Genomic DNA, 68,270 nt, shown 5'->3' on the forward strand with positions numbered 1-68,270 from the left:
TATATATGTACGCATGGATATATAATAAAACCTTTTTAATGCTGACTATTTTTTTTCTGTGCACATGAGTTCAGGACTGATCACTTTGTATTGGGTAGTTGATTAAGGATTTGCCAATGTGAGTGCTCATTCCAGTTCATTCAGTGTTTACAACTCCTGCATTTAAGGCTCAGGAAACATTGTGGAAGAAGGGTTAGACTGAATATGAGCCAGTGTATTATGATTTTCCAGGTATTGAGAGTTTATACAGTAGATGACATGTTTTTCAAGTGATGTTACAGGCCAAAATTCTAAACATTATTCAGTGATGGAATCATAATTCTTTCAGTTAAGAAATATGGTATAGTACTTTATCTAAATTGACAAATTGATGGACTGGAAGCCATTTGTACTTCATACAGTGTAATTCATTTGATGGTTATGTTTTGTTCTATTAATATCTGGGAGCAGAGTTTGTTTTTAATTTTTGATTTGTGGACAAAAAGGGTGAGATGTAGAGGGAGATGTTGATTCCCTAATTGGTTCTTGATTCTGTCAATAATGAGGCAGAAGCCATTTACTGAATGAAGAGAAAATGAGGGGGCTTCTGGGTCCCAGGAGGAAAGGTTGGACACAGAGAAAGAGGATTCAGACCAACCTTTGGAACAAAGAGGAACCTGTAGTCTTTTGGGTCTTGGGGCACCTAGAGTTTGTAGATTCTACCGGAGCTGAGACCAAGGAGGACAGAGGGACCTAGTTGATAAGATTAGGGCAGGAAATTCTTCACACAACCCGTTAGTTATTTGACTAGTTTTTGAATAATAAAACTGTCTAGTGCTTTACATACCTGGGGCTATGGTGGCCAGAAGGAGAAAGAGGACAGTCAGGGCACTTTTTGAAAGTGTGGCAAAGCCAGTCCTGAGGGGTCCTGGAAGGGATCACAGCTCCTGAGAAAATGAGTCAACCTGGCTTTGGTGGATCTGAGTGGGACCAGCATTGGCAGATCTCAGAGCCTAGCTTGGAGTATAGGCAGAGCTCCTGAGAATATGGAAGCATGTTTTTAAAAATTGCATGAAATATTATGAAGTCTGTAATGAAACTGTATTATATGTACAATGACAACATAAATGGATTTGCAAATTGGGAATGGGGAACATCCTGAGAGGTCCCACCCTTAGGAATTAAGCTACAGGTAATTAATACAGTCACTTCTTTTTTTTTTAAAGAAAGCATTTAATTTACTGTAATTTCAGAGGTCTGGAGTCTGTGATGGTAGAGAGAAAAAACACATTTCAATACACAAGGACAAGACAGAGACACACTTCCTCCAAGAAAGCTATCCAGTTCCACTAACCCTTCCCACTTTCACCATCTGGGAACCAAGTATTCAAACATATGAGGCCGTAAGTCTCATTTTCATTCAAACCACAAAGGCTGGAATTCAGAAATGGCCAGGAGTAAAATCATGTAGGACATTAAGCTGTGAATAAAGTTAAAAATCAAAGGATGGCTAGACTTAGAGAATTAAAGTATAACCACCTACAGGGATAAGGTTAAATATTAGGTAAAGTTCAGATGGATGTCCCTGAATGTGGATATGTCTATTGCAATATAATACTTAGTAAAATATCAAGGTAAAATTTTATTAATCAATTTTGGACAAGAAATAAGATAGAAAAGCCCTTGTTATTAAACCATCTATTATAGCCACATTACTATTACTATAGTAGATACTTGAAATAATCAAATTATAAAAAGAAAAGTTCTATTTTGGCTCCATTTTATCTCACTGATTTTGAGCTCATAGTAAAACACCAAAGCATGGTGGAAGAATGTGGCAGACTAAAGTTACTCACCTCTGGGCCAAGGAGCAAAAGGGTGGGAAAGCAAGTGGCTGTGTCTCTCTCACACTTTGAAGGCACGCCTCCAGGGACCAGAGGACGTTGCCCTACTTTTTTTTTTATTAACTTGAGTATTTCTTATATACATTTCGAGTGTTATTCCCTTTCCCGGTATCCGGGCAAACATCCCCCCGCCTCCCCTTCCTTATGGGTGTTCCCCTCCCAACCTTCTCCCCATTGCCGCCCTCCCCCCACCAGTCTAGTTCACTGGGGGTTCAGTCTTAGCAGGACCCAGGGCTTCCCCTTCCACTGGTGCTCTTACTAGGATATTCATTGCTACCTATGAGGTCAGAGTCCAGGGTCAGTCCATGTATAGTCTTTAGGTAGTGGCTTAGTCCCTGGAAGCTCTGGTTACTTGGCATTGTTGTACATATGGGGTCTCGAGCCCCTTCAAGCTCTTCCAGTTCTTTCTCTGATTCCTTCAACGGGGGTCCTATTCTGAGTTCAGTGGTTTGCTGCTGGCATTCGCCTCTGTATTTGCTGTATTCTGGCTGTGTCTCTCAGGAGCGATCTACATCCGGCTCCTGTCGGTCTGCACTTCTTTGCTTCATCCATCTTGTCTAATTGGGAGGCTGTATATGTATGGGCCACAGGTGGGGCAGGCTCTGAATGCGTGTTCCTTCAATCTCTGTTTTAATCTTTGCCTCTCTCTTCCCTGCCAAGGGTATTCTTGTTCCCTTTTTAAAGAAGGAGTGAAGCATTCACATTTTGATCATCCGTCTTGAGTTTCATTTGTTCTAGGCATCTAGGGTATTTCAAGCATTTGGGCTAATAGCCACTTATCAATGAGTGCATACCATGTATGTCTTTCTGTGATTGGGTTAGCTCACTCAGGATGATATTTTCCAGTTCCAACCATTTGCCTACGAATTTCATAAAGTCGTTGTTTTTGATAGCTGAGTAATATTCCATTGTGTAGATGTACCACATTTTCTGTATCCATTCCTCTGTTGAAGGGCATCTGGGTTCTTTCCAGCTTCTGGCTATTAAAATAAGGCTGCAATGAACATAGTGGAGCACGTGTCTTTTTTATATGTTGAGGCATCTTTTGGGTATATGCCCAAGAGAGGTATAGCTGGATCCTCAGGCAGTTCAATGTCCAATTTTCTGAGGATCCTCCAGACTGATTTCCAGAATGGTTGTACCAGTATGCAATCCCATCAACAATGGAGGAGTGTTCCTCTTTCTCCACATCCTCGCCAGCATCTGCTGTCCCCTGAGTTTTTGATCTTAGCCATTCTCACTGGTGTGAGGTGAAATCTCAGGGTTGTTTTGATTTGCATTTCCATTATGACTAAAGATGTTGAACATTTCTTTAGCTGTTTCTCAGCCATTCTGCATTCCTCAGCTGTGAATTCTTTGTTTAACTCTGAACCCCATTTTTAATAGGGTTATTTGTTTCCCTGCGGTCTAACTTCTTGAGTTCTTTGTATATTTTGGATATAAGGCCTCTATCTGTTGTAGGATTGGTAAAGATCTTTTCCCAATCTGTTGGTTGCCGTTTTGTCCTAACCACAGTGTCCTTTGCCTTACAGAAGCTTTGCAGTTTTATGAGATCCCATTTGTTGATTCTTGATCTTAGAGCGTAAGCCATTGGTGTTTTGTTTAGGAAATTTTTTCCAGTGCCCATGTGTTCCAGATGCTACCCTAATTTTTCTTCTAATAGTTTGAGTGTGTCTGGTTTGATGTGGAGGTCCTTGATCCACTTGGACTTAAGCTTTGTACAGGGTGATAAGCATGGATCGATCTGCATTCTTCTACATGTTGACCTCCAGTTGAACCAGCACCATTTGCTGAAAATGCTCTCTTTTTTCCATTTGATGGTTTTGGCTTCTTTGTCAAAAATCAAGTGACCATAGGTGTGTGGGTTCATTTCTGGGTCTTCAATTCTATTCCATTGGTCTATCTGTCCGTCTCTGTACCAATACCATGCAGTTTTTATCACTATTGCTCTGTAATACTGCTTGAGTTCAGGGATAGTGATTCCCCCTGAAGTCCTTTTATTGTTGAGGATAGCTTTAGCTATCCTGGGTTTTTTGTTATTCCAGATGAATTTGCAAATTGTTCTGTCTAACTCTTTGAAGAACTGGATTGGTATTTTGATGGGGATTGCATTGAATCTGTAGATTGCTTTTGGTAAAATGGCCATTTTTACTATATTAATCCTGCCAATCCATGAGCATGGGAGATCTTTCCATCTTCTGAGGTCTTCTTCAATTTCCTTCTTCAGTGTCTTGAAGTTCTTATTGTACAGATCTTTTACTTGCTTGGTTAAAGTCACACCGAGGTACTTTATATTATTTGGGTCTATTATGAAGGGTGTCGTTTCCCTAATTTCTTTCTCGGCTTAATACAGTCACTTCTTATACTCACTTAAGTGACTCAGTATAAAAACATGCATATTGTGATGTTGGTGTTCTTAGAGAAAGAGAGGGTGAGAGTTTTGTTTTAGTCAATTTTCTATCTTTATAAGTGTTTGTGTGTGCACATGTGCATGTGTACGTGTGTGTGTGTATGTGTGTATGTTTAAATAAGAATTTGTGTATCTATTATCATTGTGAATCTCCTTTGCCTTACCTCAGTCATGTGCAGCGTCTTCATCAGCATAATTGAATCTTTAGGTACATGATTTTTTATTCAAGTGAAACTTTCAGAAGTTTCAGTGTCTCAGCATGCAAGAGCATTGAAATGTCTTTTTAATAAAACATGCGGGATTCACTGTTCTACTATATTGTTTCTGTTGTTAATGTTAATGTTGTTAATGTTTGCATTTACCCATCTGTTGCACTGAATTTTGCCATGTACATATATGTATGGAAAAGTATTGCACACACATACACATAATTTGAGTGTGTACATTTATATATGTCTCTAGTGGACCACACACGAACAAACACTCAGATGGCTTAGAACCAACTTTATAGTCTAGTATCTAGTATGGGTGTTCAAATTTTTTCTGAATGTATTATAGATGATAAGCCAAGAGTTTTCTTATTTTAGCTACCTAATAGTTTCACTTTAGAGACTATTGACTATTTCTAGTGACCCTCACTACATGGAGAATACATAGGGTGAGGTCAGCAAAATGGTTCTCTCAGCATCTAGGTTGACAACTTTTGATAGATCAAAATATTATTGTGCTTTTGTCTTTATTATACCAGATTGCCACATGCCTGGAAATTTTAATAGAGAACTTATTTAAAGCCACCATTCCATTGTCACTTCTCACCCAACAAGTGATGCCCCTATGCATGTACTAGACATAATGTCTGATAGGGGTTGACTATATCCAAACTCCTTTAAAATATGAATTTCATTGTTAATTAAGGAATAGACACATGTTGGCATATAACTGATGATCACAGACAGAAGTGTAATCCCACTGGGCCTTGTTTGTGTGCTATCTGATAATTTCCTATGAACATAATTTGAGTATCATAATTTGTTCCCATTTCCTGAGTCTGATAACATGCTATCTGGAGGCCTTGGTCAATCATGGAAAATGGTGGTTCTTGTGAAGGAATGCTGTGCTGAACATTAACTGATATTTTCCACCCTATCTTAGATCATTAAATTTCCAAATAAAACACAAAAACTTTACATTTATATTAACCCTTAAAAGCACTAGAAGTGGGCAAATATCAATCTATGCTATTTTGTCTGCTTCATTGTCAAAACCCCAGATACATAACTTGCCATATTTTCTCTGGACTTCTCCTATCCCAACTGGCAGGCCTTTATGGCCAGGTTCTCACTCTCCACCTACCTCATTTAATCTTTTTCTCTCTTCCTTTCTTCTACATTTCCTTGTAGTGGTCTCTGCCTCAGATCACAAGACCCAGAACCAAAGCCCTACCTATCTTTCTTCTGCCCAGATTCAAACTTTAGGCGCTGTGTTCAACTAAGAGTTTCAAATTAGTGATCAAGTAAAGCTGACATACGTGAGAATTCAGTTATCTTGAGACAAATAGACCTTAGGATACAGAATTTAGCATATAGTGCACAGCAACAGACCAAACCTCAACACAGGAAGGCATATTATTCTGTGAGAAGCTATATTGCATAGTTTTCTATTGTTCCTACAATTTTTGACTAAGTAATTTTAATAAAGATGGTAGGTCATTGGTCAAATATTCCAGCAGGCGCTGTTTAGTCTGTGTGCAGGTTCTTTCCCAACCAAACTCTGAGGCATAGTTGTAGCCTTTCTTGTAATCCTTAAGTGTTTTTTTTGTTTTTGCGGGGGGGGGTGTTAAGGCCTTTTGACAATTTCCATTGGTTTGGAAAAATTGATCAACCTATGGTCTATCCTAAAAAGAAAACCCATTTCTAAGTCATATATTTCTTGATTGTCTATATATCCACTCTTTTTAGTGAACCCCAGGCCAGTCCAAATCCTTATAAGGAATACTGTTCTTGTACAGCCAGAAGATTCAGAATGTCTCTGAGATTCAAAGATAGCAGACTATATATGGACATTGGCTTCTGTATTGTTTGTCTCAGGGTTTTAAGCTGTGGATTGTGGATTATGATAGTGAATATGTATGTAGCTCTCTATCACTTTGTGTCTAAGAGTTAGTTCAGGGAAAACTACCAGGACAATTGTTATCTTAGAATTGTCATGGCCCAGGTACAGTTATGACTAAATTGATGAAGCCAGGACCTGGAGACTACCCATTTAAAGTTAAAGCAGTGGGCATTAAGTTTAAAGGCAATGCCCACTGCTTTAACTAGAGGATATCTGTGTCTGTATCACTATGTGACTCCTCAATGATATGGCCCATTCATATGGTAAGTATGTCTTACAGGCTACTTTCAGTAGCTGAGATGTTTTCATTTTCCAAGTTCCATGATTACAACTCTACAGGCCCAGAGGCAGGGAATTTTCTGAACTGTGTCCCAGGCTACAGTGGACTGTGACCATGAACAGCTGATTTTGTTTGGGAACATTTGTCATATTGACCATGATACAGACATATTTGTGACAGCTATTATAATGCTTAAATGTGTGTCAGGCTCTCATTGAATGGAGTAATTATGACAACACAATAATAGAATTTGATTCAAGTGAAACTTAAGATTCAAGTCTTCCCCCATTTGTGATATATTATCAATAATCTGAAGCTAAGTCCCTCACAAAAATCTTAGGGGCTCTGTGAATTTTTGGAGAGCCTGTTGGAACCCAAAATGCCACTCAATTTAAGAGAACCATTTAGTTTTGGATTTCACTGGGAAGCTGTTAAAGAGACATAGACATTTATGGTTAACCAGGAATCTAAAATTTATAATATTCTGTAACTTTAAGCATGCTCTCTTTTCTTCAGTGTGTTGAGAAGTTGCAAAACTGAAAGAGATCATTCATGTCCTCATTGTAATACTTGAGTTCCTTTTCTGAAAAACAGAAAGCCCAACACCCCCAAACAAACAACCCCCCAAAAAACCAAAAAACCAAACAACAACAACAACAAAATGGAAAAACGAATGAACAAACCAAATTAACAATGCCAAATAACAACCACAATACCTGGCTGAATATGTATTTTTGGCTTTGAGCCTCTTCCCATGACACAATAGCCTCTATCAGCTATGAAACTAAGAAGGTATTCTTTTCCTCAGGAATTATACCCTTAGGTAGAACCACACAGGCAGTCATTTGCATAGTAGGTTAGGTTGTTTCCAGGGGAATCCATTCCAACATGACTTAGGAAAGGCTTTAGAGTAGCTGGATTTAGCTAGTTTGTGGATTCTTCCCCCTTCCACCCCTCTCCATCCTTTCCCCACACTTCCAACACCTTAGCCATAGATATAAGAGAAAAAAAGACTATAAAGGAAAGAAAAGAGTTCTGTGAATAGAATCAGGGTTAGGAAAGGGTGTTAAATTAACATTATACTACTGCTATAGATGTTATGCAACTGATTAGGGGCAGTGAGATTCTTGAGGGAAAGTTTGAACTTTGCTACCAGGATATTTAATTTTTTTATGCGAGATTACTTTATAAACCTCAACTTATAGCATTGAACAACTACCAACAAACACTAAAAACTAATCAACAAGCCACTAGAGATCCTCTTGGGACTCTAGCACTTATCTATCCTTTGAAAAATTCTCAGAATTACAAACATCACATAACAACAGAAGGTATTGGCAGATGGCAATATCTTGCCTCTGCTAGAGCATGAGCCAAACCATAGGTACAATGGACAATCTGAAGCATCAGCATAACCATATCTGAAATTAAAATGAAAATATATTCTTACAGTATTTCTGTGTTTTGTAAAGAAACCAAAACTCTAAAATTCTCACTAAAGTTAAGCAAAATAAGTTGAGGATTGAAAAACCCTTGGAAAAAACAGAAATGGAGATTTCTCCATGGCTAGGAAAATGGCTAAGAAAAAGAACAACTCAGAGACTAAACTGATATAGTCGCAAGGCCATGTAAACTGTAAACATGGAGAAAGGGAAAGAACACTCTGTCAAGCTCTGTTATCAATCATGCAAATAAACTCATATATTCTACTGTTATAATTTGCTGGAGGCCTGTTCCAGCTGGGAACTGACTGAGAAGAAACACAGAGTTGGATGAAGGCTAAAGCCTAATGATACATGAAATTGTAATCCTAATATTTGGGCTTCAGTGGGCACTTATTTCTTTCACTGCAACTATTCTTACTGTTTTGTGATAATAAGCACTTCTTTTTTGCTTGCTTGCTCAAAGCTCAAGGACTTCTCACTGGCCCACTGAGACACCCGAAATTCATTAACTCTGTGAAACAAAGAAGAAAGGAACCAAAAAATTCATTATTTTACATAGGCAAAATGCACGCACACACACACACACACACACACACACACACACACAAACACACACACACACACACACACTTTTTGGGCCCGACTACCTATCTCATCAACTCCACAATTGTTCATGACCAATAACATACATATATTTATACATATATATGCATATATACATTTGGTGAATGGATCAAAAGCCACCACGTTCAAGTTCCAATATGTATGTACCAACGAATAAACAAAAATTCACTCATTTTGGATGAAAAAGTAGCTCCAAACTTCATTGTTCAAAATCAAAAAATGTTCCTACATTATATTCATAAAAGTATGAAAAAGCCCCTAAGTAAGACAAATCCTATGTTAGAAAAAGCCTCTCCCTTATTGTTGTTCTCAGCTCTTATACTTCCTCAGGAAAATAGGCCACATAGCCTTTCAAGTACCTTTACATTCCATAAGTTCAAAGTTTAAGATATTACTTCTAGTTCTAAAATGACAGAGTGTTACAGCAGAAATGTTTACATGTGTTTTCATTATAATTAGTATCTAGCTAAATATTCATTGTCTGTTTTCTAGCTCTGTAAGTTCATAAAAAGTTTAAAGCAATAATTTTTATGTTACAAATAAGCCCAGTTTTTCAAAAGGCAAATCATCAGACTTGTGTCTCATTAATTTTGAACTTTTTTATACATAAATCCAGTAAATATTTTATTTTCTGTCCTAGCATTTAACAGTAAATCATTCATTTGCAGTTTATGGTGTTTAGTTATCAGATAATGGTTTCACAGATAACCCAGAAGGAATATTTTCCCTGATCATAAATTAGTTCCTTTCTATACTAGCTCAATTAGTCTGTGAAACATGATGGTTTATAGAATTCTAAATGCAGTGTTCATGCTATCAAGACATGGAAATAACTTGAATACATTTATGAATTCTATAAAATTATTTTTAGCAATTATGAAACCATCAATTTATCTACATGGCATTGCTAAAAGAGAGTACATCTTTATTGGTCTACAGAAAATCTGCCCAATAGTGTGGGATAATATGCAGGAATCATTAGAATATATAATAATACAGGAAATGTATATGACCAATAAAAATCAATACTGAGATGAGATGTCTAAAGGCCCTGAAGTTCAGAGTTTACCTATCGAAGCCTTGGAAATACAGGGGGCCATCTCCAGGAAAATCACCTACAAACCTATGCTTGATGGTTCTTAACAAAAATTGCTCTTTTTATGGGCATTGAACACACTAATATGGGAACATTTATAATCATACAGAATAAAGTAGATGGCATCAATTATTCTAATTATTCATCTTACAGATGGGATAGTGTCATAGTAGAGGCCTCTTATTTCTGAGAGTACTCCCATTGCATATGGCCTTTCTGTTCAGAATGTAAACATGTCCCTGGTTTAGATTTCGTTCCTAGTAGACAGCATTTACTGTGCCAGTTCTCAATGTAGCTATTCATTGCCCATGTATTTAGCACTTTTCATTTCTCTTCTCTGCTCTCCTTTCCCCTCCTATTCCTTACCCTCCCATCCCCTTCTCTTTTTTTCTTTTCTTTTCATGTCCAAAATTATGATTGGTTCAAATATGGTTCTTGCATAACCAAGAAAGGGAGTAAGAAATATTGTTATGGAATGGAAGTCCATAGTGGGAGGATTAAATGGGGGAAAGAATGAAAGAAATGGGTAAATGAGGGACGATGGAGGATAGCTAACAGGACTCATGGCCATTTGAGGGCCTGTATGAAACCTTGCTTCCTAAAATATTTATGGAATAGAAAAGTGTCAACCACATATGTTTCACCAATAAGTGAAAACTTCAGTGTCAGGGATAGATTACATTTAATTAAGTGATTGGCCAAAGGGGTCCAAGCACACCAACAAACAACTCAAATTATTCCCCAAGGTTAGTTGCTATGCACCAACTTTTGATAAGGCTGTATTGCTGAAGACAACACATGTATCTCTCTGAACAGAGGAAAAGAACTGGCATCTAACTAGATCCTTCATCCCTACTGGTTAGTGTTTATGGTATTTGAAGGTGCACTACATATTAGCAGATAAAACTAGTAACCACTAACTCAGCTATAAACTATTCAATGTACCACACTGGTATGCCTAAATAATATGCTAGTGCAATTGTGGCACAAACATTTTTGGAGTTTCTAACCACTATGTCATTGAATTTGAAAACCAACCTATCCTGTGAGATAGAACTCATGTCTGACACTGCTCAGCTGCCCAAGAACCTGAGACTAGACGGCCATGTGTCTAGGGGGAAACTGAATATTATTCTTCTGCTAAAGGAATATAGCACTAAAATGCCTCCTAACAACATTCCACTATACTCATAGGTCATTGTGTATCACAGATATCATCACAAAAATCTTAACTTATCCAATAGGAGATGGGACTAATACAGAGGCCCAGAACTTGACAAAGAACAGAGAGTGAGAGACCTTGGAATACTCACTTCTAAATGGGTTGTCTAAACCAAAGCTTTCCCCTCTGGACTCCGGAAGCTCTGCAGAAAAGAAAGAAGAATGATTATAAGAGCTAGAGGGAATGGATGACACAGAGGAAAGAGTGTCTTCCAGATGTTATCTGACACACATATAAACTCACAGATACAGGGGCAGCATTTATAGGGTCTGAACAAGTTTCAGACCGATAGAGTTCTAGCACTGAGTAGGGGAAGTATACATGAGCTCAGATCACTAATTGAGAAGCCCTCTTTAATAGATGGCTATTTTCAAAGAAAAAATAGTTCTTAATTGAGTCTTACTTAGCATATAAACCATACTTAAGAATTGGCTTTATGCCCAGAAGCCAGTAGTGAAGAAAAAGGAAACTCAATGGTGTTTTGGGAAATCTTGTCTCATATTGCTTAGTTTGTGATTTTTTTTAACTTATTGCCCTTTGGCTTGAAGACTATAAATTCAGATTTTGTGTTTTTATGGTGTCGATTTGTGAGTATGTGTGTGTATGTGTATATTTCTTGCGCTTTTCTTTGCTTTGTTTTTTAAATTGTGATTTGTTTTTCTTATTTCCTTATTTGTTTTCTAAAAGAGAGAAAGACAGCCTGGGGTTGGGTAAATGGGAATTATGGATGTAGGAAGTGATGAGAAAGGGTTCTATGATAAGAAAATATTTATGAAAAATATTTTCAATTAAAACAGCACATTTCATGAATTTCTCAAAGAACAAATTAAGGAGGTCATAATTTCAGAGATCATTTCAATAATTTGATGATATTCTATATTTGAGTATCTTTCTTAATGTGGACAACATAAGTCCCATAACCAACATGCTAATGTGATTATTTTATATTTTGAAAAAGCCCTTCAAAGTCTGATGTTAGACCTGTGATAAACTTGAAGATTTCAAGTTTGAAAAACTATTGTATCCTATTCTCTCAGATGAAAACCTAACTATTATCCTTGAGATCAACACCTATTCTTAGATTACAGACATCTGAGGCAGAAGGCATGTCACCTTTTGAGAGTTAAGACCAGGTTCAGACCACTTAAGGAATAACTGAGTTGTGATAAGACTTTCTAATGGTTTAGGTAGACCTAAGAAACAGATAATATTCACCCCTCATGAGCAATTGATATACTAGGAAGTCTTGGCCATAAGTCTATAGAGATGATGAGTAACACAAGTTCATTTTCTAAAAAAGATGGAGAACAGGGATTGACTCCATGAAGTGTACCTTCAATGGGGACAGTGGTGTGCAACTTTGACATGTTCAAGGTCCTTCAAAATACATCCATGCCAGAATTTTAGAACAATGATCAGGAAGAGATTCATACACACTCTTTTCACAGCAAGGGAGTCTCTACTCCCCACCTTTGATCTGACTGTGAGTTCTCAATCTCAGAATGTAAAACAATTTTTTTCATGCTGACTCTCAGCACAGAGCCTGACACAGCAAAGATTCAAGATCAACAAGGGCCATCAGCACAAAACTGTCATTTCCTTCACCAGCCATGCTGCCTCTTAAATCTTAATCTCTATGACTTCTCACTTCAGCATTTTATCCTTTCTACCTGGAATATTCACTAATCACAGGAGGTATTTGTATCAATATTTAGTCCCATTGATGTGCCCAAGAATTGCAGGTAAAGTAAAGGTCTGATAATGTGTGATTATGCAATCAAACTTGCTCCTCCCTATCCTAGCATCTGGTGAGTCAAACCTACCTAGCAAGTCATCTCTTTCATATTGACCACATTTTCTGGGATTTGATTGCACATTTTACAATTTATTCCGCATTTTGAAGGATTGCAATATTATTTCCTGTCTCCTCCTAAATTCTCCAGAAGGTGACCTGCCAGTAAAATAGAGTAAAAAGTGAAGAGTGCTTGCAGATTTTCTTCTATTGTGTATATTAGGCTCTAAAGTGTCATTGTTACAGAACTTTTTCTGAATTCAGGAATCAACCCAAGTACATCATCCTCCAGCTTGATAGAGTAGGAATCCAGATTGTTGAGAATGGCCAATGCTATATAACCAAGATTCATGTGCTGCTGTCCAGATTATACAGAGAACATAAAAGTGTAGATGATGAGTTCTGGGGGGAAGGAGAAGAGGATTATTGTTTATTGAGTTCAGAGTTTCCTGCCAAAAGTGGCAACCCATTAATAGAGGTACTTGCAAATAGATGCACAAAAAGTGGCAAGTAGCTAAGGACATGACTGTATGCACACAAAGTAAGAAACATGCAACATAATGCAAACATCAAGTTATGCTTGCTGATGAGTATCTGATGCAATCTCAAATAAAAAAAACCACTAGAGTCTCATGAGATCCAGAACAGGGCATTCAATTCCCTCTTAGGAGTTGACTATGAGCAACATTTTCCAGTTTCTGTGCCACCCACACTTAAGCTTCTTTTGAGAACAATTATATTGCACCTTGACAAAGGGAGACCCATCCCATGGTCTATATTCTCAAAGGATCCTCCTGCAGCTATGGACTAATTTTGAAATACTAGACTAGACCGTACTCATTCCATTCCATGGATGGCAAACAAAGCATCCCACTGTAATATAAAGTAACTTTGTAAAGTAACTTTGTATTAGATAGTTTTACGTCAACTTGACGTAAGCTTGTCATCAGAGAGGAAGGATGCTCAGTTGAGAACATTTATATATAAGACTGGACTGTAGGCAAGCCTGTAGGGCATATTCATAATAAGTGACTTATTGGGATTTAGGCATTATCCCATTATGGATGATGCCATTCCTGGTATGGCAGTACTGAGTTCCTGTCCTGACTTCCTTTGGTGATGAACTGTAATGTAGAAGAGTAGATTGAAGGAACCCTTCTTTCTCAAATTTTTTGTCATGGTGTTTTATCACAGAAATTATAACATTAAGACATTGTTAGACTGAAATTCCATACAGCTTTACAAGGGAAACATTTTTTTCTTAAGCCACTCAGGACTGAAAGCATTAAATATAATGTCATGTGAGGAGGAAATGCTAGTTTTCTGACTTCCTCTGTTAAGATCCACAGGGTCAGCTCCATGACATCTATTGAGACATTCCACACCCAGCCCTTCAGGATAGGTGGGATCAGATCTTATTATGTGTTCAAGAACCCGGAGGCCTAATCCCAGTCACCCACCGGCATAGCAAATCAGAAAAAAGGCAAGACTGACTTCCGGTCTGAAACTGTATTTAAAGCTCGAGTGAAATACAGGAGACCCAGATCCTGGGATCTCAGCCACATCTGAAGATTTGAGTTGTGGAGTGCATAAAGGAATTGGAAGTCTTCTTGGTAAGGTCCTATCTCTTCTATGACAGAACAGGAAGTGACACTAGATAAGAAAACTGCTTGGAAGAATCTGGTATAATCTCCAGGAAAGGGACTATCTTCTCAATACCTATAGTCTTATAGTTAGAAGGTGGTTGACAGTAGAAAACTAAGGGAAAGAACAGATTCTATATGGTTAACTTGACATTTTTCCCTTAAAGTAAAAATCTGAGGTTTTACAGAGATCAATAGCTGGTCCCTTGTGCCTCAGGCATCATTTCCATCCCCTTGCACATTACTGTGTGAATTACAATTCTTCATTGCCATGTGCAAAAGTATTAGCAGATGATAAAGCTCTTATTAGGTCTTATAGCGAGTGTCATATAGGAGGCCCAGTAAGTCATGATTTGAATCCTATGTATGGCTCCTTTTTGTATCCCACCTATACTGGTATCCAGTGACTTTTACTTGTGATGTTTTTATCACCAAAGTAGTGATTATGGTGTGTAGTTACAAAGACAGAACCAAAGGATTAGTACTGATATTTTCCATATCTTCAAAGGATAACAGATTAGAAAATTTTCATTTGAGATGGCAGTTTTCAAGACAAGCCCACATATCGATTATTAGGTAGGGATATGAAAGTCATTGGCCACAGCTCCAAGGGTCACCTTGTGCTTAGAATCGGATACCACAAAAGTTCATACAAATCCATGTCCTGTATCACCGACTGCCTAACATTTCAATTTTGAGGTTCATGGATATTTTTATGGCAATGTAAGTTTGCAATACACAAGATGTTTCTACTCCTAGAATTTGGGATACATGGGATGAATTTTGGTGGCACAACAAAATACAATCCATGGAATATTTAACTCCAAGTAAATATTTGTTCATTTTTATAATCTGTGCATAGATATTTGAAAATAGTTATTTCAAGGAATTTTATCCAACACATGTCTTTATTTCTCAGAAAACAGTGACAGGTATTTTGGAAGAGTTGCAATTGGCCATCTTTATTTCCCTTCTTCACTGCCTACGTGCTTGAGGCATGAGTCCTGTTGTCCTGCTGGCCATCCTGTGCTTGGGAGTAGCCAGAGCTACTCAACCATCTGATCCCAGTTTGGATTCTGAATGGCAGGAGTGGAAGACAAAGTATGAGAAAAACTACAGCCTGGTTAGTAATACGAACACTATTCTGCTGACCCCCATGGAGAATGACCCTTATTGAGATTTGTGCATACAACAGAGGTCATAGAGACCATCTTTTGTTAAGACTTGCCCAATGCCATGCACCAAAAATACAGTTTCTGGTTTTAGGTATGTGAAGTATGGCTTTTTCTGCAGTGTCCTGATATTTTTCTCATGAACTCTGGCAGTGAGTATTCTTTGTCAGCTTGTTGACAGGTTTAATTAGAAAGAAATGTCACATATTATGTTTATCCAGGAGGAAGAAGGACAGAAGAGAGCAGTATGGGAAGAAAACATGAAAGTGGTCAAACAGCATAATATTGAATATGATCAGGAAAAGAAAAACTTTACCATGGAACTCAATGCATTTGCTGACATGGTGAGGTTGACACAGACTTGGTCACATTTTTTCCCCAATTCTTTATGTGAAATCTTGTGCTTTTTAATGGTTCATGTTCTTTTCCTTGAAGACTGGTGAGGAATTCAGGAAAATGATGACTAATATCCCAGTCCAGAATCTTAGGAAGAAGAAAAGTATCCATCAACCTATTTTTCGTTATCTACCGAAATTTGTAGACTGGAGAAGAAGAGGCTATGTGACTTCTGTGAAGAATCAGGTATTACAGTATCTCATGACTGTCTTGCTCCGTCACTATGGATAAAAAATAGCATTGATATCTCTGTGTGTATTGACTGTACAATAACACACAGTTTATTTTTAACAATTTAATTTTTTACTTATTCAATTTGTTTTTTGTTCAACTTTAATTAATTAATTAATTAATAATTTTTGTGTATTCACTTTACATCTAGTACAGCATCTCCCTTCCTGGTCACCTCACACACAATGCTTTTCCTATCTCTCTACCCTTCTCATCTGAGCAGGTGGGGGCCCATGGGTATATCCCCTTGCCAGCACTTTAAGTCTCTGTGAGGATAGGCACTTTCTCTCTCATTGAGGCCTGACAAGGCAGTCCAGCTAGTAGAACATATCCCATATACAGGCAACAGCTTTTGGGATAGCCCCTGTTTAGTTGTTCAGGACACACAAAAAGGTCAAGCTGTGCATCTGCTACATATGTATGGGGAGGCTGAGGACTAGCCCAAGTGTTCTTTGGTTGGTAGTTCAGTCTCTGAGAGGCCTAAGGGTCCAGGTTATTTGACTCAAGATGGTCTTCCTCTGGAGTAATGGGACCTTGTGAAACTGCAGTTTTAATAAGGCAAACAACATTGCCAATAGTACAAATAGGGAGTCCACAGATTGGGAAGTGATCTTCACTGACTATACATCTGAAAAAGAGCTAATATCCAATATTGCAAATAACCCAAAGAGTTAGACACAAGAACAACACAAATAACCCAATTATAAAGTGGGAGATAAAACCAGAGAATTCTCAATAGAGGAATCTAGAATGGCTGAGAAGCACTTAAATGTTCAAAGTCCTTAATCATCATGAAAATGCAAATCAAACAACTATGCCATTCCATCTTACTCCCATCATTATGGCTAAGATAAAAAACTCAAAGAGATGGCACATGCTAGAGAGGATGCAGAGTAAAGAAAACACTTCCTCATTGTTGGTGGAAGTGCAAACTAATACAACCACTTTGGAAATGAACTTGGCATTTTCTTATTAAACTGGAATATCTCTACCTTAAGACCCAGCTATATCACTCTTGGGCATATGTTGTTGTAAAAATATATAAAACAGAAGGGAGTAATTGTCTTTTACCCCGCTAGGTCCACACCTCTTTGTCCCAAGATATCTGCTAGATATCTTGGCGGAAACACAGCCCAGCCGCACACTTTCCTACACTCAAACCCTCACATAAAAGAACACACAACACAATAATCTTAGATCCAATTGGTAAGATATAATTGCCCACTTAAACATACAAAGCCCAGTACCATCAATCCCTTGAGAACATTAATAACAACCTGTAAATACACAGAGCAGAATCTTAACATCACCTGCCATGGATTCTCCCCTCTCTCCATCTCCTCTTCTCCTCTCCTCTCCCTTAGTCTCCTCCTCTTCCTTCAAACTTCTCTCCCGCCCATCCTTCTTTCTCCTCCAATGACAGGCCTCCTTCTATCCTGTACCTGCCTCACCTGTGACATCATCCTACAGGCATATACCAAAAAGATGTTCCAACATCTCACAAAGAGAATTGCTCAACTATGTTCATAGCAGCTTTATTCATAATAACCACAATTCACTTTTAATAATATATTTTTAAAATTTTGAATGTTTCAGATGTTTTAAAATGTGTATGGATCATGTCCATCCACAATTATCTACCTCTACCTAGTGGACTCTATCCAGTCCCTCTCCAGATATGTGTCATATTTATTGTTGGTAATTGCAGTCAGATAATTTCATGCCCTGCCCATATGTTTATGCACATACATGTGCACGTGTATGTAGTTATTCATTTGGTTACAAGCAAGTTGGAGACAGCCAGGTCCCAAGAAGAATGAAACTTTCTCCCTTGATATGAATAGCCTGCTAAGAGTTCATTCTTTGTCACAGTATTTAGCTGTCTGATTTGGGGTTGTGACTTGTTTGTGTATGACTGTTCTTCTGTACTTAGGGCACATGTAATTCTTGTTGGGCTTTTTCTGTGGCTGGTGCCATAGAAGGACAGATGTTCCGGAAGACTGGCAGACTGGTCTCACTGAGTCCACAAAATCTAGTGGACTGTTCTAGACCTGAAGGGAATCATGGCTGTCATATGGGCAGTACGCTCTATGCTTTAAAGTATGTATGGAGTAATGGAGGTCTGGAGGCTGAGTCAACTTATCCATATGAAGGAAAGGTAAGTGGATTTTCTATGATATTTTCATTTCAGCCATCTCAAGCAAGAGAATAGTGTAGAAATAATCCAATTCAAAGAACTGACATTGGAAGGTAGAACACTGCACACCATCAAGGTTTTATTATCAGCCTGTGCACACCCTTATGATGCAGTGGTTCCATGTAGCTATTCCTGCTTCTTTGCATACACAGAATATGGAAATCATTCCACATATAATAGATATTTCTTCCTATGAAAGTTTCTTATGGACAGAAAGAACTATGAGGTGTCATAAAAGACATGAGGTCTGATATTTTGTTCCAAATCTTTCAGTTCATTTCACTTCCTGGGATGTTCTGTAACAGCTCAGACTTGGGGATACTCAGCTACTGAACTGATGCTTCCTTGCAGATAGACAGAAATAACTTATTTTCTTTCCTTTTTACATTTTATAGGAAGGACCCTGCCGGTACCTCCCAAGACGTTCTGCTGCTAGAGTCACAGGCTTTTCTACTGTAGCAAGAAGTGAGGAAGCCTTAATGCATGCTGTAGCAACTATAGGGCCCATCTCTGTTGGAATTGATGCTTCACATGTATCTTTCAGGTTCTATAGGAGAGGTAAGCATGTGTTTGTTCTTCAGTGGTTTTCTGCCTGTAGGTTGCAACACCATTGGAGGTCAAAGGGCACTTTCAGAGAGGTTGTATATCAGATAACCTGCATGTCATATATTTACATTATGATTCATAATGGTAGCAAGTTTACAGTTATGAATTAATAAAGAATTATTTCATGGCCGAGGTCATCAAAATATGAGGACTATATTAAAGAATCTAAGGATTGCTGTTATTCACTCTTCTAAATATAATTAAGAATGCCTGTGCCACCTCTGCTAGGGTAATGTGTATAATATTTGATATAATAAGCAATAACATTTGATGTAAGTAACTAATGAATAGGTAGTAATAATATGTTCGCATACATGTGAGCACTTTCACTGAGCATCCCCCAATCATCTGAGAAATTGAAATAAATTGGGAGACATGTTATTTACATGCAAGTGAGTAGTTCATAATATATAATTAATATTATGCTTAAATTGTTCAACTTCCCTCCACTAGATGTTTCTTAAATCATGGAAAAAATGTCTTTCTAGAACTAAATTCTAAAGAGTACTTTGACTTGAATATTTATGTTCAGTTCTTGAAATGGGGTTCTCAGTAAAAATGAAGAAGAAGAGAATTTGTATGTATGTAGAGAAGTGTTTACTAACAAATTCATATTTGTTGTATCTCTTTGCATTTGGATGAAAAACCTGTATCAGGATTCCTATCAAAAATAGGTACTATTTTGACTGGATATTTCTTTCTACAATTAGAAAATGCCTTACATTTTTCTATTGGCCATGATCATTACTAGGTTCCCGGTACCTCTCACACTTTTTTTCCTCCATCATTATTAAATTGGGTATTTCTTATTTACATTTCAAATGTTATTCCCCTTCCCGGTTTGGAGGCCAACATCCTTCTAACCCCTTCGCCTCCCCTTCTCTATGGGTGTTCCCCTCCACATCCTCCCCCATTACCACCCTCTCCCCAACAATCCCGTTCACTGGGGGTTCAGTCTTGGCAGGACCAAGTGGTTCCCCTTCCACTGGTGCCCTTACTAGGCTATTCATTGCTACCTATGCAGTTGGAGCCCAGGGTCAGTCAATGTATAGTCTTGGCGTAGTGGATTAGTCCTGGAAGATCTGGTTGGTTGGCATTGTTGTTCAAATGGGGTCTCAAGCCCCTTCAAGCTCTTTCAGACCTTTCTCGGAATCCTTCAAAAGGAATACCATTCTCAGTTCCATGGTTTGCTGCTGACATTCGCCTATGTATTTGCCTTATTCTGGCTGTGTCTCTCAGGAGAGATCTACATCCGGTCTCTGTCAGCCTGCACTTCTTTACTTCATCCATCTTATCCAGTTTGGTGGCTGTATATGTATGGGTCACATGTGGGGCAAGTTCTGAATGGGCGTCCCTTCAGCCTCTGTTCTAAACTTTGTCTCTCTATTCCCTCCCAAGGGTATTCTGGTTCCCCTTTAAAAGAAGGAGTGAAGCATGAGCATTTTGGTCATCCTTGAGTTTCACGTGTTCTGTGCATTTAGGGTAAATCGAGCATTTGGGGTAATGTCCACTTATCAATGGGTGCATACCATGTGTATTTTTCTGTGATTGGGTTACCTCACTTAGGATGATATTTTCCAGTTCCATCCATTTGCCTATGAACTTCATAAAGCCATTGTTTTTGATACCTGAGTAGTAGTCCACTGTGTAAATGTACCAAATTTTCTGTATCCATTCCTCTGTTGAAGGGCATCTGGGTTCTTTCCAGCTTCTGGATATTATAAATAAGGCTGCAATGAACATAGTGGAGCATGTGTCTTTGTTATATGTTGGGGCATCTTATGGGTATATGCCCAAGAGAGGTATAGCTAGGTCCTCAGGTAGTTCAATGTCCAATTTTCTGAGGAACTTCAAGACTGAATTCCAGAATGGTTGTACCAGTCTGCAATCCCACCAACAGTGGAGGAGTGTTCCTTTTCTCCACATCCTCGCCAGCATCTGCTGTCACCAGAGATTTTGAACTTAGCCATTCTCACTGGTGTGAGGTGGAATCTCAGGGTTGTTTTGATTTGCATTTCCCTTATGACTAAAGATGTTGAACATTTCTTTAGGTGTTTCTCAGCCATTCGGCATTCCTCAGCTGTGAATTCTTTGTTTAGCTCTGAACCCCATTTTTAAAAATTTTTTAATTTTTTAATTTTTATTTTTTTTATTAACTTGAGTATTTCTTATTTACATTTCGAGTGTTATTCCCTTTCCCGGTTTCCGGGCAAACATCCCCCTAATCCCTCCCCCTCCCCTTCTTCATGGGTGTTCCCCTTCCCATCCTCCCCCCATTGCCGCCCTCCCCCCAACAATCTAGTTCACTGGGGGTTCAATCTTAGCAGGACCCAGGGCTTCCCCTTCCACTGGTGCTCTTACTAGGATATTCATTGCTTCCTATGAGGTCAGAATCCAGGGTCAGTCCATGTATAGTCTTTAGGTAGTGACTTAGTCCCTGGAAGCTCTGGTTGCTTAGCATTGTTGTTCATAAGGGGTCTCGAGCCCCTTCGAGCTCTTCCAGTTCTTTCTCTGATTCCTTCAATGGGGTCCTACTCTCATGAACCCCATTTTTTTTGGTTCTTTTTTTCGGAGCTGGGGACCGAACCCAGGGCCTTGTGCTTCCTAGGTAAGCGCTCTACCACTGAGCTAAATCCCCAGCCCCCATGAACCCCATTTTTAATAGGGTTATTTGTCTCCCTGCAGTCTAACTTCTTGAGTTCTTTGTATATTTTGGATATAAGCCCTCTATCTGTTGTAGGATTGGTAAAGATCTTTTCCCAATCTGTTGGTTGCCATTTTGTCCTAACAACAGTGTCCTTTGCCTTACAGAAGCTTTGCAGTTTTATGAGATCCCATTTGTCGATTCTTGATCTTAGAGTATAAGCCATTGCTGTTTTGTTCAGGAAGTTTTCTCCAGTACCAATGTGTTCGAGTTTCTTCCCCACTTTTTCTTCCATTAGTTTGATTGTATCTAGTTTGATATGGAGGTCCTTGATCCACTTGTAATTAAGCTTTTTACAGGGTGATAAGAATGGATCTATCTGTATTCTTCTACATACTGACCTCCAGTTGAACCAGCACCATTTGCTGAAAATGCTATCTTTTTTCCATTGGATGGTGTTGGCTCCTTTGTCAAAAATCAAGTGACCATAGGTGTGTGGGTTCATTTCTGGGTCTTCAATTCTATTCCACTGGTCTATCTGTCTGTCTTTGTACAAATACCATGCAGTTTTTATCACTATTGCTTTGTAATACTGCTTGAGTTCAGGGATAGTGATTCCCCCAGAAGTCCTTTTATTGTTGAGGATAGTTTTAGCTATCCTGGGTTTTTTGTTATTTCAGATAAATTTGCAAATTGTTCTGTCTAACTCTATGAAGTATTGCATTGGAATTATGATGGGATTGCATTGAATCTGTAGATGACTGTTGGTAAAATGGCCATTTTTACTATATTAATCCTGCCAATCCATGAGCATGGGAGATCTTTCCATCTTCTGAGATTTTCAATTTCTTTTTTCAGAGGCCTGAAGTTCTTATCAAACAGATCTTTCACTTGCTTGGTTGAAGTCGTACCTAGGTATTTTATATTATTTGGGACTATTATGAAGGGTGTCATTTCCCTAATTTCTTTCTCGGCTTATTCTTCTTTTGTGTAGAGGAAGGCTACTGATTTATTTGACTTAATTTTATACCCAGCCACTTTGCTGAAGGTGTTTATCAGGTTTAATATTTCTCTGGTGGAACTTTTAGGATCATTTAAATATACTATCATATCATCTGCAAATAGTGACATTTTGACTTCTTCCTTTCCAATCTGTATCCATTTGATCTCCTTTTGTTGTCTGATTGATCTGGCTAGAACTTTGCGAACTATATTGAATCAGTAGGGAGAGAGTGGGCATCCTTGTCTAGTCCCTGATTTTAGTGGGATTGCTTCAAGTTTCTCTCCATTTAGTTTAATGTTAGTAACTGGTTTGCTGTATTTGGATTTTACTATGTTTAGGTATGGGCCTTGAATTCCTGATCTTTCCAGGACTCTCATGATGAAGGGGTGTTGAATTTTGTCAAATGCTTTCTCAGCATCTAATGAAATAATCATGTGGTTTTTATCTTTCAGTTTGTTTATATAATGGATAACGTTGATTATTTTCCATATATTAAACTATCCCTGCATGCGTGGGATGAAGCCTACTTGATTGTGTTGGATGATTGTTTTGATGTTCTCTTGGATTCAGTTTGCCAGAATTTTATTGAGTATTTTTGTGTTGATATTCTTATGGGAAATTGGTCTGAAGTTCTCTTTCTTTGTTGGGCCTTTGTGTTGTATAGGTATAAGAGTAATTGTGGCTTCATAGAGGGAATTCAGTTGCACTTCATCTGTTTCAATATTATGAAATATTTTGGACAGTATTGGTATGAGATCTTCTATGACAGTCTAATAGAATTCTGCACTGAACCCATCTGGACCTGGGCTCCTTTAGGTTGGGAGACTTTTAATGGCTGCTTATATTTCTTTAGGAGTTATGGGGTTGTTTAAATGGTTCATCTGTTCCTGATTTAACATTGGTAACTGGTATCTGTCTAGGAAATTTCCATTTCCTCCACATTTTCAAGTATTTTTGAATATAGGCTTTTGTAGTAAGATCTGATGATTTCTTGAATTTCCTCTGATTCTGTTGTTATGTTTCCCTTTTCATATCTGATTTCATTAATTTGGACACACTCTCTGTGTCCTCTGGTTAGGGTGGCTAATGGTTTATCTATCTTGTTGATTTTCTCAAAGAACCAACTTTTGGTTCTGTTGTTTCTTTGTATAGTCCTTTTTGTTTCTACTTGGGTGTTTTCAGCTCTGAATCTGATTAATTCCTGACTTCTACTCCTCCTTGGTGTATTTGCTTCTTTTTGTTCTAGAACTTTTAGGTGTGCTGTCAAGCTGCTGATATATGTTCTCTCCTGTTTCTTTCTGCAGGCACTCAGAGCTATGAGTTTTTCTCTTAGCACAGGTTTCATTGTGTCCCATAAGTTTTGGTATGTTTTACCTTCATTTTCATTAAATTCTAAGAAGTCTTTAATTTCATTCTTTATTTCTTTCTCGAGCAGGTTATCATTGAGTAGAGCATTGTTCAACTTCCATGTATATGTGGACATTCTTTCCATATTGTAATTGAAGACCAGCTTTAGCCTGTGGTGGTTTGACAGGATGCTTGGGATTATTTCTACCTTCTATATCTGTTGAGGCCTGTTTTATGACCAAATATATGGTCAATTTTTGAGAAAGTACCATGAGGTCGTGAGAAGAAGGTATATCTTTTTGTTTTAGGAGAGAATGTTCTATAAATATCTGTTATGTCCATTTGGTTCATGACTTCTCTTAGTCTATGTCTCTGTTTAATTTCTGTTTCCATGATCTGTCCACTGATGAGAGTGTAGTGTTGAAATCTCCTACTACTATTGTGTGAGGTGCAATGTGTGCTTTGAGCTTTAGTAAGGTTTCTTTTATGTATGTAGGTGCCCTTGTATTTGGAGCATAGATATTTAGGATTGATAGTTCATCTTGGTGGATTTTTCCTTCGATGAATTTTTCCTTTGATGTGTCCTTCCTTATCTTTTGTGATGACTTTTGGTGGAAAATCGATTTCATTTGATAGTAGAATGGCTACTCCAGCTTTCTTCTCCAGACCATTTGCTTGGAAAGTTGTTTTCCAGCCTTTTATTCTGAGGTAGTGTCTGTCTTTTTCTCTGAAGTGTGTTTCCTGTAGGCAGCAAAATGTTGGGTCCTCATTGCGTATCCAGTTTGTTAATCTGTGCCTTTTTATTGGGGAATTGAATCCATTGATGTTGAGAGATATTAAGGAATAGTGATTGTTGCTTCCTGTTATATTCGTGTTTGGATGTCAGATTATGTTCGTGTGCTTGTCTTCTCTTTGTTTTGTTGCAAAATGATTAGTTTCTTGCTTTTTCTATGTTGTAGCTCGCCTCCTTGTGTTGGGCTTTACCATTTATTATCCTTTGTAGTCTGGATTTGTAGAAAGATGTTGTGTAAATTTGGTTTTGTCATGGAATATCTTGATTTCTCCATCTATGTTAATTGATAGTTTTGCTGGATACAGTATCCTGGGCTGGCATTTGTGTTCTCTTAGGGCCTGTATGACATCTGTCCAGGATCTTCTGGTTTTTAAAGTCTCTGGTGAGAAGTCTGGTGTAATTCTGATAGGTCTGCCTTTATATGTTACTTGACCTTTTTCCTTTACCGATTTTAATATTTTTCTTTGTTTTTTCCATTTGGTGTTTTGAGTATTATGTGATGGGAGGAGTTCCTTTTCTGGTCCAATCTGTTCGGAGTTCTGTAGGCATCTTGTGTTTATGGGCATCTCTTTCTTTATGTTACGGAACTTTTCTTGAATGATTTTATTGAAGAAATTTACTGGTCCTTTGAGTTGGGAGTCTTCACTCTCTTTTATACCCATTATCCTTAGGTTTGGTCTTCTCATTGAGTCCTGGATTTCCTGTATGTTTGGGCCAGTAGCTTTTTCTGTTTACATTATCTTTTACAGTTTTGTTGATTTTTCTATGGAATCTTCTGCTCCTGAGATTCTCTCTTCTATCTCTTGTATTCTGTTGGTGATGCTTTTATCTATAGTTCCTTGTCTCTTCCCTTTGTTTTCAATATTCCTTTGTGCTTTCTTTATTGCTTCTATTTCCAGTTTTAATTCCTTCACCTGTTTGATTGTGTTTTCCTGTAATTCTTTCAGGGATTTTTGTGTTTCCTCTCTATAGGCTTCTGCTTGTTTATTTCTGGTTTCCTGCATTTCTCTAAGAGAGTTCTTTATGTCTTTCTTGAAGTCCTTCAACATCAAATGTGATTTTAAATATAGATCTTGCTTTTCTGGTGTGTTTGGATATTCAGTGTTTGCTTTGTGGGAGAATGATGCCATGTAGTCTTGGTTTCTGTTGCTTGGGTTCCTGCACTTGCCTCTTGCCATCAGGTTGTCTCTGGTGTTACCTTGTTCTGTTCTTTTCTGACAGTTGTTCGACCATCCTATATGCCCGTGTGTTAGGGGTGCTGTAGTCCTGCTTTCCTGTTTTTTTTTTCAGCCAGTTATGAAGACAGAGTGTTCTGCTTTCAGTGGTGTAGTTGTTCCTGTCTACTAGTCTTCAGCTGTTCCTGTGGGCTTGTGTCCTGAGTCCACCAGGCAGGTCACTTGGAGCAGAAATGTTGGTCTTACCTCTAGTCTCGGCCTGCAATCACTCCTTGGACCTGGAGTGATCCCTCTGTGAGTGTAGCTACCCGAAGGGCCTGTCCCCCTTCTCTTGGGACCTTGTACACAGGGTCCCAGATAGTGCTTGGTGTTTTCCTCTAGAGTCAGAATTGTGGGTTGAGATTAGTCTCCTCTGGCTTCCCAGGCATATCTGCCCCTCTCAAGTTCTAGCTCTCCCTCCCTCGGGATTTGGGGACAGGGAGCTATTTGACAGGGTCCCTTCAGATCTTGGTGCAGACCTCTCACACTTTGATTTTGGTTTCCAGGCATTTATTATGAGCCAAGGTGTAGTAGTAATCGTATCAACCATTCTGTTCTGGTAGTCGGCTATGGCTATGAAGGAAGAGAATCAGATGGCAGGAAATATTGGCTGATAAAAAACAGGTACAAACTGCAAATATTTATATTTAAGTTTCTAAATGAGTTTCCTACTTGAATCAGAATGGGTATGAGTCTCCATTAATGTTCTCCAACATTCATTAAACAACAACCTTCTACTTTGTGACAAATTATATGTGTGTAGTATGCCTATTTGTTGTCTGTGTGCATGTGTGTGTGTGTGTGTTCGTATTATATGTGTGTGTACAAGTATGTATCCAATGTTGAGATCAGTTGTTTTCCTTAGCTGTCTAAAACAGAGGAAGAATATTTCACTGATCCTAGAGATTACTATCTTGAGTAGTTGTTTAGCCAGCTTCTCAAAGTTTGGTCTTACTTTTCACTATTTCAGGCAAACTGCAATGATGTCGTCACTTTTAAAAATTATTATTTTCACCCATGTGTGTGTGCTTGTAGAAGCCCATGTTCTTAGGCACAGATCCAGCTCCAGCCCCAAGTGGGATCCTAGACATGAATAATAGCCCTTTCTTCTTTGTGACCAGCACTTGACCCTTTGAACACTATGGCTGGGTATCCAACTGACATTATTTGAGTTGTTCAGAATTAGTCACTGTTTTCCTTGAATAGTAATATATTTGTGACATTGATTTTCTAAGAGCTAGAATATTGGTTCTGTGCCACCTGTGAGTGGTAAAATGGCCTGATTTTTTTCACAGCTATGATTTCACAGTGTGTGTGAGATAACATTTGTTTCTCAGAGGTTGTTGTTCTCCATTTTCTGTTCATTGTGTTAAGTAGGCTTCTGGATAAGTGTTTATAAATGGAGTTATTGTAATGAATCCACTGTCCTGTTTTCTTTCTACTAAATGGGAAACATGTTTTTTCAGTCATGGTGTAGGATGGGGCATGAATGGCTACATGAAGCTTGCCAGAGGCTGGAACAACCACTGTGGAATTGCTACATATGGCTTTTATCCCAGAGTGTGAGCTGTCTGTTAGTAACAAGGAAGGATTGGAGTGGAGATATCCTGTAAAGTGGAGGAATCCTCTTTACAATGACCAGTCACTAATGTATTGATAGAGCACATCAGTTACTGTAGAACACAATGTGATGTGAATTCTCTTATGTGTTTTCTCCAGTAAGACATGATGGGTATTCTAACTGAAGTGCTTCTCTGAGTTGTATTTGAGTCACATAATAGCTTGATTTTGTGTTTGTTTAATGATTGAACAAAATAATATCTTCTAAAAAGTTGTAAGTTCAAATGAAGCATTTGTATTCTTTTTGTTTTGAAAGTAGTAACTTTTAAATTTTGTGTAGTTCATTTCATTTAATATATGATTTAGTTAAAATATAATTGCATTAGCCAGTTTACTTTCCTTCCTCCAACATCTCCTCCCTCTAACACTTCACATATCCCCCACTCTCATTTACTCACAAATTGAGTGTTTCTTCTTTTCTTGGTGATCATATATATATATATATATATATATATATATATATATATATATATGTGTGTGTGTGTGTGTGTGTGTGTGTGTGTGTGTGTGTGTGTGTTTGTGTGGGTGTACATATGTATATTTGTAAATATATAATGAAACTGGCTGAATTCTTAATCCATTTTTGTTCTTTCTGTGGTCATGAGTTCAGGACTAATCACAGTGTATTGGGTAATTGATTAGGGGTTCACCCCTGTGAGTGCTAATTCTCCTTCTTTTAGTATTTATAACTCCTTCACATATGTCTCAGGGAATATTATAGAAGATAGGGCAGAATGACTTAGAGCCAGAGGTTTATGAAGTATGCAGTGAAATTGTATGTCTTAAAAATTGCTGCTTACACAATATATGTACAATGACAACATCAATATCCTTACCAACTGAGGATAAGGAACATCTTGACAGTTCCCACTTTTAGTCAATGAGCTACAGGTAATTAATACAGTGACTTTTGTAGTCACATTAATAACTCAGTATATAAGACATGCATTTGTGTGATGTTGGTGTTCTTAGAGAAAGAGGGGTTGGCTCTTTAGTTATAGTCAATTTTCCGTCTTTGGCTGTGTGTGTGTGTGTGTGTGTGTGTGTGTGTGTGTGTGTAAAATAAAATTTTGTGTATCTACTATCACTCTGAATGTCCCTTGCCTTACCTCAATCCTGTGTAGCATCTTCACTGTGAATGTATTGGAGACATCAGCACAATTGGATCTGTAATTACATGACTTTTATTCAAATGACATTTTCAGAAGTTTCAGTGCCTCAACATGTAAGAGAAATGAAACATGCCTTTTTAATAAAAATTGCTGGAATCACTCTCCTATTGCATCATTTGTTTCTGTTGTTAATGTTTGTATTTACCTACGAGACGTATTGAACTTCCATATATATATATATACATACATATATACATATATATATATGGAAAATTATTGCATGCATACACACACACTTTGAGTGTGTACATTCATATATTTCTATGCTGGAACACATGAATAGAAAATCCATTTCTAAATCATACCTTTTTTGGTTTTGTAAATATCCACTGTGTTCAGTGATCCCAAGGCCAGGCCATATTCCTCTAAGGAATACTGTTCTCCTACAGTCAGAAAATGCTAAATGTTTCTGGATATGACCAAAGAAAGCTAACCATTGTTTGTCTCAGGATTTTGAGATGTGGCTAGTGGGTTATGATAGTAACTTGCAGCTGTCAGTACAATTGTGCATCTAAAAGTCAGTTCAGGGAAAACTAACAGGACAATTGTTCTCTTAGGAATGTCATGGTACAGGTACAGTTATGATTGAATAATGAGTCCTGAACCTGGAGACCACCCATGAAAATTTAAAACAGTGGGCATTTGCTTTTAACTAGAGGGACATCTGTGTCTGTGTCCTTGTGTTTCAGGATGTAGCCCACTCATATGGTAATACATCTGACAGCCTACTTTTAGTAGCTGAGATGTTTTATTTTCCAAGTTCCATGATTACTACTCTACAGGCACAGAGGCAGGGAATTTTCTGCAAAGTTGCCCAGGGTATGATGAACTGTGACCATGAGCAGCTGATATGTTTGGGAACATTTGTAATATTTACCATGATACAGACAGGTTTGTTACAGGAATCATAATGCTTGCAAATGTCTGTCATTCAGTTGTTGAATGAAACAATCATAGCAACACTGTAACTGCTAGGATAGTAGAATTTCATTCTTGTGAAGCTCCAGGGTCCTTCTCCTCCATTTATGAGATATCCATCAGTAATCTGAGTTTAAGTTTCTCCCATAGTATCAGAGATGAAGTAACAAATTTTTCTTTACTCTATACTGTTCTGGGAGTGTGTGAGTAAAGCATAAATTCTGGATCTCATTAATTGTACATGATTATTCACTCTGAAGACCTCACTAGAACTCCAGTCAGGTAGACCCTGGAATAATGTGATCTGAGAGACTGTATTTTGCAAGGAAGATATTAAGTAGGAACTATGGCTGATGCAATGAGGCATGTAGCACCTAGGAAATTTGGTTCAGTCAAATGACATGACACATGCGCATGTTGTGGCCATCCAGTGTCTTGCAGGAATGACTGGAACATGCATTACTTTAGGGTTTTATTGTTATCTCAGGGGGACTAGAATCAATTTTGGAAATAGATTTCTGAAGCAGGTTGCTTAAGTATCCTATAAACAGATTAGAGGGGCCTATGGATAGGGAAATTACCGCCAGGAATGTGCCATGTTTTTGTTATGCAAGAGGATGACTGACTGAATGGGCACACCTAAGTCAGAATCCTTGGTTAACAGATATGTGAATTTTTTGTAAAGTCTTTTGAGATGCAAAAGGCCACTCAATATAAGTGAACAACTCAGTTTTGAGAAAGGTTATGGATGTCTCCTTGTCTTTCTGAAGTGCGGAGGGCAGCTGAAAATACTCAAAGGGTTTACTTTAGCATTTTATGACCATCAGCAATTTAGTAGAAAAAATGTCCTCTCAGTCACTCATCTCTAGTCTTTGACCTGTATTCAGGATTTTAATGGAGATGATTTTCATGGTTGGGAACACACTTTTGTCTCTGCTTTTTCATGAGCAGGGAACTTGTCTTTGGTTGTTGTGGCCTGAACAATTCTTTTTAGAGCTGCCAGGTTTTATCAGTAACAGCCATTTCTTCTAAGACAGTTCAAAATATATATTTTGTTTAACTGATATTTCTACCTGCTTTATTGGTACAGCTCCCCAGCTCATTTTGAATTCACTGAGTTTTGTTAGAAAAGTGGAAATCTGAATTGCTGTGATCTTAATCTCTCTTCTAGAAAGTTCCTTGATAATCCTCTAACCATTCTCATTCTGCTGGTCTCTTACCTTCCAAGGATGTTTGCTCAGAAATACATCCCCACTGGTAGAGTAGAGACATTTACATAATGGAAATTATCACCCTCTTTCTGATTGGATTGAAATTTCCAGACAGGGACCATCTCTTCTGGGAATGGCAAGTGAAAGAATTTCTTCTTCTTCTTCTTCTTCTTCTTCTTCTTCTTCTTCTTCTTCTTCTTCTTCTTCTTCTTCTTCTTCTTCTTCTTCTACTTCTTCCTCTTCCTCTTCCTCCTCTTCCTCCTCCTCTTCCTCCTCCTCCTCTTCCTCCTCCTCCTCTTCCTCCTCCTCTTCTTCATCCTCCTTCCTCTTCCTCCTCTTCCTCCTCCTTCCTCTTCCTCCTCTTCTTCTCCTTCCTCTTCTTCTTCCTCCTCCTCTTCTTCCTCTTCCTCCTTCTCCTACTCCTTCCTCCTCCTCCTCCTTCCTCTTCCTCCTCTTCTTCTCCTTCCTCTTCTTCTTCCTCCTCCTCTTCTTCCTCTTCCTCCTTCTCCTACTCCTTCCTCCTCCTCCTACTCCTTCCTTCTCCTCCTCTTCTTCTTCTTCCTCCTCTTCCTTTTCTTCTTCCTCTTCTTCCTCTTCCTCCTCCTCCTCTCCTTCTTCCTCCTCCTTCCTCCTCCTCTTCTCTTTCCTCTTCTTCTTCCTCCTCCTCCTCTTCTTCTTCTTCCTCCTCCTCCTTCTCCTACTCCTTTCTACTCCTCCTCTTCTTTTTCCTCCTCCTTTCTCCTCCTCTTCTTCCTCTTCCTCCTCCTCTTTCCTCCTCCTCTTCCTCCTCCTTCCTCCTCCTTCTCTTCCTCCTCCTTTCCTCCTCCACTTCTTTTCCTCCTCTTCCTTCTCCTCCTTTTTCTTCTCCCTCAAGTCCTTTCATATCCTCTTCCCCACTCAACTTTAAGTTCTTTCTCAAAACAAACAGACAAAAACCTAATACAACAAACCACCACAACCAAGACAACAAAATAAAAGCATACATTAAAAGAAGACAAACAAGCACAAACAAAAATGTTTTCAAATTTTAATTGAATAGAAGTGTGCTTATGCATGCGCACGCGCGCGCACACACACACACACACACACACACACACACACACACACACACAATGTGGAGTCTATTATATGTTGCTCAACTACTCCTGAAAATGAGTCTTGACTTGGAGTAGTTAATACATTCTGTGTCACTCTTCTAGGAGAATTAGTAGTAACTTTCACAGAAAGTAAAAGTGACAAATGTGTTGTTAACCTTTACCACGGTTGCTGTCTTTTCATTCATTCACTCAGTCATTTTAAAAATGATACTAAAATAAAATATAAAACAAAACTGCCACATCAAAGTTGGAGAAAGAAAATAGCCCAAGAGAAGACAAAAGAAAAAGAAACCCACCATTTGAATATTCAAGAGTTCCACAGTGTCATTAAACTAGAGGTCATAATATATATGCAAAGAACATGGGGCAGACCCATGCAGGGCCTGTGTATCCCGCTTCAGTCTCTATGAATTCATATGAGCTTTTGTTCATGTTGATTTAGAGAGCCTTTTTTCTTAGTGCCCTCCATCACTTCTGACTTTTAACTCATTCTGCTTCCTTTTCCTTGGGGTTCCCTAAGCTCTAAGTACAGATATTTGATAAAGACATTCCATTCAGGGCATTGTGTTTCAAAGTCTTTTCTCTGTATAATGCCTGACTGTGAGACTCTATATTCGTTTCCATCTCTTTCAGAAGGAGGCTTTTCTAATGATAGCCAAATAAAGACACTCATCTATGAGTATCAGAGAGTATCATTAGGGGTCATTTTATGACTATAATGTTTGAAAGACCAGTTGTTTTTGGTTTTAATTAGGTCTCTTGGGTATCCAGTTTCTACGTTTGGTGTGGGTTTAATCTCATGGAGGGGACCTTAGTTCAAACCAGTTATTTGTTGGTTACTCCCACAAGATTTGTGCTCCCAATACCCTAGCATATCATGCAGGTGGCACATCATTTTAGATAAAGGGATTGTGTCTGGCTTAGTGTTTACATTTCTCTTTGAGAGAATGTAGAGTTTGTTTCTGTACCAATGATCCTGAAGTATAGGGGGAAAGACTATGTAGGCACCAGCTCAACTTCTCCATGTTAGTGAGTTCTGTGGCTGTTGTCTTCACCAATGGGTCCTGGATGTCAGTATGTTAAGAACAACTTACAATCTGAGCAACTGTCTGGGTTCCTTGGGGATTCCTGTGGGACACCTTTGTCAACAAGACCATTGGATATAACCTAATCCTAGTACTAGAAGCTTTGTTTGGATAAAAGATAACAAGTTGGGTGTCTGTCTGTACAATTATTTGGTGATTTCATTTAGATAGCCTTAAGATATGTATGCATTTTACAAAATTTTTACTGTACTAGATTCTGGAAGAATTTCTTAAGGCTTGTTATTTGAATCAGGAAGATAGGAATTTCTTGAGCTGAGGAAACTTTTAAATAGTTGTATGTCAGGATTCCTGACTGAGTATTTCTCACTAGATGGCGCAGTTTTGTAAGAGAAAGACAAATTTTACATTCTTTTCTAACATTTGCAGATCTTTCCATTGAATCTTCTTTGTATACATTTTATTTGGAATACCCATGGAAGTCAGGAAATAAGTAAGATGCAGTTTATGTGCATGTGTGTGAGTGTGCATGTGTGTGTGTGTGTGTGTGCATGCGTGTGTGTGTGTGTGTGTGTGTGTGTGTGTGTCTATGTGTGTTGGAAGGAGCTTTGAAGAGAGAAAATAGAATATAGTTGTGTAAAATACTAGAGGGAAATAACTGAAGAAAGAAAGTTTAAATTGTGATTAGATATTTAGGGCAAGGTAGAGAATATAGGGATTAGAAAACACCAAAAACATTCTGAAAAATTCATATGGAAACCTATCCTAAAACTTCCTGAAAGTTTGCATACACCTACAATATTTCTGAAGGAATGAAGTACTGAGACACAAAGAATGGGCATATCAAGCTAGCACTGACCTGGAGCCTGGCTGCTCCTGGTGACCTTTATAGTGCTGAAAGGTGCTGCTATTCACACAGTGGGAAATGAAGAGTAGTCATGACACTTATCAAGCTGTGTAGTATGTTGGGTACAATGTATTTTGTCCTGAGAAGACAACACCACTGGTTCAATAGAGTCATGCACATCACTGAAGTTACCAACCAACTCATGATTGGATTTTAGATGAGTATCATATCTAGCACCATTTTTAGGCAAAGAACCTATAGCTAGAAAGGTCATAGACTCTAGACAGAATCCTCTACTATTAATCCACCAAGTGAGAACAGTATGAAACTGATTTCTATGAAATTTTTATATCCATACATCAACCCCTCTCAATCCTCTTCAGAGATCATATCTTTGCAGTGGTTTTTATTAAACAGAGACCCAAACCTTGTTAAAGTAAAGAGAATAAGAGGTTCAGAATATTCATAGCTAAGTGCCACATTCACTTCCCTCAAAGGTCATGATCAATTCCCCATGCTAATGACAGGTCTTTCCATTCAAGATTCCTATCAGTGTTATAGGACACTGCTGCTCAAATCTGATAGGTCATGCCAAAAATTTTAGCTATTAGTTGATCTCTCAGGTCATAGAAGAATTGTACAGAATTTCTGAGTACTTCCCTTCTTGCTTTTGGAGAATTTCTATGTTGTAGTTAAGAATCAAGTTGTGGAGGATTTTAATCACTCTTGGAGAATATTCAGGTCAGGCACATGTCGAGAGAAGCAATATAATTTCTTTATGCACTGAAACTCTAGTTTGCTCCAAATCCTCAAGAGCCAAGCCATTTTAGAACCTGTAGGTAACCTAGTTTCCTTTATCAAAGTAATATCAAATGTGAGAGAGATCTATAGAACATTGCCCCTCTTTCCTTAATGTCCAGGCCATATGATTACAGTTTAATAGAATTTCCTTTCAGACAATTGAGAGTTCCCTTTACATGTTCTCCCACACTCTAATACTAAAAGCATAGTTAGTCAAGTGACTGGACAAACAGTCTCACATACGACTTCTAGAAGAGCTCCTGAAGTCCATTTTAATAGAGGAATGTGTTGTTCAGATGGGAAGCTCCATGATACCTGTAATGGTTTGAATGGATGTGCCTGTAAGTTTTGAGCATTTGAATACTTGGTCTCCAGCTGTTGGCTGTTGCAGGTAATAAGGAATTGTAACCATGCTGGAGGAAGGTAGTTTCTTGGGATGTTTTACATTTTCAAAAGTTTCAGTTTTGGTGGGCTCTCTCTGTTTCTGGTTCATGATTTGAGATGTGAGCTCTCAGAGTTGCCCCAATATCTGCTTCATCTAGGCTACCACCAGAAAATTTAACACTCTGGATATGTAGGGAGAAAACTTCTTTCTATAAGTTGCCTTTGTCATGGCATATTTTTACTGAAATATAAGAAAATCATAGACTGCAATGGCCTTATACCCCTGCCATGGTTTATATGAAAACCTTAGAATTATTTGGAGTGTTGTGAAGAAAACATTTTTCTATATATATAAATATTACTACAATTCTTACTGTAACTATGAGATTTTTAGCCTTTTGAAATTTAATCATCATGGGCAAAGTCAGAGATGAACAAATCTATATGTCAATATTTATATTAATTTAAATATTATGGTCACAGACTGACAAGGAAGATACAGCACATGTAATATAATTACATTATACCAGAGGACACTGTAATATATATTATTCAATAATACACTACCTTGTTAACTAATTAGGAAGATTATTGAAAGCAATAATCAAAAGAGTTTTTTGTGGTTCTGCACACATGTAAAAAACTCATGGAGCCCTGACATGTGGGATGCTTATACTCAACAGAGAAATTAAATTATCAAAATATATTAGACTACAAATCTCATATGACAAACTCAAAAAATTGGGAGATCTTCCTGGTTGCTGCCGCTGCAGAGAGCTCGTGGGTAGCACCCCGCGAGCAAACTTGAGCCTTGGGACCACAGGTAAGACCAACTTTTCTGCTGCAAGTGACCTGCCTGGTGAACTCGGGACACACAGAGGCAGAATTCCTCTAGGACTGGGCACTCCCTGTGTTTACCGGGAGTCCCACACCAGCAGATCCCGGCCCGCAGCAGCTCTCTACTCCCAGACCCCGTGGGAGAGAGACCTCACTGCCTGGTCAGGGTGGCACTCCTGAGGCTGCAGAGCAGAGGAGACCACCAACACTGCCCACCCCTGCCCACATCCCTGGCCCAAGAGGAAACTGTATAAGGCCTTTGGGTTCCCGTGGGGGAGGGCCCAGGAGCGGCAGGACCCCTGCACCTGAGATACCGCTGGAACCTGAAGGAACAGACCGGATAAACAGTTCTCTGCACCCAAATCCCATGGGAGGGAGAGCTAAACCTTCAGAGAGGCAGACACGCCTGGGAAACCAGAAGAGACTGCACTCTGCACACATTACTGATTCCAGAGGAAAACCCCAAATGCCATCTGGAACCCTGGTGCACTGAAGCTCCCGGAAACGGCGGCGCAGATCTTCCTGGTTGCTGCCACCACAGAGAGCTCGTCGGCAGCACCTTGCGAGGAAACTTGAGCCTTGGGACCACAGGTAAGACCAACTTTTCTGCTGCAAGTGACCTGCCTGGTGAACTCAAGACACAGGCCCACAGGAACAGCTGAAGACCTGTAGAGAGGAAAAACTAAACGCCCGAAAGCAGAACACTCTGTCCCCATAACAGGCTGAAAGAAAACAGGAAAACAGGTCTACAGCACTCCTGACACACAGGCTTGTAGGACAGTCTGGCCACTGTCAGAAATAGCAGAACAAAGTAACACTAGAGATAATCTGATGGTGAGAGGCAAGCGCAGGAACCCAAGCAACAGAAACCAAGACTACATGGCACCATCGGAGCCCAATTCTCCCATCAAAACAAACATGGAATATCCAAACACACCAGAAAAGCAAGATCTAGTTTCAAAATCATATTTGATGATGATGCTGGAGGACTTCAAGAAAGACGTGAAGAACTCCCTTAGAGAACAAGTAGAAGCCTACAGAGAGGAATCGCAAAAATCCCTGAAAGAATTCCAGGAAATCATAAATAAACAAGTAGAAGCCCATAGAGAGGAGTCACAAAATTCCCTGAAAGAATTCCAGGAAAACACTCAAAAAATTGGGCTAAGAAAGTTTTTATGACTTTTTAAAAATAATATTCCTCTTTACACTAGTGTATTATACAAACCCCGCAAAAATGAGTCCTGTGGTAAGAAGAGATGTCCATTGTGATAAATCTCATACATCTGAATGTAATAAAGAAATGATGGGGTGAGGGAGAAAACTAAGCACAGATTAAGAAAGAAACTCTCTTTCTGTCGCATGAGGGTGGGGCATTTGGATGTATTAGCTTATCAGTATCAGAGATACAGAGAAACTAACAGAGTTATGAACCAAACGGAGTTAACAGATATTTATTGAACATTTCATCCTATAACAAAAGGATATACATTCTTTTCAGTACCTCATTGTACCTTCACCAAAACTGACCATATAGTTGGTCACAAAACAGGCCTCAACAGATACAAGAAGATAGAAATAATCCCATGCATCCCATCAGATCACCACAGACAAAGGCTGTTCTTCAAAAACAAGAAAAACAACAGAAAGAACATGGAAGCTGTACAACACTCTACTCAATGATAATGTAGTCAAAGAAGAAATAAAGAAATAAATTAATGACTTATTAAAATTTAGTGAAAATAAAGGCACAAATTAGCCAAACTTATAGGACACAATGAAAGGAGTGATAAGAGGAAAACTCACAGCTCTGAGTGCCTTCAAAACGAAACTGGGGAGAACATACACTAGCTTTTATTAACCTTTTTATTTCTATTTTCCATTCATTTTTCTCTCTTTAAGATTCATTTGGTGTACTTGAAAATCTGCAGGAAATGGACAACTTCCTAGACAGATACCAGGTACCGAAGTCAAATCAGGAACAGATAAAACAATTAAACAACCCCATAACTCCTAAGGAAATAGAAGCAGTCATTAAAGGTCTCCCAACCAAAAAGAGCCCAGGTCCAGACGGGTTTAGTGCAGAATTCTATCAGACCTTCATAGAAGACCTCATACCAATACTATCCAAACTATTCCACAAAATTGAAACAGATGGAGCACTACCAAATTCCTTCTATGAAGCCACAATTACTCTTATACCTAAACCACACAAAGACACAACAAAGAAAGAGAACTTCAGACCAATTTCCCTTATGAATATCGACGCAAAAATACTCAATAAAATTCTGGCAAACCGAACCCAAGAGCACATCAAAACAATCATCCACCATGATCAAGTAGGCTTCATCCCAGGCATGCAGGGATGGTTTAATATACGGAAAACCATCAACGTGATCCATTCTATAAACAAACTGAAAGAACAAAACCACATGATCATTTCATTAGATGCTGAGAAGGCATTTGACAAAATTCAACACCCCTTCATGATAAAAGTCCTGGAAAGAATAGGAATTCAAGGCCCATACCTAAACATAGTAAAAGCCAAATACAGCAAACCAGTCTGTAACATTAAACTAAATGGAGAGACACTTGAAGCAATCCCACTAAAATCAGGGACTAGACAAGGATGCCCACTCTCTCCCTACTTATTCAATATAGTTCTTGAAGTTCTAGCCAGAGCAATCAGAGAACAAACGGAGATCAAGGGGATACAGATCGGAAAAGAAGAAGTCAAAATATCACTATTTGCAGGTGATATGATAGTATATTTAAGTGATCCCAAAAGTTCCACCAGAGAACTACTAAAGCTGATAAACAACTTCAGCAAAGTGGCTGGTATAAAATTAACTCAAATAAATCAGTAGCCTTTCTCTACACAAAAGAGAAACAAGCCGAGAAAGAAATTAGGGAAACAACACCCTTCATAATAGACCCAAACAATATAAAGTACCTCGGTGTGACTTTAACCAAGCAAGTAAATGATCTGTACAATAAGAACTTCAAGACTCTGAAGAAAGAAATTGAAGAAGACCTCAGAAGATGGAAAGATCTCCCATGCCCATGGATTGGCAGGATTAACATAGTAAAAATGGCCATTTTAGCAAAAGCGATCTACAGATTCAATGCAATCCCCATCAAAATACCAATCCAATTCTTCAAAGAGTTAGAACAATTTGCAACTTCATCTGGAATAACAAAAAACCCAGGATAGCTAAAACTATTCTCAACAATAAAAGGACTTCAGGGGGAATCACTATCCCTGAACTCAAGCAATATTACAGAGCAATAGTGATAAAAACTGCATGGTATTGGTACAGAGACAGACAGATAGAACAATGGAACAGAATTGAAGACCCAGAAATGAACCCACACACCTATGGGCACCTGATTTTTGACAAAGGAACCAAAACCATTCAATGGAAAAAGATAGCATTTTCAGCAAATGGTGCTGATTCAACTGGAGGTCAACATGTAGAAGAATGCAGATTGATCCATGCTTATCACCGTGTACAAAGCTTAAGTCCAAGTGGACCAAGGACCTCCACATCAATCCAGATACACTCAAAATAATAGAAGAAAAACTAGGGCAGTATCTTGAACACATAGGCACTGGAAAAAATTTCCTGTACAAAACACCAATGGCTTATGCTCTAAGATCAAGAATCGACAAACGGGATCTCATAAAACTGCAAAACTTCTGTAAGGGAAAGTACACTGTGGCTAGGACAAAACAGCAACCAAGAGATTGGGAAAAGATCTTTACCAGTCCTACAACAGATAGAGGGCTTATATCCAAAATATACAAAGAACTCAAGAAGTTAGACCGCAGGGAGTCAAATAACCCTATTAAAAATGGGGTTCAGAACTAAACAAAGAATTCACAGCTGAGGAATGCCAAATGGCTGAGAAACACCTAAAGAAATGTTCAACATCTTTAGTCATAAGGGAAATGCAAATCAAAACAACCCTGAGATTTCACCTCACACCAGTGAGAATGGCTAAGATCAAAAACTCAGGTGACAACAAATGCTGGCGAGGATGTGGAGAAAGAGGAACACTCTTCCATTTTTGGTGGGATTGCAGACTGGTAAAACCACTCTGGTAATCAGTCTGGAGGTTCCTCAGAAAATTGGACATTGAACTACCTGAGGATCCAGCTATACCTCTCTTGGGCATATACACACAAGGTGCCCCAACATATAAAAAAGACACGTGCTCCACTATGTTCATAGCAGCCTTATTTATAATAGCCAGAAGCTGGGAAGAACCCAGATGTCCTTCAACAGAGAATGGATACAGAAAATGTGGTACATCTACCCAATGGAATATTACTCAGCTATCAAAAACAATGCCTTTATGAAATTCATAGGCAAATGGTTGGAACTGGAAAATATCATCCTGAGTGAGGTAACCCAATCACAGAAAAACACACTTGGTATGCACTCATTGATAAGTGGCTATTAGCCAAATGCTTGAATTACCCTAGATGCCTAGAACAAAGGAAACTCAAGACAGATGGTCAAAATGTGAATGCTTCACTCCTTCTTTTAAAGGGGGAACAAGAATACCCTTGGCAGGGAATAGAGAAGCAAAGATTAAAACAGAGACAGAAGGAACACCCATTCAGAGCCTGCCCCACATGTGGCCCATACATATACAGCCACCCAATTAGACAAGATGGATGAAGCAAATAAGTGCAGGCCGACAGGAGCCGGATGTAGATCTCTCCTGAGAGACACAGCCAGAATACAGCAAATACAGAGGCGATTGCCAGCAGGAAACCACTGAACTGAGAATAGGACCCCGTTGAAGGAATCAGAGAAAGAGCTGGAAGAGCTTGAAGGGGCTCCAGATCACTTATGAACAACAATGCCAAGCAACTAGGGCTTCCAGGGACTAAGCCACTACCTAAAGACTATACATGGACTGACCTTGGATTCTGACCTCATAGGTAGGAATGAATATCCTAGTAAGATCACCAGTGTAAGTGAAAGCCCTTGGTCCTGCTAAGACTGAAACCCAAGTGAACGTGATTGTTGGGGGGAGGGCGGAAATGGGGGGAAGGTGGGGAGGGGAACACCATAAAGAAGGGGAGGGGGAGGAATTAGGGGGATGTTTGCCCAGAAACCGGGAAAGGGAATAACATTCGAAATGTAAATAAGAAATACTCAAGTTAATAAAAAAAAAGAAAAAAAAAGGAAAAAAAAAGATTCATTTGGTGTTTTGATTAGCATGACACTTGTGTAGTTGGTTGCATCATCCATTTACAGATCTTACTTTCTATATATTTCTAAAATGTACATTGACTAAACAGAAAACAATTCATAAATTGGAATAAACCCAAAAGGATAACAAGTGACTTCTCAATAAATATATTGAAAAGACATAAGGTTTCAGGTTTATAGTCTTTAGAGACTGCAGCCAAGGCTAATATACTCAGCAAAATAATATGATAGAGTTGTAATGTAGGCCTCTGAGGCAAGCTTGAAGGAGGCCATTAGCTTAGACATAAGACTAATCTCGGACCTATCTATGAAATGCTAATGAGCTAAACTCAAGCTGTTCTTGATGAACTAGTAAACAAGCATCAATGTAATACTGGAAAGTTACTCTCTATGGAAATGATAAAAATAATACTATTTTTGGGAATGGGCTGTACAATCAGTCACGCTTCTGTTCTTTCTAGATTTGACTTATCTTGCCTCTATCTTTAGACCTGTCTACAAGAGGTTGGGAGACTATGCATTTCCATTGAATTTTCTATCTGAGGCTAGACCCACAAAGGCCTGTATGTCATCTATAGCTAAAACTCATAAGGTTCTTTTGAACCTTTTTTAGTGCCATCTCCCAGCTTGCATTGGATGAATGACTTCATTGTAGATATAGGTCAAGCATTTGTGCTTCCAAAGTGTCTTTGCTTGAAACGATTCCCCCATGGAACTTGCACCAATCTGCACAATTCTTCCAGCCTATATGAAATTTCTATTTATATCGGCATAATATCATAAGGAATGTTGGTGAGATAAACCATGTATTTTCATGGGAGAAGTTTAAGTGGCCATCTTAACTGGCTAGCACTCAACAATGAACGTGGTGTTGTTTTGTTGCCTAAGCTTCAACGTTGGTGTTAACAACAGGCAGCTTATTGGCCCTTGCAAGTGAAATGCCTCTTTGTGACTATGGTTTCTGAGTTGTGGTCTTTCTTCCAGGAATAAGTTCCTGAACCTTAGTCAGTGGCTTAGAATGTATGGGATATTTTTTGTGGCTTCTTCATGAACAAATATTATACAGATGGTATACCTATGTAAAGTAATTTCACTCTGACTTTAACAAGCAGAGTACATTTCAACAATATGAAAATATGATATGAAAATACATAGGGAATAAAGACTCATGACAAAGATTGGGGATATAATTACATATCATGTCATTGGAGGGAACTTGTTAGGTGTAACTCAGGAAGGATGGATTGTTTTGGCCCAAGGCTAATTTCTGTTCCTCTTGATTCTTTCCTCCTGATAAGTATGTTAGTGCTCAGAGAGTATCTGACACAAAGTCCAGAATCATTGGTCACTGGGACACAAAACGATGGACATAGGTCTTTCCAAGCTAGGGTTCATTGTAATTGCCTCATGCAAAATCATTACAATTTCTTCATATATCCTGACCATTTTGACTCCCCAGCTAATCTTTTCTGCCAAAAGAGGAACTTTGTGGCACATGTTAATGGTTGAAGTGTGAGTATATTCATTTAAAGGAGAGCTAAATAAGGCATAAATGTCAGTAGAGATGAGCAAGTCAATTGAGATTGCCATGTGAAGTCAATATTCTATTGAGGCAAATGCTATGTATGATTTATTGTTTAAAAAATTCTAGTGGAAAAAATGAAGAAGGAATTCCTGTCATTCTTTTCATCTGGATGTCAGTAGTTGTTAATTTATGATCATCCTTAAAAGATAAGTGTATTAATAGAATTTAACTGGTCTACCCAATACTACAGAATTGTGCCACGTCAATTCTAGACTCAGGAAAAAGAAACTGATACATGAGAGGCATTCAGTCTCTCCTATGACCTCTCAGTTCAGGCTTCTCTGTGGTATTGGATATGGTAAAGCTTCATGGGTTTTGCAGACACAGAGAGAATTGGATGAGCCATATGACTATCCAGCACTTTCAGTTTCTAAATGACGTATAAGAAATTAAAGGGGCTGGAGATCTGGCTCAGCAGTTAAGTGCACTGACTGCTCTTCCAGACGTCCTAACTTCAATTGTTAGCAAGTACACAGTAGCTCACAACAAACTGTAATAGAATCCAGTGTCCTCTGACATTGTGTCTAAAGAGATCATTAGGATAGACACATACATAAAATAAGTAAATGAATCTTAAAAATAAATAATAAAAATAGAAAATAGAATTAAGGATAAAAATTGAAATAAAATTATTAAGAATTACATGAAGTGACACTGCAGAGCCAAGAATCTAACTGATGAATGAATGTGGAATCCTTAAGAGGAAAACACCATTACTTGGTTTAGTTAGTGGGCTTTATCCAGTCTCAAAGAAGCTGTGGAAACATAGGATATATATTTAGTAGTCTTGATGTTGATTGACAAGCAATATTCATTTAACCAGTATGTTAAGAAGACTAGAACATTACAAGCCACTTCCTGTTTTATCCAAGCTCATGGGAAGATTTTGTACCCCGCTACATAAGGAGAGCAGGTGTTTGAGGTTCAAATGTGTGAATCAGCCTTCTTTCTTCATTTGGACTTTCACTTTTTACTTTTAATTTACCTGCTATTGTTTCTTAGTTGAATCCCTTTACAAATCCCATTATAAGTTACAAAACTAGTAACTTGTTATCTCTATTTCCAAGAAATTACTTGTGTATATTCTTAATTTCAGTCTCCTACTCCCCCCCTCGCCTTTTATTTGATTGAAAGTTTCTAGAGAATTTGGGTTAAGTTATATAGAATTGTAGCAAAGAAAGTAACCTTGTCTATCTGGCTACAAATAAGCCTACAAAGTGAATTACTTTTCTATTTCTGTGTTTAGAAATGCTATTAGGCCTCTAAAGGGAAATGGCGATTGGCACTGATGACGAAAAAGTGCCCGGTGGTTTAAAATGATTTTCTACTTGAAGAATACACACTGCACTGATTTTATATCTGAGTCTTTTAAGTAAAATGGTACTCTGTGGTCTGTGTTCATCAGCATCATTCTCATGACTGCAACTAATACATGTCAGAATACTGACCATGAGTATCGCACTACACTTGGTGTTTGATAGTACAAAAGGAAGTCATAAGGCTTCACAAATAAGTTCCAGTTAAGTTCCATCATATGGATAAAAAATAGAGAAGGAATACTTATGTGTATAAGCTTCCTCAATCCCATTTACTAGAATAAACTTAAAATTGCTCTGGAGAGTGGATGGTATCAGTACTGAATGTATGCTGTTGACATGGGAATGTTAAGGATTCCAATGCATCAGTCCCTTACAGAGGACTTCTGCTCAAAACTGAGATGTTGAAAAATGACCAATTGTTATCCAAACCCATTGTTTGCAGAAGCTATCAATCCTATTGGAGGAGTTAGGAAGAGGATGGAAGGAGCTGAAGAGGCTTGCAACAGCAGAAGAAAAACAGTACCAACCACCCACGGCTCCCAGGGACTAAACCACCACCCAAAGAGTATACATGGTCAGACCCATGGCTCCAGCTACATAGGTATCAGAGGATGGCCTTGTTGGGCACCAATGGGAGAAGAAGACCTTGGTCCTGCCATTGTTGGACCCCTCATTGTACGGGAATGTGAGGGCAGGGAGGCGGGAAGACGTGAGTGGTTTTGGAGGGGAAACACCTCATAGAAGAAGGCGGAAAGGGGATGGGATTAGGAGTTTATGGACAGGAAACTGGGAAAGAGAATACCATTTAAATATAAATAAAAATATCTACTAAAAATAAAATGATTATGTATGAAAAAGAAAAGATTCCCTATTGAAAAGACTTGGCGATGCTATTCTTGGGCTTAATGTTTATGATGTTTAAGACTCTGGGAAACTCAATGCTACAGTCTGTTTGCTGTTTAAAATCTACTCTGATTAATGGCAAAGCCCAGAAGACATGTCATTTATGAGTCTTATAACATACACAATAGTAAAAAGAGCAACAGCCTCTCTGAAGAGCTTTGTTATCACACTTTTTCTTAAGCCTTATTTTAGCCTGGAGATACTGCTGTGCATTTTTTTGAATTAAATGTAATGGCCCCAAAGTAACCAGGTCAAGGAAAAAGCACTGAATCTCAAAAGCAAGGTGATTGTAATTACAATAATGGCCCTCACAGAAAAAAGCAAATTTTGTAATTGGTTTGTCACCTAAAATGATTATCATAGGTAATGTGAATGTTATGATGAATGAGTACTATGCACCTTTCTATTGAGTAAGTGATCTTGGTTTCCAGGCATGAAATAAATGAAAGACTACTGCATTTTCTTTGATATGTATAAGTGAAAAAATTCTCAAACTCATGATATAAAGCTATCCATTGGATCATTCCAAAAGGAACCATGGACAATGGACTAATTTCAGTATTGAGTCAGTTTAGACACAGAAACCTTTGAATGAAGAGAAGACCAGTTTTCCCTGATAGAATTGTGAAAACTTTTACTTTTACTCAATTTATTTCATAAAGAAACTTATTGAGTTTTATGTGGGCCACACTCAGACTATCAGGGGTATATTAGATACTGGTTCTGAATTAAAACTGATTCCAGGATACCTCAAGAAATGTTTTGGCCCTCTTGTTAATGTTGAATCTCATGGGTGTCAAGAGATTATTGGAATCTTGGCTGAAGTTTGACTAAGAGTAGGGCCAGTAGGCGCCTTACCTATCCTGTGGTGATTTCTTCAGTTCCAGTAAGGGTAAGTAGGTCTATACAATCAGACTGAAAAAAAAAAGGAGCATCAGCATATCTGAAGAGCTTTGTTATCACCCATTTTCATGTGCCTGACTTTAGACTGGAGTCACTACTGTGCAGAATTCCCACATTGGTTCCAAGAATCTTGTAAAACCACTCTGGAAATCAGTCTGGAGATTCCTCAGAAAATTGGATATTGTATTATTTGAGGACCTAGCTATACCACTGCTGGACATATACCAAATGATGCTCCAACACATAACAAGGACACATGTTCCAGCATATTCATAGCAGCCTAATGTATAATAGGACAAAGCTGGAAAGAACCCAGATGCCCTTCAACAGAAGAATGGACATAGAAAATGTGGCATATCTATATAATGGACTATTACTCGTCTATCAAAAACAATAAAATTTTGAAATTCATAGCCAAATGGAGAGAACCGGAAAATGTCATCCTGAGTGAGGTAACCCAATCAAAAACAAAATAGTATAAAACAACACACACACACACACACACACACACACACACACACACACACTTGGAATGCACTCATTGATAAGTGGATATTAGCCTAAAAGTTTGAATTACCCAAGATACAATCCACACACCACATGAAGTTCAAGAAGAAGGACAACCAAATCGCAGATGCTTCAGTTCTTCTTAAAAGGGGAAATAAAAATATTCATAAGAGGAGATATGGAGTCAAAGTTTGGAGCAGAGACTGAAAGAATGAACATTCAGAGACTTCCCCACCTGTGAGGATCCAGTCCATATTTATACAGACACCAAACCTAGACAATACTGATGAAGCCAAGAAGTGCATGCTGACAGGAGATTGATATAACTGTATTCTGAAAGGCTCAGCCAGAGCATGACAAATGCAGAGGCAAATGATCACAGCAAACCATTGAACTGAAACTGGATCCCCATTGGAGTGGTTACGGAAAGGTTTCAAGGAGCTGAAGGGGCTTGCAACCCCATAGGAATACTAATACACACAAACCAGTGCTCCCAGGGACTAAAGCACCACCCAAAGAGTACACATGGACAGACCCATGGCTCCAGCGGCATATGTAGAAGAGGGTGGCCTTGTTGGGAACCAATAGGAGGAAAAGCCGTTGGTCTTGCCAAGGCCTGATTCCTCAGAGTAGGGAAATATCAGGGTGTTGTTTGGAGTGGGAACACCCTCATAGAAGAAGTGGCAGGGTGTTACAGGGGGAAATTGGGAAAGGGAATAATATTTGAAATGTAAATAAAATTAAAAATATCAAATGAAAAAATGAAAAGAGCAACAAATGAGACGTTCTCTCTTTAGTACCTTATCTTTTACTGAGGATTAAGTCTGAGGTTTTTATTTTATATCCTGAACTTTTCATTTCAAGTTTTGAAGATACTTTTCAGTAAATCTATTTCTTTGCTTTAATTGACTATCTTCAATTGTTTTAATAAATTCATTGAGCTCTTCATGTTTTCATGGTTTTTTAGCTCAATGAAGTCCTATTTACTAATGTTGATCCTAGCGTCTGTATTATTGATGTTCTGCTTAGAATGTTTTCTCCTGATCCAATGTGTTCAATGCTATGCCCCACTTTCTATTCTATCAGGTTAAGTTTATCCATTTTTATGTTGAGATCTTTCATCCATTTAGAAATGAGTTTTTGCAGGGTTATAATTATGAATTTGTTTCCATTTATAATCACATAGCCAATCTGTATGACCATCTTCATTTGGTAAAAATACTGTCTTTATCCAGTGTTTATTTCTGACTAATCAAAATAGGGTGTCCATATTTGGTAGACTTATGTTTGGGTACTCAATTTTATTCCATTGATCAACTTGTCTATTTTTATACCAATATTATTTGGTTTTAATTACTATAGCTCTATAGTGCAACTTGGAATTAGGAACAGAAATACTTTCTTTCATTGTGCAGGATTATTTTAGCTATACCCTTTCTCCCCATATGAACTTGATAATTGTTATTTGGAAGTCTGCACTGAGTTCTTTGGAACATTGGTGGGGATTGTATTGAATCCTTCTATAGAATGGTTCTAGAAGAATGTTCATTTATACTGTTAATCCTATCAATCTGTGAGCATTGGAGATATTTCCATCTTCTTCTATCACCTTTAGTTTCTTCCTCAAAACACTTGAAGGTTTAATAATACAAAACTTTCAATTGCATGGTTACACATGCTACAAGATATTTTATATTATTTGAGGGTAGTGAGAAATTTGTTGTTTCCATGTGTTCTTTCTCAGTCCTTCTGACATTTGCATATAGAACTTTACTGAATTTTTTGTGTTGGGTTTATATCCAGCTACTCTGCTGAAAATGAAATCAGCTGTAGAAATTATCCAGAGAAAACCATAAGGTCACTGATGTCTTTATGATTCACCAGATTTCTTCAATGTTTATCCTTTTTATTTCTAACTTCTATTCATTGCTCACTCTTCAAAATTTATTTCGTGTTTTGATCGCATGACACTTGTGTAGATGGTTGTATTATCCATATAGAGATCCTACGTTTTATATATTACTAAAATGTACACTACAGACACATATATTATCAAAAACAATATCCTTTAGAAGAGTTGTGCACCAGATATATGCAGTGGATTTATGCACTGGAGCCAGGATATGACCAACTGGAACCTCAGTAGCCTGAATATTTTTGGTGAGGTTGTGCAGCACAGTGACACAGAAGGCTCACAGGAACCCCATGGAAGACAGAAAATGAATGCCAGATGAATGGTATAAATAAAATATTCACCAAAACTATAGAAGAAAACATTCCCAAACACCCCAAATTAAGCAAAGATATACTGACAAATATATAAGAAACACAGAGATGACAAATAGGACTAGAAGGGAAAGTCAATATATCATATAATAGATAAAACATTGACTATACAGAAAACAAATCACAAAACTGAATAAACCCAAAAGAATAACAAGTGACTTCTCAAGAAGTTTGAAAAGGCATAGGGTTTCAAGATTACCATCTTTAGAGACAGCAATCAACCAAGACTAATATACTCAGCAAAATATTATGACAGAGTTGAAAGTAGGCCTCAGAACCAAGCTCAAGACAGGTCATTAGCTTGACATAAGACTAGCCTAGGACCTATCTATGAAATGCTAATGAGCTAAGTCCAAGTTGTTCTTGATGAATTGGTAAATAAGCATCAATGTAAAACTGAAAAGTTACTGTCTATGGAAATGGTAAAAATAATAGTATTTTTGGGATTGGACTGTACAATCAAACTTCTGTGCTCCCTAGATTTGACTTATCTTGCCTGTGTCTTAGATCTGTCTACAAGAGGGTGAGAGAATGTGCATTTCCATTGAACTTTCTATCTGTAGCTTGGCACATAATAACTTGTATGTCATCCATAGCAAAAACTCACAAGGATCTTTTGAACTTTTCTTCGTGCCATCTCCCAGCTTACCATAGATGAATGACTTCATAGCTGATATAGGTCACACATTCATGCTTCCAAAGTGTCTTCTCTTGAGAAGATTCCCCTATGAAAATTGCACCATCTCTTTCCAATTCTTCCTGCCTAAGTGAAATATTTATTTATATCATCATAATATCATAAGGAATGTTGGTGAGATAAACCATGTATTTTTCTGGGAGAAGTCTTATGTGGGCATCCTAAATGACTGGCATTCAACAATGAAGGTGGTGTTGTTTTGTTGCCTAAGCTTCAATATTAGTGTTAAAGAATAGCTTATTGGTCCTTGCAGGTGAAATGCCTCTTTCTGACTAAGGTTTCTGAGTTGTGGTCTTTCTTCCAATGCAGGAATAAGTTACTGACAATTGGTCAGTAGCTTAGAATATTTAGGATATTCTTTGTTGTTTCTTCAAGAACAAATATTATACAGATGGCATACCTATGCTGAGTAATTTTTCTCTATGTGACATTTAACAAGCAGAGTACATTTCAATGATATAGATATGAAAATACATAGGGAACACAGAATAGTGAAAAAGAATGGGGATAAAACTAAATATCATGACACTGGAGGGAACTTGGGTAGATGTAACTCAGGAAGGATGGATTGTTTTGGCCCAAGGCTAGTTTCTGTTCCTGTTGATTCTTTCCTCCTGATAAGTATCTTAGTGCTCACAGAGTAACTGACACAAAGTCCAGAGTCATTGGTCACTGGGACACAAAACAGTGGACATAGGTCTTTCCAAGCTAGGGTTCATTGTAATTGCCTCATGCAAAATCATTACAATTTCTTCATATATCCTGAACATTTTGGTCTTGCAACTAATCTTTTCTGCCAAAGCAGGAACTTTGTGGCATATGTTAATGGTCGAAGTGTGGATATATACATTTAAAGGAGAGCTAAATAAAGCATAAATGCCATTAGAGATAAGCAAGTAATTGAGATTGCCATGTGAGGTCAATATTCTATTGAGGCAAATGCTCTGTATGATTTACTGTTAAAAAATTCTAGTGCAAAAAAATGAGCAAGGAATTCCTGTCATTCTTCCAGCTGGATGTCAGTAGTTGTTAATTTATGCTCATCCTTATAAGTGCGTTAATAGAATTTAACTGGCCTACCCAATGTTACAGAATACTGCTATGTTGATTCTAGACCGAGGAAAATGAAACAGATACATGAGAGACATTCATTCTCTCCTGTGAAGTCTGAGTTCAGGCTTCTCTATAATATTGGATGTGGTAAAGCTTCGTGGTTTTTGTAGAAACAGAGAGAACTGGGTGAGCCAAATGACTATCCAGCACTTTTAGTTTCTAAATGACATATAATAAAATAAATGGGGCTGGGGATCTGTCTCAACAGTTAAGAGCCATTTTGCTCTTCCAGACATTCTAAGTTCAATTTTTAGCAACTATGTGGTGGCTCACAGCAATCTGTAATAGGATCCAGTGTCCTCTTCTGGTGTGTCAGAAGAGACCAAGAGGGTAGTCATATATATAAAATAAATAAATAAATCTTAAAAATAAAATAATTAAAATTAAAAAATATAATTAAGGATAAAGAATTGAAAACAATTATTAGAAAATTTACAGGAAGTACATTGGAGAACCAAGAATCTAATTGGTGAATATGGAATCCTTAAGGGAAAGACAACATTACTGGGTTCAGTTAGAGGGTTTTACCAAGTCTCAAAGAAGCTGTGGAAACATAGGTTATATTTTCGATTGTTTTGATGTTGATTGACAAGCAATATTCATATAACTGGTGTGTTAAGGAGACTAGAATATCACAAGTCACTTTCTGTTTTCTCCAAACACACAGGAATGTTTTGAACCCTACTCCGTAAGAAGATCTGGTGTTCGAGGTTCAAGTGTGTGAATCAGTCTTCTTCTCCATTTGCTGTTTCATTTACTTCTCATTTATCTCCTATTGCTTCTTAGTTAAATACATTACAAAACCAGTATCAGTAACCGGTTATCTCTACAACCACGGAATTACTTGTGTATATTCTTACATTCAGATTTCCACTTTCTACATTTTTCTTTGATTGACAGTTTCTGGGTAATTTACATTAAGTTATAGAGACGTTTAACAAAAAAAGTAACCTTGTCTATCACACTAAATAGCAGCCTACAAAGTCAATGACTTTTCTGTGTCTGTGTTCAGAAAGGTTATTAGGGAGCTAAAGGGAAATCTTGATCGGCACTGATGAGGTAAAATTTCCTGGTGAGCTAAAATGATTTTCTACTCGAAGAATACACACTACATTGTTTTTTTATCTGAATCTTTTAAGGAAAATTGTACTTTGTGGTCTGTGCTCATCAGCATCATTCTCATGACTGCAACTAATACATGTCAGAATACTGACCATGAGTATCGCACTACACTTGGTGCTTGACAGTACAAAAGGAAGTCACAAGCTTCACAGATAAGTCAACTTCTCAGTTCCATCATATGGATGAAAAAAATATAGAAGGAATACCTATGGGTCTATGTCTACTCAATCCCATTTACTAGAATAAACTTAAAAATGCTGTAGAGGGTGATTGGTGTCAGTTCTGAACATGGTGTCTGTTGACATGGGAATGTTAAGGATCCCAGTTCCTCAGTCCCTTGCAAAATCCTTCTTCTGCTCAAAACTGGGATGTTGAAAAATGATGCGTTGTTATCTAAAACCACTGTTTGCAAAAACTATCAACCCCATTGTAGGAGTTAGAAAAAGGATGGAAGGAGCAAAAGGAGTTTTCAACACCGTAAGAACAGTACCATCTACCCAGAGCTCCCAGGGACTGAACCACCACCCAATGAGTATACTTGGATAGACACATGGCTCCAGCTACATTTGTAGCAGTGGATGGCCTTGTTGGGCACCAATGGGAAGAGAAGCCCTTTGTCCTGACATTGCTGAACCCCTCAGTGTAGGGGAATGTCAGAGTAGGGAGGCAGAAAGGGGTGGGTGTTTGTGGAGGGGGAATACCCTAATAGATGCAAGGGGAAGGGAGATGGGATTAGAGGCTTATGGACAGGAAATCAGGAAAGAGAATAACATTTGAAATGTAAATAAAAATATCTAATAAAAATAAAATTGTTATGTATGAAAAAGAAAAGATTCCCTATTGAAAAGAGTTGGAGATGCATTGAATCTTTCTGTAGAATGCTTCTAGGAGAATGCTCATTTATAATGTTAATCCTATCAATCTATGCGCATATGAGATATTTCCATCTTTTTATATCATCTTCAGTTTCTTTCTCAAAACACTTGAAGTTTTAATAATGTAAGACTTCCAACTGCTTGGTTACAGATACCACAAGGCATTTTATATTATTTGAGGGTAGTGTTAAAGGTGTTGTTTCTATGACATTTACATATAGAACTTATACTGACTTTTTTGTGTTGGGTTCATATCCAGCTACTCTACTGAAAATGAAATCAGCTGTAGGAATTCTTCAGAGGAATTCTTAAGGTCACTGATGTCTTTATGATTCCCCAGATTTCTGGAATGTTTATCCTTTTTATTTCTATTTTTCATTGATGTTTTCACTCTTTAAGATTCATTTGGTGTTTTGATTAGCATGACACCTGTGTAGTTGGTTTCATTATCCTTTACAGATCTTACTTTTTATATGTTACCAAAACGTACACTACGACACATATATTACACAAAACAATATCTTTTATTACAGTCATGCCCCAGATATGTGCAATGGATTTACATACTGGGTCCAGGCTATGATTAACTGGAACCTCAATGGCCTGGATATTTTTGGTGTGGTTGTGCAGCCAGTGACATAGAAGGCTCACAGGAATCCCTCAGAAGAAAGAAAAGGAATGTCAGATGAATGGTATAAATAAAATCTTAACCAAAACTATAGAAGAAAACTATCCTAAACACCCCAAACTAAGAAATGATATACTGACTAATGTATAAGAAACATACAGACTACCAAATAGATAGGACTAGAAGGGAAAATCAATACATCATATCACAGTTAAAACATTGACTATATAGAAAACAAACCACAAATTTGAGTAAACCCAAAAGAATGAAAAAGGACTTCTCAATAGAAGATTGTAAAGACGTAGGGTTTCCAGTTTACAGTTTTTAGAGACAGCAACCAAGACTAATATAGTCAGCCAAATATGACAGTGTTGAAATGTATGCCTCAGATGCAAGCTCATGGCAGGCAATTAGCAACATAGATAAATGCTAGCCTAGGACATATCTTTAAAATGCTAATAAGCCAAGCCCAAGTTTTTCTTGATGAACTGGTAAATAAACATCAACATAAGACTGAAAAGTTACTGTATATGAAAATGGTAAAAATAATAATACTTTTGGGATTGGGCTGTACAATCACCCTTCTTTGCTGCCAAGATTTGACTTACCTTGCCGGTGTCTTTAGAATATTATGCAGGAGGGTGGGAGACTATGCATTTCCATTAAACTATTTTTTTAATCTTTATTAACTTGAGTATTTCTTATTTAAATTTCAATTATTAGTCCCCTTTCCGGTTTCCGGACCAACTTCCCGCTAACCCCTCCCCCTTCCCTTCTATATGGGCTTCCCCTCCTCTTGCCCCCCCCCATTACCACCCTCCCCTCAACAAGCACAATCACTGGGTGTTCAGTCTTAGCAGGACCAAGGGCTTCCCCTTACACTGGTGCTCTTACTAGGATATCCATTACTACCTATGAGGTCAGAGTCCAGGGTCAGTCCATGTATAGTCTTTGGGAAGTGGCTTACTCCCTGGAAACTCTAGTTGCTTCGCATTTTTGTTCATATGGGGTCTCGAGCCCCTTCAAGCTCTTCCAGTCCTTTCTCTGATTCCTTCAAAGAGGTCCCGTTCTCAGTTCAGTGGTTTGCTGCTGGCATTTGCCTCTGTATTTGCTGTATTCTGGCTGTGTCTCTCAGGAGAGATCTACACCCGGTTCCTGGCAGCCTGCACTTCTTTGCTTCACCCACTTTATCTAATTGGGTGACTGTATATGTATGGGCCACATGTAGGGAAGGCTCTGAATGGGTGTTCCTTCTGCCTCTGTTCTAAACTTTGCCTCCCTATTCCCTGCCAAGGGTTTTCTTGTTCCCCTTTAAAAGAAGGAGTGAAGCATTCCCATTTTGGTCATCCTTCTTGAGTTTCAAGTGTTCTGTACATCTAGGGTAATTCAAGCATTTGGAATAATAGCCACTTATCAATGAGTGCATACCATGTGTGTTTTTCAGGATGGTATTTTCCAGTTCTACCCATTTGCCTATGAACTTCATAAAGTCATTGTTTTTGATAGCTGAATAATATTCCATTGTGTAGATGAACCACATTTTCTGTATCAAATCCTCTGTTGAAGGGCATCTGGGTTCTTTCCAGCTTCTGGCTATTATATATGAGGCTGCTATGAACATAATGGAGCATGTGTCTTTGTTATATGTGGGGGCATCTTTTGGGTATATGCCCAAGAGAGGTATAGCTGCGTCCTCAGGTAATTCAATGTCCAATTTTCTGAGGAACCTCCAGACTGATTTCCAGAATGGTTGTACCAGGTTGTAGTCCCAAGAGCAATGGAGTAATGTTCCTCTTTCTCCGCATTCTCGCCAGCATTTGCTGTCACGTGAGTTTTTGATCTTAGCCATTCTCACTGGTATGAGGTGAAATCTCAAGGTTGTTTTGATTTGCATTTCCCTTATGACTAAAGATGTTGAACATTTCTTTAGGTGTTTCTCAGCCATTCAGAATTTCTCAGCTGTGAATTCTTTGTTTAGCTCTGAACCCCATTTTAATAGGGTTATTTGTCTCCCTGTGGTCTAACTTCATGAGTTCTTTGTATATTTTGGATATAAGGCCTCTATCTGTTGTAGGATTGATAAAGATCATTCCCAATCTCTTGGTTGCCGTTTTGTCCTAACCACAGTGTCCTTTGCCTTACAGAAGTTTTGCAGTTTTATGAGAGACCATTTGTTGATTCTTGATCTTAGAGCAAGGGGATTGTTGTTTTGTTCAGGAAATTGTCTCCAGTGCCCATGTGTTTGAGATGCTTCCCCAGCATTTCTTCTAATAGTTTGAGTGTACCTGGTTTGATGTGGAGGTCCTTGATCCACTTGGACTTAACCATTGTACAGGGTGATAAGCATGGATCGATCTGCATTCTTCTACATGCTCCACTTGAACCAGCATCATTTGCTGAAAATACTCTCTTTTTTCAATTGGATGGTTTTGGCTCCTTTGTCAAAAATCAAGTGACAATATGTGTGCGGGTTCATTTCTGGGTCCTCAATTCTATTCCATTGGTCTATCTGTCTGTCTCTGCACAAATACCATGCAGTTTTATCACTATTGCTCTGTAATACTGCTTGAGTTCAGGGATAGTGATTCCCCCAGAAGTCCTGTTATTGTTGAGGATAGCTTTAGCTATCCTTGGTTTTTGGTTATTCCAGATGAATTTGCAAATTGTTCTGTCTAACTCTTTGAAGAATTGGATTGGTATTTTGATGGGGATTGCATTGAATCTGTAGATTGCTCTTGGTAAAATGGCCATTTTTACTATATTAATCCTGCCAATCCATGAGCATGGGAGATCTTTCCATCTTCTGAGGTCTTCTTCAATTTCTTTCTTCAGAGTCTTGAATTTCTTATTGTACAGATCTTTTAGTTGCTTGGTTAAAGTCACACCGAGGTACTTTATATTGTTTGGGTCTATTATGAAGGGTGTCATTTCCCTAATTTCTTTCTCGGCTTATTTCTCTTTTGTGTAGAGGAAGGCTACTGATTTGTTTGAGATAATTTTAAACCCAGCCACTTTGCTGAAGTTGTTTATCAGCTTTAGTAGTTCTCTGGTGGAACTTTTGGGATCACTTTTGTCAAATGCTTTCTCAGCATCTAATGAAATGATCATGTGGTTTTGTTCTTTCAGTTTGTTTATATAGTGGATCACGTTGATGGTTTTCCATATATTAAAGCATCCCTGCATGCCTGGGATTAAGCCTACTTGATCATGGTGGATGATTGTTTTGATGTGCTCTTGGAGTCGGTTTGCCAGAATTTTATTGAGTATTTTTGCGTTGATATTCATAAGGGAAATTGGTCTGAAGTTCTCTTTCTTTGTTGTGTCTTTGTGTGGTTTAGGTAAAAGAGTAATTGTGGCTTCATAGAAGGAATTCAGCAGCGCTCCACCTGTTTCAATTTTGTGGAGTAGTTTGGATAGTATTAGTATGAGGTCTTCTATGAAGGTCTGATAGAATTCTGCACTGAACCTGTTTGGACCTGGGCCCTTTTTGGTTGGGAATTCTTTAATGGCTGCTTCTATTTCATTAGGAGTTATGGGGTTGTTTAAGTGGTTTATCTGTTCCTGATTTAACCTCGGTACCTGGTAACTGTCTAGGAAATTGTTCATTTCCTGCAGATTTTCAAGTATTTTTGAATATATAGTAGTAATATCTGATGATTTTTTGAATTTCCTCTGATTCTATAGTTATGTCTCCCTTTTTATTTTTCATATTTTTTTTAATTTGGAAAGACTCTGTGTCCTCTTGTTAGTCTGGCTAAAGGTTTATCTATCTTGTTGATTTTCTCAAACAACCAACTTTTGGTTCTGTTGATTCTTTCTATGGTCCTTTTTGTTTCTACTTGGTTGATTTCAGCTCTGAGTTTGATTATTTCCTGCCCTCTACTCCTCCTGGGTGTATTTGCTTCTTTTTGTTCTAGAGCTTTTAGGTGTGCTGTCAAGCTGCTGACATATGCTCTCTCCTGTTTCTTTCTGCAGGCACTCAGAGCTATAAATTTTCCTCTTAGCACAGCTTTCATTGTGTCCCATAAGTTTGGGTATGTTGTACCTTCATTTTCATTAAATTCTAAAAAGTCTTTAATGTCTTTCTTTATTTCTTCCTTGACCAGGTTATCATTGAGTATAGCATTGTTCAACTTCCATGTATATGTGGGCGTTCTTCCCTTATTGTTATTGAAGACCAGCTTTGGCCCGTGGTGGTCTGATAGGTTGCATGGAATTATTTCTATCTTTCTTTACCTGTTGAGGCCTGTTGTATGACCAATTATATGGTCAATTTTGGAGAAAGTACCATGAGGTGGTGAGAAGAATGTATACCCTTTTGTTTTAGGATAGAATGTTCTATAAATATATTTTTAGTCCATTTGGTTCATGATTTCTCTTAGTCTGTCTATGTCTCTGTTTCATTTCTGTTTCCATGACTTTTCTGTTGATGAGTGTGGGATGTTGAAATCTCCAACTACCATTGAAACTTTTATCTGTAGCTTTGCCCACAAAGTCCTGTTTGCTATCCATAGCAAAAACTCACAAGAATCTTTTGAACCTTTCTTACTCCCACTCATAGGTTGCCATAGATGAATGACTTCATAGCAGATGTAGGTAAGCATGCATGTTTCCATGTTATCTATGGTTGAAAAGATTCCCCCGTGGAACTTCCTGCCTAAGTGAAGTGTATATTTACATCAGCACAATATTATAAGGAATGTTGGTGAGATAAACCATGTATTTTCATGAGAGAAGTCTTATGTGGGCATCCTAAATGGCTAACAGTCAACAATGAAGGTGGTGTTGTTTTGTTGCATAACCCTCAACCTTGGTGTTATGGAACAGCTTATTGGCACTTGCAGGTGAAATGCCTCTTTGTGACTATAGTTTCTGAGTTGTGGTCTTTCTTCCAATGCAGGAATAAGTTCCTGAACCTTAATCAGTGGCTTAGAATATGCAGTATATTCTTTGTGACTTCTTTATGAACAAATATTATACAGACGGCATACCTATGCTACGTAATTTCTATCTATTTGGTGATATAGATGTGAAAATACATACGGAACACAGAATAGTGACAAAGAATGGGAATATAATTCTACGTCATGTCATCAGAGGGAACTTGGGTAGCTGTAACTCAGGAAGGATGGATTGTTTTGGCCCAAGGCTAATTTCTTTTCCTGTTGATTATTTCCTCCTGATAAGTATCTTAATGCTCACAGAGTAACTGACACAAAGTCCATAATCATTGGTCACTGGGACACAAAATGATGGACATAGGTCTTTCCAAACCAGGGTTCATTTTATTTGCCTCATGCAAAATCATTATAGTTTCTTCATATATCCTGAACATTTTGGTCTTGCAACTAATTTTTTCTGCCAAAGCAGGAACTTAGTCACATATATTAATGGTTGAAATGTGGATATATACCTTTGAAGGAGAGCTAAATAAAGCATAAATGCCATTAGAGATTACCAAGTCAATTGAGACTGCCATGTGAAGTCAATATTCTATTGAGGCAAATGCTCTGTATGATTTACTGTTAAACAATTCTAGTGGAAAAAATGAGGAAGGATTTCCTGTCATTCTTTTCAGCTGTGAATCTGTAGTTCTTTTTTTTATTTTTTCTCCATCTTTATTAAATTGGGTATTTCTTATTTACATTTCAATTCCAATTACCTTTCCCAGTTTCCAGGCAAACATCCCCCTAACCTCTCCCGCTCCCCTTCTATATGGGTGTTCCTCTCCCCATCCTCCTCCCATTACCACCCTCCCAGGTCTGTATTTCTTAATTTATGATTACCCCCAAAACATAAATATTTCAATATAATTTAACTGGCCTACCTTATATTACAAAATTGTGCCATGTTGATTCTAGTCAGAAAATAAAAACAGATACATGCATTCACCCACACCTGTGACTTTCCCATTCAGGTTTCTCTATGATATTGGTGGAGTAAAGCTTTGTGGTGTCTCAGACACTGAAAGAACAGGGTGAGCCATAGCCATACTATCCAACATTTTCAGGTTCTAAATTACATATAAGAAAAATAAGGACGGATCCCGGCCCGCAGCAGCTCTCTGCTCCCAAACCCCGTGGGAGAGAGACCTCACCGCCTGGCCAGGTGGGCACTCCCGAGGCTGCAGAGCGGAGGAGACCACCAACACTGCCCACCCCTACCCACATCCCTGGCCCAAGAGGAAACTGTATAAGGCCTCTGGGTTCCCATAGGGGAGGGCCCAGGAGCAGCAGGACCCCTGCGCCTGAGACACCGCCGGAACCTGAAGGAAACAGACCGGATAAACAGTTCTCTGCACCCAAATCCCGTGGGAGGGAGGGCTAAACCTTCAGAGAGGCAGACACACCTGGGAAACCAGAAGAGATTGCACTCTGCACACACACAATTCAATGCAATCCCCATCAAAATACCAATCCAATTCTTCAAAGAGTTAGACAGAACAATTTGCAAATTCATCTGGAATAACAAAAAACCCAGGATAGCTAAAAATATCCTCAACAATAAAAGGAATTCAGGGGGAATTACTATCCCTGAACTCAAGCAGTATTACAAAGCAATGGTGATAAAAACTGCATGATATTGGTACAGAGACAGACAGATAGACCAATGGAATAGAATTGAAGACCCAGAAATGAACCCACACACCTATGATCACTTGATTTTTGACAAAGGAGCCAAAACCATCCAATGGAAAAAAGATAGCATTTTCAGCAAATGGTGCTGGTTCAACTGGAGGTCAACATGTAGAAGAATGCAGATTGATCCATGCTTATCACCCTGTACAAAGCTTAAGTCCAAGTGGATCAAGGACCTCCACATCAAACCAGACACACTCAAACTAATAGAAGAAAAACTACGGAAGCATCTGGAACACATGGGCACTGGAAAAAATTTCCTGAACAAAACACCAATGGCTTATGCTCTAAGATCAAGAATCGACAAATGGGATCTCATAAAACTGCAAAGCTTCTGTAAGGCAAAGGACACTGCGGTTAGGGCAAATAGGCAACCAACAGATTGGGAAAAGATCTTTACCAATCCTACAACAGATAGAGGCCTTATATCCAAAATATACAAAGAACTCAAGAAGATAGACCACAGGGAGACAAATAACCCTATTAAAAAATGGGGTTCAGAGCTAAACTAAGAATTCACAGCTAAGGAATGCCGAATGGCTGAGAAACACCTAAAGAAATGTTCAACATCTTTAGTCATAAGGGAAATGCAAATCAAAACAACCCTGAGATTTCACCTCACACCAGTGAGAATGGCTAAGATCAAAAACTCAGGTGACAGCAAATGCTGTCGAGGATGCGGAGAAAGAGGAACACTCCTCCATTGTTGGTGGGATTTCAGACTGGTACAACCATTCTGGAAATCAGTCTGGAGGTTCCTCAGAAAACTGGACATTGAACTGACTGAGGATCCAGCTATACCTCTCTTGGGCATATACCCAAAAGATGCCCCAACATATAAAAAAGACACGTGCTCCACTATGTTCATCGCAGCCTTATTTATAATATCCAGAAGCTGGAAAGAACCCAGATGCCCTTCAACAGAGGAATGGATACAGAAAATGTGGTACATCTACACAATGGAATATTACTCAGCTATCAAAAACAACGGCTTTATGAAATTCGTAGGCAAATGGTTGGAACTGGAAAATATCATGCTGAGTGAGCTAACCCAATCACAGAAAGAAATATATGGTATGCACTCAATGATAAGTGGCTATTAGCCCAAATGCTTGAATTACCCTAGATGCCTAGAACAAATGAAACTCAAGACGGATTATCAAAATGTGAATGCTTCACTCCTTCTCTAAAAGGGGAACAAGAATACCCTTGGCAGGGAAGAGAGAGGCAAAGATTAAAACAGAGACTGAAGGAACACCCATTCAGAGCCTGCCCCACATGTGGCCCATACATATACAGCCACCCAATTAGACAAGATGGATGAAGCAAAGAAGTGCAGACCGACAGGAGCCTGATGTAGATCGCTCCTGAGAGACACAGCCAGAATACAGCAAATACAGAGGCGAATGCCAGCAGCAAACCACTGAACTGAGAATAGGACCCCCGTTGAAGGAATCAGAGAAAGAACTGGAAGAGCTTGAAGGGGCTCGAGACCCCATATGTACAACAATGCCAAGCAACCAGAGCTTCCAGGGACTAAGCCACTACCTAAAGACTATACATGGACTGACCCTGGACTCTGACCTCATAGGTAGCAATGAATATCCTAGTAAGAGCACCAGTGGAAGGGGAAGCCCTGGGTCCTGCTAAGACTGAACCCCCAGTGAACTAGACTGTTGGGGGGAGGGCGGCAATGGGGGGAGGGTTGGGAAGGGAACACCCATAAGGAAGGGGAGGGGGGAGGGGGATGTTTGCCCGGAAACCAAAGAATTATTATTAAGTATTAAATAAATTAAAAAAAAAAGAAAAATAAGAGGGCTGAACCTTTTTTCAGAAAAAGAGATGATGTCATGTTAATACCTTCTCATGGTGATTAAAAGTGTCCATTACCTCAAATTTTACATCATATCTCACTTTGTAAGCATCCTGAAATACATAGTTATAAAATGAAACGTTGATATATGCAAGTGTGAATGATTTTTAACTTATTAGATACAATGGAAAATCAAGACAAAAATGGAGTACTTTATCTTTTTTTTATTTATGTAGCATTATAATAGTTTATGAAGATCTTTGTTAGGTAATGGTCTTCATCTCAAAGTTAGTATTTCAATGTTTTATGCCACACTTAAGGTTATATATACACCTCCATTTATATCTTATCACCCAATAATTCAGTTAAAGACACCACATCTTATTCTCTCCAATTCTCCTTTGTTTCTTTTCTCCTTTGTATATCTTACCACATGAATTTGTGTATTCTAAAATAATGCTTAGAGAAAAATCAGTACTGGTATCTTATTGTGTAAAGTGGGATAAAAAAGATGAATATATTTGTAAGGAAATTGCAATTACAAATGTACCATTATTTTGTTACTCCAAGAAGAGGTGATTCCTGCTATTGTGGTGTTGGCATTCATAGAACTCACAGCATTAAAGCTCTTGTTTTGCTGTCCTTTTAGAACAACTCCATGACAGTGGTTTCCAAATTTCAATTAATGGAAGAACCACAGTATGGTCTTGAGTAAATTCCAGTGTCTGGATATAATTTGCATGGAGTCTGATTCAGCAGGTATGGGATATTTTTGAGCAATGTGTTTTCCCATCAGTTCTAAAAGATGATATTGCTACTTGTCATTGTGTCATAGGAAAGACTCATTTTTATATATGATAAGTCACCTCATATGACTAGCCATACACATGAAGGTGGTAAATGTTGTATAGAGAGGGTACACCTAGATAACATTCTTATGTGGGGAAAGAGATTCATATATGTCATATCTAAAATCCTTAGAAGTGGAAGCTGAGACACAAGTAAATAAACATCATCTCTGACCCTGGCTTCCTGATTTGCTTGACAAACTCAACTATTGGATCTCACAGCTTCAAGAGATACAAACTGTAAATCTTGAGGTTATCTTTTTTTTCTTTTTTTTCAGGGCTGTGGACTGAACCCAGGGCCTTGCGATTGCTAGGCATGCACTCTACCACTGAGCTAAATCCCCAAAGATAACTCCTTGAGGTTATCTTTAATGTGAATCTAGGTTTCTGAAACACTGTCATGTCCATTTTATGAAGGATCATAATCCTCTGGTGAAACACTGACATATCAAAAAATATCAAAGTAAACAACTCTATAATAAACTGCTCCAAGATGCTCATTAAATCATAACCAGAAAGATTTTATTAAGCAGTGGAGAGATAGTTATAGGGATGATACATTCCTGCATTGCAGCAGTGATCATAGCACTGCATTAAACCATGTAAGATATCGTTTTGCCCAGGATAATATTGGTGCTCCATAAAGGCAAAATATTATGGACAGACACATCTAATGTGAAGTGATTCTGAATAATGAGATATAGAGTAACAATTACAATTAGGTCATGTTTAGTAGATTACAATTAGTGCGTGGGGAGAAAAGATCATAATCAGATATGTAGAGATTCCTGACTAAAATGATGATCTATGCAGTTTGAAATATGATAAAAGGATGTGTATACTTCTGACAGTCATTTGGAGCTCCTAATTGAACAGGTCCAGGTAAAATTTAGCATATCCTAAAAAAAATGAGTCTGTCAATTAATTCTGGACATAATGACATGTTACTTTATCTGATATAAATATGTTTGCTGTGGGTAGAGAGGGAATATATGGAGGGACATCTAACACTAAAAGTCACTTGAAAAGCCCTATGAAAACCTACTACTGTGTGACAATCACCAAATACATACATACATACATACGTACATACATATATACATATGTACATATGTACATACATAAAAGAAATTTAAAAGAAGTCACCAGATAAAATAAGTAAATACCCCAATTAGACATACCTTGGTAAATAAAAACCTAGTGCTAAAAATTTATTTCATCATTTGAGTGGCATTTTTAGGCCATAAATATGGAGAAATTTGTTTTCAGTTGGAAGTTTCCTGGAAAATAGGTGATATTCAGAATGCTAGGAGACGCATCTTTGATACCTAAAAGAAAGGTAATCAGTAATCTCGCCCAGCTCCAAACTCTGTGAGATACAAGGATGGCTTGCTTGTAATGTGCCAACTGGTGAAGCAGTGTCAGGAATGTGAGGAGATAACAATCACATTTTATTAAACTTAAGGTCAACTCCCTGATTTGGACAACATATCTGATACAATTAATGAGATGAGAACCAGAGAAAAGATTTCACAGTGCCAGAGGGAAACCTATTACTATTTTTCTGCTAAAGAACTCAGCAATAACAGACTTCTGATGGCATATTGCTATATGCATATCAATGAATTTCTCAATTATCATTGGAGAAGCTTCTTCATGTGGTAGATGAAAATTAACACAGATCCAGGAATACTGGGGGTGCTTGATATGAATGAGATGGTGATTTCATTATTACATTTATTTATTTATTTATTCACTTTATATCCCAAATATCACCCCTCCCAAAACTCCCTCATGCAGATCCTTCCTTATTATAGCCTCCCATTTTCCTTTGTGAAGGGGAGCCCCCTTCTGGGTGTTAGCCCCCACCCCCAATACCACTCCCAAATTCACATCAAGTCGTTGCAGGACTAAGTGAATTTTCTCCCACTGAGGCCAAACAAGGTGGACCATTTTGTGGAAAAGGAACTGCATTCAGGCCGACAGGCAACAGACTCAGAGATAGCTTCTGTTATAGCTGTTGGGGTATCCTCATAAAGACCAAGCTACACATATGCTACATATGTGCAGGGGGTTTAGGTCCAACCTGATTGGTGATTCAGGCTCAGGGAGCCCTCAAGTGTCCAAGTTAGTTGACTCTGTTGGTCTTCATGTAGAGTCCCTGTTCTTTTTGTTTTCCTCAGTCCTCCCAACTCTTCCATGTGGCTCCCTGAGCTCCATCCAATGTTTGGCTGTGGGTCTCTGTATCTTTTTCCATTGGCTGCTGAGTGCAGCCTCTTAGAGGACAGTTATGTTATGTTCCTGTCTGTAAGCATAATGGAGTTTCATTAATAGTTTTAGGGATTAGTTCTTAATTTGGAGAAGCCATTGGTTGGTCACGCACTCTGCTTTTGATCTAATTTTGTCCCTGCACTTATAGGCAGGACACATGTTATGGCAAAGATTTTGTGGGTGAGTTACTGTCCTTATCCCTCCACTGGAAGTCCTGCCTCAATTGTGTTCATAGCAGCCTTATTTACAACAGCCAGAAACTGGAAGCAGGCCAGATGTCCGTCAGCTGAAGAATGGATAAAGAAAATATTGTTCTTTCTCACAATGGGATATTACTCAGACATTCAAAACAAGGACATACATGCTACGGGTATTAGTCATGAAGTACAGGATACTTATGTACTCTATAACTCAGCTACCCAAAGAAGTCAAATAAAAGGGAGGCTCCAAGAAAGAATGCTTGAAATCTTTCTCAGAAGGGGAAATACAATAGATTTCAGAGGTGGATACATCAGGAGCCATCTAAGATAGGCTAAGGCTAGCAAGTGGCCTTCTTGGAGGTGGTCCATTGTTCATGCATGGTCTGTGATGGGTGAACTTGATGGAGGTTTCCAAAGAGACTTATTCTCAGGATCACTTCTTGCAGCTGACATGCCATTCCTGTCACTATTAAATTAATATAATAATCCCTTGGCATTAGCCCACACTATTGATCAGATTTCCTGCAGATCAACATAAAAATAAACTTCAATGAATTAATGATGTTTAGATGAATTACTGATTCTATAGAATTCCTAATTTCATTCAAATAATTTTAGGAAGGAGGTTTTAATAGATGGTCTTAGTTGCTAGAAAGATATTATAAGGTAGAATCAAGAAGAGAATTTGTCCATTCCTCACATAGTAAGTAAAGGCTGAATAATACTAAATACAATGAGGTTTCATAATTAAGCTAAAAATGAAATAGAATTGGGACAAATTTGTGTAAAGTGAGTGAATAAATGAATATAATAATAAAAATAACCCAAGGAAAAAACATTTAGTCTAAGGATATAGTCAGGGGAGTGCACTATGATAAGGAAAGGCTATGTGAAATCTGTTGCTTTGAACTTATAATGAGTATATTATAATGAAACACTGCTTTGAACTTAATCTCAACATCCTTCTGTAGCTATAATTTTATGTAACATTTTATATCTGAGGTAATTTTCTAAAGAACATTTTTGTATAAGAAAGTATACACTGAACTGAGAATAGGTCCCCTATTGAAGGAATCAGAGAAAGAACTGGAAGAGCTTGAAGGGGCTCGAGACCCCAAAAGTACAACAATGCCAAGCAACCAGAGCTTCCAGAGACTAAGCCACTACCTAAAGACTATACATGGACTGACCCTGGACTCTGACCCCATAGGTAGCAATGAATATCCTAGTAAGAGCACCAGTGGAAGGGGAAGCCCTGGGTCCTGCTAAGACTGAACCCCCAGTGAACTAGTCTATGGGGGGAGGGCGGTAATGGGGGGAGGGTTGGGAGGGGAACACCCATAAGGAAGGGGAGGTTGGAGGGGGATGTTTGCCCGGAAGCCGGGAAAGGGAATAACACTCGAAATGTATATAAGAAATACTCAAGTTAATAAAAAAAGAAAAGAAAGAAAGTATAAAATGCCAGAGAAGAGAAATAAAATTGTTAGTTGAATTGTTTGTATTGGGGAGTTTTGCCCCATCTATCCAAATATATGTCTGTTTTTCTATACATACATGTGTACATATGTGTGTTTGTAAGCATGCATGCATACTTGTGGAGTATATGAGGCAGGTGGTTGGGCCCAACAAAAATGTGAATGTGATAATGTGTAAATGAGAATGTGAATGAAAATATAAATGTATGTGTCTGTGCTTATTTGCTGTATAAAGCATCTTAATTCTTCACCTTTCCTTCCTCCCTGGTTCACAAAAATTTAACCAGCCTAGTCAGAGAGGCTTCTGGCTGCCTGGATGGAGAAGGAAATGATAACAATAATTTTATTTTTAATGAATTTTCTGCTTCTAGGCAATAGGTGCTTGTTGTTTAAGCCAGTGTTTTTTAACCACAGCATAATCAAAAGAACTTTTTAGGAATTTTTAGAAGTTGTAAGCAAGCATTCAGTATAGTTAGTACAGAAGCCAAAGACAATCAGTCTTTAAAGCTACCTCTACATCCAATGCTGTGTCCTGCTTCAACCCATCCCAGGACTCAGCCTGGATAGAGGGAGAGAACTGGGTAGAAGAAGGGAAGGAGAGGGAAATGGGTTGTGGGAGAATCAGGTGTAGGGAGAGCAGGGAGAATGAATAGAAATGGGCAGAGAGTGGAGAAATCCCTAGGGTCTGCCAGGGACCTGAGATGGGTGAAGGTCTCAGGGACCATATCATGGAGACTCTAGCTAAGATTCTTAGGAGTGGGGGATATGGATCTAGAAGTGACCATTTCCTCAAGCCAGAATATGATTTTTTTTTCTGGGACTGGGGACCGAACCCAGGACCTTGAGCTACCTAGGTAAGCGCTCTACCACTGAGCCAAATCCCCAACCCCAGAATATGATTTTTTAAATCTTATCTTTCCACACAAATCTGTGGTATCTGTGAAAAACAGAGGGAAAGGACAAAGGTTAGTGGTGATAGATGATTTTATGATAATATAATTTCCCAGACAGCAAATAAGAGATGCACATTTGAAATCACAGAGACTATGACAGTATGCATAAGACCAGGAGAGCTCAACCAGACAAAATCCAGGCACAATGGAAATGTTTAGAAAGCCCAGCCACTAATAAAGAATCTTTTCATGTTAGCTGATTGAAGCAAAAACCATATTTCTCCAATGGTGTGATACTGATCAAATCAAACACAATATAAGGCAGGCACTCAGGAATTGCTCTGTAACCAGACTCAATATTTTAGTGCCCCTTTTCTGTCACTTAGGAAGTGAGAGAAGGAACATGAAGTTGTATTTGTAGGAGGAGATTGTGAATCTGGGAGAAGTTCAGGGGATGGAAAAATATACTTAACATATAAAATTCAAAAGATTGATTTAAAAAGAAATAGGAATATGAACAATGAAATGATCAGCAGGTGAAGAGAGCACACAGTATTGTGGGTAATAGAGTAAACCCCAATGACTCTTAGTACTGCTTCCTGATTTCTCTAAAATAAACTCATGTAGTCCTAAAAAATATTCTTCACTCTGTCTATGACCTTAAGCAACTTTTAAATTTAGTTTTAGATTTTCTACACAAAGAGGTGTGTAAGTTACCATGTACATGAATATCATATATTTCTTCTTGTCCTGAAGAAGCCAGCATATGCAATAATAATGGATCAATCAAATATGGTATCTCAAAAGCATACAATAAAATACGTGAGAAAATAAGGAAAATATGGGTGATATTATTTTGGGATAACATAACTCTTAATGGTCCCACTTTTTAATACCAATGCATGGAAATTACTTTCAACCGGACTCTT

General features: G+C 38.3%; 1 protein-coding gene across 1 annotated transcript; it reads left to right on the plus strand.

Annotated features, from left to right (window-relative positions):
* The first annotated feature begins 15,504 nt into the window (after positions 1–15,504).
* Cts8 (cathepsin 8) lies at positions 15,505–27,676 on the plus strand. Its single transcript, NM_001128216.1, has 7 exons — positions 15,505–15,630; positions 15,901–16,023; positions 16,115–16,261; positions 18,240–18,464; positions 18,899–19,061; positions 26,617–26,734; positions 27,577–27,676. Exons 1-7 carry the CDS (start codon positions 15,505–15,507, stop codon positions 27,674–27,676), a joined length of 1,002 nt encoding a protein of 333 aa, NP_001121688.1.
* The last annotated feature ends 40,594 nt before the right edge of the window (positions 27,677–68,270 follow it).

Source organism: Rattus norvegicus, chromosome 17 (assembly GCF_036323735.1).
Source record: "Rattus norvegicus strain BN/NHsdMcwi chromosome 17, GRCr8, whole genome shotgun sequence".
Taxonomy (NCBI): Eukaryota; Metazoa; Chordata; class Mammalia; order Rodentia; family Muridae; genus Rattus; species Rattus norvegicus.

Excerpts from the sequence above, each read along its gene's own strand:
- Cts8 (NM_001128216.1), top strand. The coding sequence starts at position 15,505 with ATGAGTCCTGTTGTCCTGCTGGCCATCCTGTGCTTGGGAGTAGCCAGA. Across the intron at positions 18,465-18,898 it reads CTTATCCATATGAAGGAAAG|GAAGGACCCTGCCGGTACCT; the intron begins GTAAGTGGATTT and ends TACATTTTATAG. Across the intron at positions 26,735-27,576 it reads TATTGGCTGATAAAAAACAG|TCATGGTGTAGGATGGGGCA; the intron begins GTACAAACTGCA and ends ATGTTTTTTCAG.